The sequence below is a fragment of the Myodes glareolus genome, chromosome 6, assembly GCF_982192425.1.
Source record: "Myodes glareolus chromosome 6, mMyoGla1.1, whole genome shotgun sequence".
NCBI lineage: Eukaryota > Metazoa > Chordata > Mammalia > Rodentia > Cricetidae > Myodes > Myodes glareolus.
In genome coordinates, this window is record NC_142031.1 from 19368617 (window position 1) to 19429564 (window position 60948).

Here is a 60948-nt window from a genome sequence, read left to right on the forward strand (position 1 = left end):
GCTAGGACTCCATGGCTCTCACCTTGGAGATAGTGGCTCACCTGGGCAGATGGGGAATTGCATGCCTGACCCATGCAGACGGATGGCTCATGCCAAGTTACCTAACACTCACCCAGCTAGGTGTGGCTTCCTGGGGACAGGTGGGTGTCTGGGTGTCACTCACTGACTGGAGACACCAGCCATAGTCATCACGGCCCTGTTGAGAAGTGGGGCATGGGGGATTGCCACCTCATGACTTCCTAGTGAACTGATATGGGAACTTCTTCAGCATGGGATCGCAAATTGAGGCTGTTCACCTGGGGACAGCAAATAACTGTGGCAGGTGACCTGAACCTCGTGCAAACCTTCCCCGGGGAATTCCCCTCCGTCTGCTTGCCAGGCTCCGGTCCTCATGGAGTTGCTTTACTGTGTGGGTCGATTTTAGTCAATGCTGTACACTAAATCCCTGAGGTCTCTCTTCCCGTGTTTACACTCTGCAGGATTCTCTCCTCCAGGAGGAGGGGCCCAGACCATATGTTTGGTTTATTTATTTACGTATCTGCACATCTGGCCAGGGTTGCATGGTGATTCATTTTGAGAGAGGTGTATCAGATGGGCCAGCCTCCAAGAGAAGTCAGGGAAAGAAGGTCTGGATCCCAGAATTACCTTTGAAGTTACCTCAGAGGCAGAGTACTCCTCCCCTTCCCCCTTCTCTACTCTCCTCCCTCCCTTACCCCTCCCCTCCTCTCCTCTCTCCTACCTTTCCCCTTCCCTCCCTTTCTCTCATTTCCTTCTTTTCTCCTCCCCTCCCCTCCCCTCCTTTCTTCCTCCCCTCTCCCCTCCCCTTCTCTCCTCTCCTTTTCTCTTCTCTCCTCTTCTCTCCCCTCCCTCTCTCCTCAGAGTACTCCTCCTCTTTCCCCTCCCCTCCCTTTCTCTCCTCTCCTCCTCCATTCCTCTTTTCTCCTCTCTTCCCTCTCTACCCCGCCCCTGAGTTGCCTCCCCGAAAACCTCACTCTGACTCTTCTGAATGCTTTCTACAGGTGACCAAACCTAGTCTTTGGAGAGACAGGGTGACTCAGGGTGAATCCTCAAGAAAACCCCACAGGCTCAGCATGCTTTGTGGATCATAGGCACTTTGCTAACCTTCTAGAACCCTGGTTTCCTCATCAACAACATGAGATGTTTCCTCTTGGGTATTGTTTAAGGGTTTCAGTCAAATCACATGGCACATCAGGCCTGCCTGTGGGCCTTCGCAATGCCGTTCCCGGTTTGCGAGGCACCATCCCCTTCGCCCACCACAGCCCCAGTTCCTCAGTTTGGCTAACACCCACAATCCTTCCTGCGTGGCTTTAGTGCCATTTCTTCAGAGAACACCCAGCTTAGTTCAATGGCCAATTAAAAGCACCCACAGTCCTTTGTACTTTTCCTCCCGGGCCTCCTGCCAGTTGTAATTTGGGGAACCCTTTGTTTCATGTCCTCTGCCTGGGGCCAGACTGGGAGCTCCAGAGCAATGGCCGCAACTCTGTGTCTCACCTTCCACCTCAGCTCCTCACGCAGGCCTGACACCTTGGACCCTTGGGGAGCAGTAGTTAAAACCCCCTAGCATACACAAAAGACCCTTGCACTTGGCATTCTGCTGGATAGGGATTTGGCCAAGGTCAAGGCCTGAAGTAACCAAGGCCTCAGTGTTCAAGCCAACGGGCTTCTGAGTTCTCCTGGGACAAGTTGGGGTTCAATCAGTTCCCTGATTCAGTGGTCAGATTAGGGGTGTGCAGGCTCAGACAAGCCAGTTCTCAGCTTAGACCCCTGGGGCAGGCCAACCCTGTGCCTCACGCAGGCTGCCAAGGCCACGGCACTCACAGGTTGCTACACGTCCAGCCAGGCGCTGCAGATTGCTCTCTGGACACTGTATGCCTACCAGTCTTCCATCTTAACTGAGAGCCCAGCCCGGTAAGCGAGGTAGGACCCCCTTGTCCCAGAGTTCCTGGAAGCCACACCAAGGATGAAAAAAAGAAAGCCAACAGCAGAGGCCCATGATAGCCACCCTTCACAGAAGCTTAGAGCAGTCCAGACACCTGTGCCATAGACATCACAAACGGTCAGCAGCTAAGCAGGACCTACTGTGTCCCAGGCCCGTGACAGACTCTTAGATTACCGTCCTGAATGGATGCTCTCTTCTTATGCTCTTTGTGTGTGGCTATGGCTGGAGACACGGGAAGTCAAAGAACACAGTTGATGAAGCAGGTCAGAAAGTGACAAATGCCAGGACAGGGGGTGGGGTGGGGAGTGATATGGGACTGGGGGGGGGAGGTAACCGTGTGATTTTAGCCAGTCTGGCTAAATAAGGGCCCTCTCCCACCATCCCAGAAAGTGGCCCTGTGTCACTGACTATAGCCATTTTTTTGTATATGTGTATAAACATGTTCATGTGTGTACTCTTGTATGTGGCAACCAGGCATTGATGCTAGGGGTCTTCTTTGGCCACTCTCTACCTTATTTATTTATTTATTTATTTATTTATTCTGAGCCAGGGTCTCTCGTTACACCTGGGACTCACTGGTTGGGCAGGCTTGTTGGCCAGTGAGCACCAGGGATTTGCTGGGCTCTACCTCCTCAGCACCGGGGTTATAGGTGCTCACGGGTCCTAGAGCTCCAAACTAAGCCCCCCAGCATGAGCAGAAGTTGCTAACCAAGTTGAGCTGTCTCTACAACCCTTCACATTAACCTTCTTAACTCCTAAAGTCGCGGCTATGATCACCCCATTGTCCAGATGAGAAGACTGAGACCAGAGGAGGAAGGGGCTTGCTTAGTGTATCTCTACCTTTGAGCTTTGGACTCAGGCCTTTCTAATTTCAAAACCTTAACTAGTCAAAAGACCCTGTTCCTGGCACCGAGGCCTGCCGTGGCCCTAGGAGAACTGACCCTACGGGACCTGGAGCTACCGGTGATCAGAGAGCTGCTGTAGAGTCTCCTAGAGCCTTGGTGCTCCTACTGGACATGTGTCTCCACGTCAGACCTGTTTGGGCTGGACAGCCCAGCCGCTGAAGTTCTTTTGTACTTCTCAAAGGGCCTCCCAAGAGGGTTAACCACCCTCACATTAGTGCTAATTTGGGGCTGACTTTCCTATTCAGCCAGGGACAAAGCCGGGTGTTTGTACAAGGCCGGAGGAACGGGACCACACGCACAGCACCGCCAGCGAGCGGGTTGGATTCCCTGGCTGCCAGCCCTGTTCTCTCAGGCACCTGCTCCTCTCACATGCGGCTGGAGGTGCTCCGTGAGTCTGTGCCGCTGACCTTCAAGTCTTGGCATCGGACTCTTGATAAAAGCCCTTTGAGGAGGTAGAGAAGCTCAAACCATTGAAGGGCCCTTGGACCTCGACTCGGTTATGGTCCCTCGCTATCACGGAGAAGTATTTGTAGGGCCTGGGAACGTAGCTCAACTATGAACTTGCTGGGCATGCATTTAACCCCAGCACTGCGAGGAGAGGGACAAGAAATGAAATTCTGTAACTGTGAAGACTGGAAAGCAGGGAAGAGTCCACTGAAGGGGGAAGCAATTAAAGGCCCGATAAATGCACAGCTCTCACACACAGATGCTTGGGCCTATCTGTGGGCCAAGGATCACAAAAGCACCATACGACTTGTTCTTAAGTGAAAACCAACGACACCTGGAACTGACAGGTTGGGCAGGCCGGATGGCCAATGAGAAGGCTCAGTCCTCTCGTCCAGATGATGGGGTGGGAAATACCCACTTCTAGAGTTAGCAAAGTAATGTAGCCAGTAGGATCCCATTTAGGTTAATATAAAGACAACCCTGGCGACTGGGGAGATGGTTCATTTGGTAAAGAGCTTACCACACTAGCATGATGGCTTTGATCCCCAGAACCCTTTAAAGCTACAGCAGAGGCATGCCTATCATCCTAGTACCTGGGAGCAGAGACGGGAGTGGTGGCACTTGGTGTCCACTGATTTAACTGAATCCGTGGACTCCAGGTTCAGTGAGAGACGCTGCCTCAAAATAATAAGGTGGGGGGACTGCTGAGGAAGGCAATCAATAATGACCTCTGAGTACATGTGCACATACACCTGTACACACACACACACACACACATACACTCACATATACAGACTTACACACACACATACATACTCACACACTATACACACTTACACACACATACATACTCACACACTATACACACTTACACACATATAACACACACACATATATACATAAACACAAATACACACATACATATACACACATACACATGCACAGACACACAAAGCCTCCAAAAAGCACAGGCCTTTGCTATGGGTACAAATGTGTGTGTCTGAGCAAGATTACAAAATGACATCACATTGATCAGAAAAGTGAAATAAAAAGAAGGGAAATACTGTATTTTTAAAAGCAGCCTGAAGAGGAACCATCAGAGTATAAAGAGGGGAGTGGTTATCTGGAGGTGAAATTAGAGAATGAGGGCAAATGTCTACATTTTCTTGCTTGAAACGTTTTAACATATTAAAATCATATGTATGTGTCTTTGCATATGTGTGTGAAAAGTTGTGGAGGTCTGAAAAAATAAGGCCCCCAAAGGGAGTGTCACTATTAGGAGGTGTGGCCTTGTTGGAGTAGGTGTAGCCTTGTTGGAGTGGGTGTGGCCTTGTTGGGGTGGGTGTGGCCTTGTTGAAGGAAGTGTATCACTGTGGGGGTGGGCTTTGCTCCATGTGACACTCAGTCCACTTCCTGTTGCCTTCTGATCAAGATGTAGCCAGCACCATGTCTGCCTGCATGCCACCATACTCCCCACCATGATGATAATGGACTGAACCCCTGAACTGTAAGCCTGCCCCCATGTTTTCCTTTATGGGAGTTGCTGTGGTCATGGTGTCTCTTCACAGCAACAGAAACCCTAACTAAGACAGAAGTCAACCTTAAAATATTTTCTTCTTGCTGTGCTGGGGTTCAAACTCTGTACCCCCACAGGCTAGGCAAGCACTCTACCATTGACCTACAGTGCCAGCCCAGAGAGAAGGACTTCTAAGAATTTCCATTCTGGCCCTATTGGCAGCAGTTATCCCATAAAGTTGCTGAAACGCAGCAAATGCAGAAGCATGGCTCCTTGGAGAGAAAACCAGCACTTTTGTCAAACAAGCAATCTGCCACTGGTGTTTGGTTCTGTTTCAATGCATCTCACTTAGTAGAAACCCTCTGCTCTAACTCGTGTGTAAATGAAGTTTTTCTTGGACCACAATTTTCCTATACTTAAGAACATGCATTGAGAGCTGCTTGTGTATGTGTATATGCTGTTGTCCCATGTCCGGTGTTTGAGAGCATGTTTATGTGGGAACCAGAGGGCAACCTAGGGCATCTGTCTTCAGGCAGCTTCCACACTGTGTTTTCTGAGACAGGATTTCTCACTGGCCTGGTGCTAACCCGTGCTGGGTTCTGGGGATGAAACAACAACAAAATATTCCTGACCAAGCTATCTCCCCAGTGTACTGGAGAGTCATCTGAAGCTAGAAAATCACCCAACAAAACGCTCCAAAATGTAGGAAGTGGGGAGTTACATACATAGATCTTCTGAAGGACTCCTGTTCGTGGCGTGGGAGCTGAAAGAATGAACGAGGATGGTGCTTTGTTTGCTTTCAGCGGGGCTTGACTCAGGGTAGTAAAGTCTTGGCTACTCTGTGTGCAAACGGTGGTCAGTCTGAGGGCCACAAACAAACACGCTAGCAAACTGGTGACATATGCAAAGCTGACCAAGATTTCAAAATGATTGCATTTTGTTTATAAATACAGTATGTCTATGAAGCAATCTGGAGAGAAGCCACTAAAGCCTCAGGGGAAGCAAGGCCATCTGCGGGGTAGGAACAGAAGCTATGGATCTGGAGACACCAACCATCAACTGTGTGGACTCCAACCTTCCAGAAGCTTCTCGGAAGACTGTTTGGCTGCTGTCACCCCTTGACCCCTTGGTGTCAATGCCCTGCTGCTGGCGACCTTGAGGATGTCAGCATCTGGTTTCCTCCCTTTGGCATGGCTGTTGGGCTTCTGTGAAACAGCTGGTATAGTGCCTGGCCCCGAGGTGCACAGAAGCAGCTAATGTTAGACTGGCGAGTTCCCGTGTTCCGTGTAATGCGGGGGTGTTTGGGGAAGGAACGTCTCAGTTCACGCCCTCATGGTGCTCATTTGTCCCTCTCGGACTCTTCAGGCAACTAGCCTAAAGTCAAAAGCGACACTCGATAAAATGATTTCCTCACCTAGAGCCAATCGGAATGCTTCTTTTTGAAAGGGGGCCCCCCATCCTCTGGTCTCTGTCATGTCTGATGTGGCCCTGGGTCCCCACTCTCCACCTGGGACTCACAGGAACTCTTCCACATGATCTTGCTGGGGTGTGGCTGACAGATGGGGGCAGGGAGACTGGGTGGCAGCTCAGCCAGAGCAGGGCAGTGCCTCCCTACCAGCTCAGCACACAGCCTGGCATGGATCAGCACCCTGGGAATGGCTAAGCTGAAGAGAAGAGGCCCAGACCAGCAAATGGATGGAAAGAGATTCTTTCCTGACCACCGTCGGAAAGGAAACAACGGATACGCGATGCCATCTGGCACGGAGTCTGTCCCTGAGAGACTGCTGGCTCTCATAACAGTCCCAGAAAACAAGTGCTGTTGTCCCCATTTCACAGAGGTACAAACTGAGGCTCTCAAAAGCAAAGTCACATGTCCTAGGTCACATGACTCATTCATCGTTTTGGGCAGCTAGACTTGAACTCATGTGGCTGTCTCCACAGGCTGCCCTCTTAGGTAGAGTCACTCCCCGACCTGTCTCTTTGGGAGGTGATCAACCAAAGCGGGTGGCAGCTCAGAGCTTCTGAGCCTGGGCCCAGGCTTCTCAGCCGGCCTCTCCTCCCATTCCTTCGCACTTCCTTCCTGCAGCCAATGCCGTGCCCAGCCCAGCAACTCCCTCTTCCCCGAAGTGTGTTCCTGTCCTTAGGCCCCTGGGCAATTCCTTCTTCCTACTCAAGTCCATCCTGGAGCTGCCCTGCCCAGGCCACCCTCCTGCCCAGGCCTGTGAGGATGCGCTCACCTTATCCATCTCTGGACTCCAGAAACCAGCTCTCCACCCACATCGCCTCCATCCCAGCCCAGATCTCAAGGCACCAGAGACTATGAAGTTTGTACTCTGGCCCCCACTGCCCAGCACAATCCCTGGCCTTAAGAGTGTGTCAAAGTGACCTGCTCCCTGAGTCCAACCCAGCACCCTGCAGACAGACAGACAGACAACAGCATGCTCCTGCCTCTGCATCTTCCATACTAGAAATCAAGACGCCCTCATTCTGTATCCTCTTCCATCACAGCTCACGCTCTGGGTCCTAGTTCCTCCATCTAGATTCTAGAACATTCCTCAGTGGCTCTAAGCATCTAAGCACTCCCTTCAAACCCAGCTCAGTGTTTCTGCCCCTGGAAGTCTCCTGGCTCCTTTGCTGTACTATATGGGCCTGTATGTCTCTCTTCTGGTGACCCCGGATGGCAGGGACATGTCAGATCAATTCTTTTGATTTTAAAGTATTTATAGGACTGGCATCTTCATTCAAAAGAAAAATCTGGGACTAGGGAGATTGCTTAGTGATTAAAGCATGAAATCGATTTCAGATCCCCCAGAACCCACATAAACAGAGCGGGCCTAATGGCACACATGTAATTCTTAGAAAGTGGAACCAGGAGGTCTCTAAGCAAACTCACCGATAAGACTAGCCATTATCTGTAAGCTCTGGGTTCAGGTGAGAGACCCTGCCTCGAAAGTAAGGCGGAAGAGTGACCGAGGATGAGTCCTGACATCAGCTTCGGCTTCCACATACATGCACAAACATATGCACCCACACAAACATGCATGTGTGCCCACACACATGCAGACATGCATATGCACATGAACATATACTCGTAGACATGGGAAAATAAAATAAAAATCTGTTTATCTCCATATAAAAGAGATACAAAGAAATCAGGCTTGGGGTTTTGTTTGTTTGAGTCAAGGTGTTATCACATAGCCCAGGCTATCCTAAAACTCACAATTCTCCTGCCTCGGCCACTTAAAGATGGGGATTAGAGCTTGGAGCACAGCTCTGCACTGGGTGGGAAGGGCCAATGCTGTCAGTGTGCTCCCTTCAGATCTGCCGGAGACCTTCCACGGTGGACTCAGCGTGGCACCGAGTAGAAGGCTGTGGCTCAACAAGGACTTGCAACACGGTCTGGAGCCAATCACCTTCAGAACCCAGAAGAATGAGTTCCCTAGAGTGGAATCCAGTGGACTTCTCTAGAAATAGGATGTTTCCAGGCTTCGGATCAGGATCCGGGGGCTCATGCTACAACCTGGCCAGTGGGACCTCAGAAAGCAGGACATCATGGTTCTCCTCCTAGCCAGGGCCCTGGCTTATGGTACAGGGTGGGTGGGGGAGGGGAGGCTGTCTGCCCTGCCCCTTTCCTGCAACCACACCGTCCATACTCAGTAGCTACAGACAGATACAGGCCAGCCTGCTCCAGCAGCGGGAAGACCCTCTCTGTGCATTGGCTCAGACCCTCGGTTCACTCACCTGCCAAATGTGGTTATAACACATTTATGCTCACGGGGTAGAGAAACCACATAGCAAAAAGTCAAGTATGTCCACACTCCCACCTGGAGGTCTGGGCCCTTTGCCATCTGACTCTTGAGCAGTCTACCTGTTGTCTTTGAGCCTCAGTTTCCCCATTTGTGAGAAGGGTTAAAAACAGCACTTAGTAGGGCTAATAGAATATACGTGTAGGACCTGAGCCAACCTGGACACACTGTGCGTACCTGAGAGACAGGTGCCATCCTGCTGGGCCACTGGGATGGGTCCTTCAGACCATGGCCAGAGCCTGATGGGTAAAAGTAGTGCTGAGTGAAGCTGCTATTTAATATGAATTTGGCTCAAATCCATACATTACATATGAGCTCTTGGGAGGGAACCAATAAATACCTGCACAGAAACCATAGGGCTTTGTCTCACTCTGCCAATCTCTTGGGAAAGGGATTATAGCCACCTCTTCCTGTGGATGGGGGGCTCTGAGGTACACAGTCCTCGACGGGCCCTGCTACCCAACAGATCCAAGTATTCTTCCAGCTTGCCCCCATCTGGCCCGCCTCCAAACCCTGTGATTGCCCATCCATGCAGAGAGATGACCTGACCCCCTGAACCGCAAGATGTCCCAATGCCCCGGGGTCCCCGGTGTGACAGGAGGCGCCGTAATTACAGCTTTCATCAAGGAAGTTCCTGCTGCGTCCTTCCCCTGCCCCTCCCACCTAGGTGTGCCCTGGAGCCCGTGTCAACCCACATTGACGGATGGCACATGCGAGTAGCGCTTTGTGTGAAGTATCTCATCTAATCCTCTTGATGTCCCCCAGTCTCCAGAGCAGCAAGGCAAGGCTTGCCAGCAAGCCTCATGCTGACTTCAATACCGATCCAAGGTCTTTTGGGCTCTGTGATCAGAGACCTGAACCTCTGGCCCCGTTCATATGCCCAGAGTACAAAAATCAGGCTGTAATCGCAGAGTTAGGGAGCAGATGCAATGGGCCTGAGTAGGGTCCTGTCTGACACTGTGCTACCCTGACGGTAGTGCCCCCTCTCTGAGCTTGGGTTTCTTCCTGGGCCTATTGTGAGTGCTAGATACAGTAGTATAACTGTAAAGCTGCCTGAGGCAGAAAGGGTCAACAAAGGTCAGATGGCAGCCTTCTCTATTGCTGTCGTTAACCTATGTTGATGAAGGGCCCAGAGGTCACTATCTGTATGGCTACAACATCAGGGCTTTAGGGAGCTTCTAGGTGTTGGGAAAGCTGGGTGTGATGTCTGTCATTTTCCAGTTTCATCCAAGTCCCAAACAACAAAAGTGAAATTTCCATTTTGCTGATGTTAAGTCTCCATAGTGCAGAATCTCCAGTGAGCCATAGGATCACTAGTAAGTAACAATAGGGCAGAGCCGCTGATTTGCTGTGCGAGTAGAGTCGGGAAGTAACCCTCTGTGCTTCTTACTTTGTCTGCAATTAAATGTGTCAGTATACATCACACACACACACACACACACACACACACACACACACACACACACACACACGAAGTTCTCACTAGTCCTTTCTGGGTTTCTTTTCCTTCCCCTAGGCAGGGAAGTGCGGTGGGGGCGGGGGACACTTTCCTAAGCAAAATGTTAAATTCATGTTACCCTGTGACCCACTTCCCTCTGTAGCCCAGAACAAGCCTGACTCTGATGTGTGGGTGACTGTGTCCCCTCCCTCACCTTGCTCATTCATGCCAGCCTGAGTGGTGAACTCCCCTCCTGTCCACGGCCCCACCCCCACCCAGGAGGGCCCAGTGACTATGCAGGTGTGTGTGCCTCTTATTAACAGACAGGTCGGAGACATGGGGGTTCCTTGGTAAGAGCCCCCTTCCTCTTGAGGGTCCTCTCTTGGTGCTTTTATTGGTAATTTATACTCTTGCAAAGTGTCAGAAACAGCTGTGCTTCTTCACTGGAACAAGAAAGGGAGCCAGACCCAGAGATGCGCCTGAAGTCAACAGGGCTTTGACTGCCCAGGGCCTGAGTGGCCATTTCTTGTCTCCAGAGAGCAGGAGCTGGGGTACTTGTCCACTTAACATTCAGAGGCTGGGGAGTTGTCTCCGCAGATTGCAATGTAGTAGGTTTTTGTCTGTTTGTTTTGTTTTTGGAGGGGAGCTCACTCACAGTTGGCCAATACTCCACCAGCCCTCAAAAGAATGCCTGTTCTCCCCCTTGGTGGGAGTCTTGGAAGTCATCTCTGGTTGCTTTCCCAGAAGGTATTTTTCCTCCACCTTGAGCTGAGGAGGGAGAAGGAAGAGCCCGAGGGGAAAGGACGTGATTCCCGTCCACAAAGTCTTTTCACTCAGCAACGGTGCTGACTGGAGCGCATGCTCAATAAAACAGGTGGCAGACTACCTGCTGACTCAGCCCACCCACTCTTTCATCTCGGGCCCTGACTTACCAGCAGCATTTAACAAGGGAAGATGGAGGAGTTACTCTCGCTGGGCAGCCACCTTGAAATCCCTGTGCTTCACGGAGTCCAGGGGGCTGGGGGTGGGACTGTTTCTGGTTGTATTGATAATTTACCAGGTGTGCCTAAGAATTATTGCTTTGGTCATGAACATTCACAGCAAAACAAAATTAAAAGCCTTGATGGTTTCTTATTTGGGATCGTGTGTGTGTGTGTGTGTGTGTATGTGTGTATGTGTGTGTGTGTGTGTGTGTGTGTGTGTGTGTGTGTGTTGGGAGATTGGAAAGGGGTTCCGTGGATAGAAAAACAGTTTGTAAGATTTTTTTAAAGTAGTAGCATTGATTGGTAAAGGAATATGGTTTTAAACTTTGGCTTCTATGTTGCCTTCAGTCATTTTGGGGAAAAAATGAATCCGTAACGGTGAAGCCTAGGATATCCCTAATAAATCCATGCCCAGGCTTATTCCCGTTCTGTTAGAGTAAGACCCTAAAAGAGTGTGCCAGGGTCACATCCCCTCAAACCCAGGGAGGGAAGCTAAGAAGAGAGAATCCTTCCCGTGTGGGACTCCATGTCACGGTTTTTCTGGGTCCAGCTCCTGCCATCATGGGAACTGTCACAGAAATACGCAGGGAAGGAGTGGCCGCCTTTCCATGGCCACAAACTATTTGCCCTCCCCTCGCCTCCTCTCTGTCCTGAGAGGCCCTGCTACTAGAATCGCTGTGCAGTTCTCAGAGAGGGTTTTGTTGACAGTAATGCGCTGCTGAGCCTGTGCCTGCCCGTCAGTGCAGAGATACGACCCCAGGATAGCAAGACGCCGTCAGTGTACTCTCTTCTGGCCTTCACCTGTCCCCTGGCAGGAGCCAGGAACCAACAAGACCCCGGATTGAGCCTTCTGTCCCCTGTGCCTCCCTCCTGCCCACACAGCCCAGGCTCCTTCTTTGTGGGCTGCATTTTAGATTGAGAGGCCTCGGGCTGCAGAGGGAGGTGACAGCTAGGACACTTCCACCCCTAGTAAGCCTTGTATGAGGAAGAGGGTTGGGCAACACTGGGGACCTGCCCTCAGCTCACAGCTAACAAGAGCCTTTGGGGAGATTTGCCAGCTCTCTGCTGGCAAAAGCGATTGCACCTGGCTCTCTGAAAGGGCAAGCAGGTAAACTGAGGCACAAGCAGCCTGTATAGTGATACCACTAAGCTGGGTGCCCAGCATCCAATCCCCTAACACCAGAGAAAAAAATAAGTTACCTAGCAAGACAGAGACAGACCAGGAGTTCTAGAAGAGCCACGCTCAGCAGTCCATCAGTGTTTGTGTCAGGCCCAGGCCTGTGGTGGGTTCAAGCAAAAGAAAATGTCTTTTTTGGCGGATCGGGGTCCATGCCCCAGCTCGTCACTGAATTGTGTGGACTTGGGCAAAGGGGACCTAGGTAGGTGCCCACTACTTTGGATGGTGAGGAGGATGAATGACCAGACCGTGAACAAATAGGTCTTGAAACAGTCTCTGGGCAGCACGCAGGCCTGCGGACCATGTTTTGTGATTGCTCTATAGTTCGGTGGTAGATCAAAACCCACCACAAAGAGGAAGCTTTATTCTGTTTAATAAAGGTTCATCTCAAAGATGCCCATCCAAAGCATGGATTTCTGTATTCACAAGACAGAATCGTCGATAGAAAGAAACGATAAGATTGGCGTGAAGACATACACCATGGGGGCGGGGAAGGGCCCTTTGAGAAGCAGCTTCTTTCCTGGTCCTAGGGCCAGCCTGGCTCCTGCCCCTATGGGATTTGCCTGGGGGTGACCAGGGATGTCCTCTCAGAACCTCAGAGCTCTGCTGCACAGTACTGAAGCCACCGGCCACGTGTGGCTATCACTTTCATATACTTATTGTATCCGAGGACCTAAATTTTACATTTTTCTTAAAGAATTTACATTTCAATTTGGAAATCAAATAGGCATAACACAGCTTTATTGTTTTGACAGTACTGGTGTTGTATTGTCCCTTGAGACATAATTCATGTCCTAAACTCACTGCTTTAAAGCAGAGATCGGTAGCCTTGGTATAGCCACCAGGTTGTGAAGTCGCCACCACAGTCTAATTCCAAACCCCAGGAAAGCCCACTGCTTGCAGTCACTACACATGCCCTCCCAACCCAAGCTCCTAGAGCCACCAGTCTTGCTCCCATCTCTACAGATTTCCCTAGTCTGCACTGTGAGTTCTAAGCCAGCCTGGTCTACAGGACTAGTTCCAGGACAGCCATGGTTACCTGCCTTAAAAAGACAAAAAAGCAAAACAAACAAACAAACAAAAACCCTAAATAAACAAACAAAAAACAGTTCATAGCCTGGCAGTAGTGGCTTTAATCCCTTGGGAGGCAGAGGCAGGTGGATCCCTGAGATTGAGGCCAACCTGGTCTACAGAATGAATTCCAGGACACCAGGGCTACACAGAGAAATCCTTCTAGAAGAAGAAGAAGAAGAAGAAGAAGAAGAAGAAGAACAACAACAACAACAACAACAACAACAACAACGAGGGGGGGAGGGGCAACATCATTACATCATTCAATCTGTGTTTGTTTTGGGTTTTTTTTGTTTTGTTTTGTATTTTGGTTTTTGGGATTTTCAATACAGGGTTTCTCTGTGTAACCGTCCTGGCTGTCCTAGAACTCGCTCTGGTGTCTGTCTTTTTTCCACTTACCTTTCTTTCTTTATTTCCTTTTCTTTTTTTGACACAGGGTCTCATGATGTAGCCCAGGCTATCCTCAAACTCTGTGTAGCTACCTTGAACTTCTGATCTTCTTGTCTCTGCCTCCTGTGCATTGGGCTTACAAGCAAGTGCCATTACTCCTGGTTTTTATGCCGTGCTGGGGAACTGAACCCAGGGCTTCACGAGCGCTAGGCAAGCAGTCCACCAACTGAGCTACACCACCAGCCTGATTAGTGTGTCTCCAAGGTCCTGTTGAACTTTACTCCTATCTGTGCCTGTCTTTTTTTTTTTTTAAGTTTATTTTTACTATGTGTATTGATCGCCATGGGTGTCGGGTCCTCTGGAACTGGAGTTACAGACAGTCCTGAGCTTTCATGTGGGGGCTGGGGATTGAACCCAAGTCCTCTGGAAGAGCAGTCAGTGCTCTTAACCACTGAGTCATCTCTCCAGCCCCATGTGCCTGTCTTAACATCCCAATAGAATGGGCATATCAGCTTTGGTTCATTGACTTATTCATCAACAGATGGACATCTGTGTGTATCCATCCCTGGCTGCTTCCATGTCTTGGTTTCTGTCTCTTGAAGCCACAGTATTCCACTGAGGGGTGTTGCAAAGCAAATTGCAGACTTGAGATGTATACAAAAAAGAGTATAAAGCACCCAATTCATTATTTATATTTACACACTTTGGAATTCTTTTTTATAAATTGGGTTAAATAAAATTTTGCCCTTTAAAAAAAGAGAGAACACCTAAAAGAAAACAGAGGAAGTAGGGAGCCTTCTTCCTAGAGCCTTAGTTCAGCTTACCCCACCCAAAAGTGGCCCTGAAGTGAGGTGAGGGGCAGGGTCTGGGAGGAGCAGTCATTCTGAGAGTCACTCGGCACCTAGGGGAGCCACAGAGAGGACAAGTTCGGGCAAGAGTGGGTAGATGACTTCCCCCTGGGAGGGGACCCATGGCTGGAATTATCAGACAAAGGGAATAATTGGAGCGGCCGATGACAGTGCCTTCAGCTGGCACCTGGCCTGGGCCGTGCTGCGTGGCTGGCTCCTTGGGTTGAAGCACCCAGAAGCTCCTGGGCTCCCCTCCCAAGGGCAGCTACATGAGAGGCTTTGTTGCCTCCCGACCTGGGGGCTAGTCCCTGAGCTGCTCTGATAGGCCAGGGCTCTGCTGTCACCAACCTGCTGTTCACTGTCCCTGGGTCAGGCGAGGAAACTAGACCAGACAGCCTATTCCCAGCTCCAACATCTCAGGGCTTGGAAAATAGTCCTGAGTCAGAAAGTTCTGGGATTGAGTCCAGGTTTTCTTTTTCCTAGTTGTTTAACATCTTTGGTTACTCCCTACCTCCCAAGGGATGAAAAAAAATCTTCACAGACGTCCAGGGTCCTTTGCCCAGATGGTGTGGCCAGCAGTTCAGAATCAATGTCCCAGTGACAGCAAGGATTTTGATCTGAGATAGTCCATCTCCTCAGACACCTTGTAAACCAGTCCCCAGGATGGACAAGAAGTTTCATAAGTAATCCAGAAATGCTGGGAGGGGCACAGAAGCAGAACTCCGTGACTGCCACATCTGGTGGACTAGGGAAAACCATGTCTAAAGACTGAAGCAGCAAGTCCTGTACAAGAGCCAAAATGGTGACAGTGTAAAACCCAGGCATCCTGTCCCAGAGCTTTCTTGAGTTTTATGTGGATAGACAAGCCGCCCAACCCAGTCTAGGGGCTCGGCTACCCCCCTGCACTTCACCCTCTGCCTGGCAAGGCGGTGCCTCTGCCAAGCCTTGGCTTCCTGGGCACAGACTCTCTGAGTTTCATCCCGGGACAATACTTGGCTGGGAAGGTTTCGGGTTTACTGAGAATCGACTGTGTATGTACTGAAAAAGTCATGTGTAGTTCCCAGGATGGAGCCTGAACACTTCTTGGGTGTCTGCTGTGGATGGGAAGTCTGAGGCATGAGAGATACACAGGAATGAGAGAACCTCTGCCTGCTACCCTTTCCCCGGGGAGCACACAGCTTCTCCTCAGGAGATTCCATTGCTAAAAAGAATTGTTTTAAAATAAGCACGGGGCTGGAGAAATGGCTTAGCGGTTAAGAGCACTGACTGCTCTTCCAGAAGACCCAGGTTCAATTCCCAGCACCCATATGGCAGCTCACAACTGTCTAAAAATCCAGTTCCAGGGGATCTGACAACTTCACATGAATGAACATAAAATAAAGATAAATAAATCGTAAAAATAAAAAAAAACCACAAAATAAGCAATGATGGCAAAACCCAGCGACAATGATAGTGTGGGGTCAGGGCTGCAGGGAAAGGAACTGGGTCCCCTCTTTCTGCAGGGCACTTTAATTTCATGTACAGAAAGTACCCATCCTTAAGGAAGGGGAGGAAGACCAGGGAAGGAGAAGATGAGAGATAGAAACAGAGCAGGTGAATACGGACAAGGTCCTGCGAACAATAACCAAATACTGGATGTGATGATGCCCATCCAGTGGAGAAACCATAGGTTGCAAATGCTGGCCAGAGCACAGCAGCACCGGGGTCCTCTGGCCACCAGAACTTGCTGCAGTAATAGTTGGCCTCTACTGTCACTTCATACGTTATTTCAAGCCCCATAACAGAGCCATAGTCTCTCTGCTCACTCCTGCAGGGAAGCTTCTGTATAGACAGAACACTTTGGCAGAATTAAGAGCCAGGACAGTGAATTCTTGCTAGGGAAGTCTAGGTAGTAAGATTTTTATTTTTAAATTCGTACTAGGAGAAATGAATAGATCTTTGAAGTGGAGAGCAATAAACTTTGGCAGATGAATCCAACCATGTAATCACTACCAGAATCGAGATCTAGACTCTTCCTATACTGCCCAAAGCCCCACCTCTTTGTGCCCCTTTGAGCTAATTGCTATACCCCAAAAGGAACCACAGTTCTGATCTTTGCCTAATGGATTGATTTTGTGTTATCTTTTTCATCTATTTTTTTGACAGAGTCCCACTGTGTAGCCCTGGCTGGTCTGGAACTCATATTGTGGACCAGAGTGGCCTCAAATTCACAGGGATCACCTGTTTCTACCTCCCAAGTGGAGTTAAAGGCATGCACACCACGCCCAGCCCAAATCTTCAGCTTTACGAATTTACATGTCTTCCTGGCACAAGGGACATACTAATCATCTCTGTATCACCCCAGTTTTAGTAGATGTGCTGTCAAAGCGAGCACTGTTTTTAAAAGAGTCTTGCTGCTCAGGCTGACCTTGAGCTTGCGACCCTCTTGCCTCTACTTCCTGACTGCTGAGATTATGGGTATTTGTTACCATACCTAATCAGTTTTGCCTTTCCTTAGCCTTCATATACATGAACTCATTCTGAACATCCTCTTTCAGTGCCAGGCTCTATCCTTTCACATGGGGGGTTGGGCTGAGCCTGCAAACCATGGATGATTTAAGCAGCATTGGGAGCAGAGGGGAAATCGAGGCAAAGGGGGTAGATTCAGAAAAGGAAGCAAGAGAGGGAGAACAGAAAGTGTCCCTGTGACCAGAGTGAGGAGCACAGGACTACCTCGGGCATTCCTCAGAATGTGTTTGTGGCGTCCCTGAAATGATCTGAGAGAATTCTGAAATAGTTCAAGTACAGGAAAAAATGGAGGCATCGCAGAGTGAGGATGGGGTGGGGGGGTGGGGCTTTAGCTTCATCGGCAGAGCTTCAGCACTGTTCCAGGCATGGGCTTCATCGTGAACACGGTGAGGAGCCTTCCCAGAGCTGACCGCAGAAGGTCTGGAGAAGAAACACAGGTGGCCACAGAACACGGCGTAGTGTGGAGTCTGGGAGGGGCTTCTCATTGTCCAGGTGGCTGACAGGAAGGGCTTGGGGGGCCCGCCTTCTCTTTGCCCAGGTGGCTGACGGGAAAGGCTTGGGAGGGCCCCCTTCTCATTGTCCATTGGCTGATTCGCTCATCACTCATTCAATGTTAGTCCGTCCACGGCTGCTGCTCATCCACTCGCTGTTGCCGGGACTTGGGTTACTCTCCACTACATTTTGTCTCTGGCTAAGGCACGTGCGGGCATTGAGGGCAGGGTCCGGGGGAGGGGCTGTTGGCAAATCTCGCCTGCTGGTTGTTCCGAATTCTATCCCAATTCCAAAATTCTGGAAAATTTTTATTTTCGAGGAGCATTCTTACCATATCTTAAGAAAAATCTCCCTCTCTGCTATGTTCTAAGGATTTGACTGGTCGGACGTGAGGCTGGTGATTCAACCGTCAGAAGCAGGAAGGACTTCAGTTGATAAACACAAGGTCAGCACAGAAGCGTGTGGGGGATAGAAAAACCAAAGTTCCGGGTTAAAGAAATTTCAAAAGCAAAATCAAGCCTGGGATTCACACTGCTGGGCTTTCCAGAGCTTTGACCGCCTTATTCATTTCCAGGAAAGTCATGGCTTCAGAACCCTTCCTGCCCACAACATCCCGGACACCTTCTTGCTCCTCGGGGTGCCTTGTGAGGTTACCTGGCAGGATCTCAGAGAACCCAGAAATCAGTCAAGGCCAGGAGAAGGAAGTCGAACTTCACAGGAGGTCTGAGCTGGAGAAAGGGACCTACAGTGGCAGGGACAGACCATTCTTCAAGGCAGTGACAGAGACAAAAAGGGTGGCGTGAAGGATTCTGTGACAAAAGGCGAGGAAGGCGAGGAAGGCCACCAGATGGGACAGCAGCTGCCAGGCAAGCACACCCCACTCTCCGTGCCTGCAGCTGGCACTTTGCCCCAGACAGAAGCACGAGGTAGGAGTACTCCAAGGTGGCTACTTAGGTCTTCTGGATCCACAGAAGGTGGGAAGGCCCTCAGTCTGGGTCCCTTCCCGAGGGAGCTCAGGTCAGGTTTGTGTGTGAGATCACGGCCGGCTGCAGTCAAGGGTCTGCAGAGCCTGGGGACCTTGCCCGAATCCCAGCTCTACCCTCACCTGAAGCCAGTCTCTTCGCTGCCCTGGACCTCAGCTGCCCCACCTGACGGAAGAATAAGGACATGGTGCAAGCTGTTCGCTACAGTGTTGGGCACAGGGAAGGGGGGATTTCTAAAGCTCTCAGGGTTCTTTAGTGAGAGCAATTCCCCTAAAGCCCATTGTCTCCGTGAAGGGAACATTTAAAACAGTTAAATGACTTTTCTTCTTCTTCTTTTTTTTTTAACAAAAAGAAGTTAAAAACTGGTAGAACAAGTTACAATGGCCTGTATTTCATTTTCTGTAAATCCCACCCATGTCATCCCCTCAGGGTTCAAGCAGGGCATCAGAATAACCCGGTGAGGACCTCCCGTCTTAGGGGCTAACTTTCCTTCCACCCCCATCATTTGCCCCATCTGGGTGTGGCTCGCTGGGGTTTGAGGAGGGTGTCAGAGGTCATCAGGACTCCCAAAAGACGATGTCTCTTTCCCAGGTGAGGCCTCTTTTATGGTGACACGCTGCATCCGCCAGACTCGGGGGGGGGGGATACCCTCCTTGTCATAAACTAATGCTGGCACTGGCTGGTCCCTTTGTGCCTTTCATGTCACATCCCTCGTGTGGCTCCAGGAAGCAACATGGGGTCTTGCAAAGAGTTCTCTGGGTGGACAAGTTTCTTCCTTTAAGCCGGTGGATGTGGTGGCCTTTGAGGGTGATATTGAACTCACAACCGCAGTTGACAGAATGCTGAGCCAGGTTTCAGGGCTCAGTGTGTCTGAGTTGAGAGCTTGTCAGCATTACTCCTGACAGGAGGCATAAGAAGATTTTCACTTAGAGCCTTCATTTTCAATACATCCATCCCACCTTGCAAGCTTCAGACAACCCCCTTCCTTCCCCCCCCCCCCCCGGAGAGCAGAAGAGGGTGAAACTGGTCCCATCCAATTCGGACTGTGTCTGTGTTGTCACTAGGCCATAGTAAAGGTCGAGTGAGAGCCTGTGACTCTAGAATAGATCACCAGTCATTCAGAGGCTGCTGAAATATGGCCAAACCACCAAAGCCACAGACTAGAGAGTCAGGTCACTGTCACCTCTCTATCGGGACTCTTATTTTCCCAGAGGTACCTTCTGAGCTCTTTAGTGGTGACCCTGGAAAATGCAAATGATGGAGCCCGTGGTGCACAGGGAGGGGACCAGGGCCCAAAGACTCAACTCCACACCGTTTGCTTGCTGCCGAGGCTCGATCTTGACTTCTCAGGAATCTGGGCAACAGAACAACAGTCACGCTCACACCTTCAGAGGCAGGGGAATGTGGTGACTAAGCCTCAGTCTCATCATCAGGCACCTCTGCCCAGGGGTGAGGGCCTTAGGTGGCAGATGCAAAAGAGACAAACACTCCCTGCACTGCGGGGTGGCAAGGCATACCCACCCCAGTGATAAGAGCGATTGCCAACATTCACCAGGATGGAGCTGAGGGCTTTGCTTGTGTTGCCTCACCTGCCAAAGCCTGACAGGGTAGGAGTCATGCCCTACTCTGCAGACTGAAACTGAGCGTCAGGGTGGCTGAAGGGCTTGCCCAGGGTCACATAGTGTGTGTGTGGTAGCTCCAGGATTTGAACTCAGAATCCAAGTTCTCAAGTATCTCTACTCTGTATGTGTGTTGGAGCCAGTGGCCCAGAGTGGAGACTCTGGACCCCCTAGGGTGAGGACCAGCAACTCTTTATGAGCTCACAACACACGCAGGATGCTATGAATTTGATAACAAAATTGATTTTTGCAGAAATTCATGGAAGAAAAGAAAGGTATCCTGAGGGGCTTTATGGAATTTCCCATCGGCTTCCAGGTGGGCAGGAATACATCTGACCCATTTCCCTCCCCAGCGTGTGGCAAATGGGACAGCTTGGGCCCTGGGAGCCCTGGTTGGAACCAGACCTCAGCCACTTCCCTTCTGTGGTTCTCACACAAAGCCCACAACTTGACTCCAGTAGTGAGGGGTGGGTGTGCCTCAGCACTGTTTGCCTTGGTAATGGCAGGATTAACAGGTTTTTCAGAGTTCACTTTTATGTGGAAGTGGGCAGTGTCTTGTTCTAATCGTCATTTCTAGACCAGCGATAGACCCAAGGTACACATCCCTGGGGAGAGTGGGCCTCGGGGCGCCCTTGGGACCCACATGGCTGAGATGACCTTTCCAACAAGCCTGCTCCTTTAGGACCTGGGCCCCAGGGGGCCTCTCCCTCTGGCTGCCTCCAGTTCCAGCCGTTCCTGGCCACAAGACGAGGACCCCTACACAATACTTTAGCACCCTACTCAGCTCAGCGCCAGCGTTTCTGATTGGCTCCTGCTCAGCTCAGCACAAGCATTTCTGATTGGCTCCTGTTTAATAACTGCAAAATACCCGTTTTCTGCTTACAAAAGGTGTCATGTTGACACCTGAGCAAAACTAAGAAAGTGTAAATTGCACCTGCTCCTTTTTATGTGTGGTCCCCTTGCCTTCCTCGCTTCTTCGGAATGGGCTCTACCAATAGGACCAGACTTAAGAAGGTAGTGTGACAGAAAGGCTGAAGGCCAGGGGATCAGATCACAAGGGCTCTGCTCGGGTCGCCTCACAGCTGGGAGGATTGAGTGAGGGACTCACAGGCGCTGACTGCGCAAGTCTAGTGACACGCATTCAAGGCACCAAGGGCGCATCCTCGGCCCCTCCTGGATTACAGCCTGGTGTCTGACTGCATTCATTGTCTTCTTTTCCTCCTCGCAGCCGCAGTGAGGGGCACATGTATGAACTGATTACTCAGGATCAGAACTGAAGCTTGGATAGGCTTCTGCACCCAGGGATGATTCCCCTAAACCCCATCTGTGAGTCGAATTGCTAGACCAAAGGGCAGGCTGACGAGGGCCCCGTGGGCCTAGTCTTACCCTTGTCAATCCTGGTAGTGTGTTTCCTTCATCCTTGTCAAGAATGATCAGGAAAAATGACTGCTTCTTTGTAAGGTGCTGGGAGAGCATCTCTCAATTTTAAGGCAGGACTTCAGGGTGACTCTGGACCCTGCACAGTCCAGGAACCACCAGGAAGGAATGTAGGTAGTGTCGGGTAGAACTCATAAGGATCTGAGGTACTTTGTGTAAAAGGTGCTGAAGGTGGTCCACACTTGCCCATGTCCTGACCCTCCAGAAACACAGCTTCCAGGCCAAACAAAGCCTTCAAAAGCGGGTTCTGTGGACAGTGGTGGGGCACGCCTTTAAGCCTAGCACTTGGGAGGCAGAGGCAGGTGGATCTCTGAGGACAGCCTGGTCTACATAGTGAGTTCAGGGACAGCCAGAGCTACACAGAAAAACTCTGTCTCAAAAGAAAAAAAAAAGAGGCGGGGGGGGGGGCATGTCCTCTATGCCTCCATTTAGGTTCCATGATGATAGAGAAAATCACGGCAAACCGTAGAACTCATGTCAGACCTCTAAGATCCCTTGTGTCCACGCTGGTATCTAGGGTGATGCTCCATCTGAGAGCCCAGGTTCTTTGCCTCACCGCGACCCCTGGGAAAGAGCTGGATGCATAGAATTGGCCGATGTAAGGGAGGCTGGGTATGGATGCTAGGAACACGGCTGTGCACTGACGCTGGAAACCAGAAGTTGGTTGGCTGGACCCCTTGCTAAGCGGAACCCAACTACACAGCATTTCTTTATTAGGTACCAATTGTTTTACCACTGACCTTCCATCAAGGGCTCATCTAACAGTCCTCGGAGATAACGAATGATGGGAAACTTACGGATGTAGAATCACAGGCCCAGGATGAAGACCTTGAGATACACTAACGAGGGGAACACGAACTTTAACTTCAGGGGTCTTCCCTTGTGGGTGAGGGAGGGAAGGCAGCAGACAGCTTGTCCATGGTGTTAAAACCTTTTGTAAATTATACCCATATTTCTATTTGTACCACAGTTATTTGTTGACCATCTATTGTGCTGAGGTTTGGGGCACACGCTGGGTAGGGCTTTTCTTCGTACCAGTCATACCCTCTGGGCACTCACAGTTCCCAAAACTCCTTTACACAAAATGTCAACCGATTCATCAACTTCCATTCTGCTCCTCCCCCTCCCTTTACCTGTCAAGGCCAAGACCAACTCAGAGGACTGTTTCCAAGGCAGACCTCAGCGTGGTTCTATCCCGGGACCACACAAAGAGCCTTAGATATGACATCACCTCTCTTGGCCTCTGTGTAAGATCATCCCAATCGTCGTGTCTTATTTAAAGGTCAGGAGTCACGGGCTGCACACACCAATCGCGAGACCCCTGCCTGGCCCAGCAGAGTCCACTGCAATGTTGGTTAGCCTCATGTCGATCACGAGGGGAAACTGAGCTCTGCAGTCAGTGAAGGTTTTTGTCCAAGGTCTCTGGCACAACGCTCCAGAACTCACAGCCTTCAGTAAGACAGAAACGGTTTTACAGGAACCAGGCCCCTCTGAGCAGGGAACCCTGCTTCCCAGTCTTACAGGGAGAGGTTCTAAGCAAGTACCATAGAGTTACAGCTTAATAAATGACAATAACCACCATTGCTAAGTTAAGGTCAGGTCTAATATCTGTGTTCACTGCTTAGAGCTGGCATGTCAGCTGACTCTGAGTCGTCTCTGTGTGGGCATACATAGGCATATTTGTGTGGGCCCAGGTATGGTCTCAAGTGCTATTTTCCAGGCTTGGTCTATCTTGGATTCTTTGAGGCAGGGTCTCTCATAGGCCTGGGACCAAGTAGGTTAGGCTGGGAAGCCAATGAGCCCCAGAGATCTACCAGGAATCTGCCTGTCTCTAACCCCCTAACTCTGGAATTAAAAGTATTATAAGCCACACCTGGGTTTTGTTTTTTATTAATGTGGGTTCTGGGGATAAACTCGGGCTATGTTTGCACGGCAAGCGCTTGATTGACTGAATCACCTCCTGAGCCCTCAGTCTTGTCTCTTTATCTCCACCTCTGCCCTAGGAAAGACAGGAATACAATGACTGTATAGTCTGTGGGCATTAGTTTCTGTGGTGGTGAGGGGTGCCAGGGATCAACCCCAGGCCCTACAGAATCTGTGTCACCCAGCTATATTCTTAGCCTCATTTAATGATGGCAGAGCTGCAGAACTGTATAGAATTTCTAAGTATTAAGCTGGCACAGACTGCCAGGCAGGAGTGGGGCAAGAGATAAATACAATCTTGTCGTTTCGGTTCCCACAGAGCATCGCTACTGGGCATTCAGCAGTTCAATATTTTCTTACAGGTTCTGGATAGTCACAAAGGTCTGGGGTGTTAGACGAAAGCACTGTCAGTGAGGCCATCACATCAAATGCCGCTGTGTGGTTGCAGCATTCACAGCTCTACAGAGCAACGCTGAGGGCTGGGGCTAGTTTAGCACTGTGGTTCTCGGCAGGGCATCTCCCTCTTCTGCAGCAAGTGGATCTTAAGCAGTCATTATTATGGAAAGGTTGTGGCGGGATGAAGGACAGCGCCACCCTCCAAGGACACATGTCACCATGCCTGCAGGACAAAGTGACTGTTCTGGGTGATAGTGATATATGATCCCATCCACATAGTGATTCGCTCTGTAGAACTTTAAGACAATTCTGAGGCCATTTCTGAGCCCTCTCAGCCTTAGTGCCTTAGTGCTTCCCCCCTCCCTGGGAAACTAACAACTATACATGCACGTACTGGGATATTGGGGACTTTCCATCTCCCCATGTCCTTGTGGATGTTCTCCAAATAGAGCTCCATTTCTAGATGTCCACAGATGTTTTAACTCTGTCCCTGGAAAGAGTCGGAATGATCCCCAGATGTTCCCTGATACCTCGCCTGATCTGGCAACCACTCTCCAGCCCTTGCTCAGACCACTTGTTATTAGATGCCTCCTGAATAAGCCAGTCCTAATATTTGGAAAACAATCCCCTAGTTTCCCCCCTTGTTTCTATGGCTTTTTGCTTTAAACATGGCCTGTGACAGGCGTTCGGGGTCCTTGGCATTGAATTCTGCCATGGCAGAATTAAAATCCTCTTGCTTTTACATCAACTGCGGTGTGAGAGTGTATTCTTGGGGTGACTCCTCCTTAGTAATTGGACTCTAGGGTCCAACACCTCATCTGGTCTCTTGGGGGTGGGGACTCTGACTCAGCCATAAGCCTTAGCAAGTGGCCAGAGGATGGGCAGAACTTGAACCAAGAGCAGTCACCGACTTAATGCAGTTCTGAAAGCATGGAACCAGAAAGATCCGGGTTCCAATCTCAGCTTTCATTTAGTAGCTTCTTCCTTCCAGTCAGTCATCAAGCCTTAGCCTAAGTTCTTCACTTATAAAATGGGGCTACCATTTTCTTCTGCAGATTTAGATGTAGTTTCAATGGTGAAGTCTGATGAAGAAATGGGCTTCTCTAACCACCAAGTACTAGGCGCTGGGTACTGAGCAAAGCACTTAACTGCAACATTTGATTCAACCAGATCACCTTGTGTGTGGGGAGCATGATTTTGTACCCAAATATATGCAAGGAAACTGAGGTTAGATCTTGTCAGTTGCCCAACCTCATGGTGCTGGTGTGTTCCTGGGCTGGGACTTGAACTCAGTTCTGTGTCTTCTAGCAATACTATCCCCTAACAGAGGTAACTCAGACAGGGAATAACAGCTATCACTAGTTAGTGTTAGTTAGTGGGTATAATTATTACATTACATCTGATTGGCTGGTCTCTGCTTATAATTTCTTAGATAGAGCAACCAAGAACTGAGCTGTCCATGCAAGGACAGCCGTGCTAGCCCCTGACCCTGGGCTATGCCATATTCCCAGGAGTAGGAAGGGCAGGCAGCTAGGCTTGAGCAGCATCGCTTCAAAACCTTGGCCTCTTTGAGCTGTGGCAATGAAGGTCCGCGTTGGCCTTACCACATGGCTGTGAGGAAACCTGTGACCATGCACACTGTCTCCTGGCATCCTTGGTACCTATCCTGGACCACTAGTCCTTCTGTCTCATCCAGGGCACCTTCCGGAGGCGTCCCGTGTAAGAAGGCATGAAGACCCTCTGCTGATCTCTGATGGTGGCTGAAACTATAAAGCCAAGACCCAAAGAGGGAGAGGACCCATTTATAAAGGCCAGCGAGCACAGACATGCCACCCGAGATCCCAGCACAACCCCCTCCCAAGCTCAGCCAGCATGAGTCACACCACAACCATTGCAACACAGCTGACAGAAACTCCCCGCCATCCATGAGGTGAGTAAGCCTGCTTTGCAGAGAAGTGTGCCATCCTTCGGACTGCGGCGGGTCTGCAGCTCCTGTCACCGCTGTGAGTGACCGCCCGCAGATCCAGTCCGCCGCTAACTCTGCTGCTGCCTTCGACTACAGTGAGCTATTTGCATCCCTGTTCCCTCAAATCATGGGAGGATCATGAAGTGCCTGGCTCCCTTTTGGCAATGATGTGATGCACATGAAGGCTTGGCGTGCAGAGCACCCACTGGGTGCCAGACACTGAAGCCGGGTCTGGAACGCAACCAAATCACTGCTGCTAGGGAGCTCACATCCCAGAGGAAGGGAGGACAGACAACTTGATGAGGAGACTATGAGACAGTCTGAAGGGATTTGTGGAAAAAAGCAGGGGACATCCAGGGACAGGATGTCTACTTTCACAAGCCCAACTGGGGAGGGCTACTCCACAGAACTGGTTGCATTAGCAGTCTCTATGGTTTTTTTTTTTTTTTTTTGCTATTACCAGGTCCCCCTGGAATGGCCTCTAAACAGACTCCAGCAAGAAAGCTCTCTGGTTACTCTTCAAACCCAGCACCCTATCCTAAGATCTCCCTTGAATTCCAACTTTACCCTGAAAAGCTCCATCCAACTGTCAGGGATCTAGCTTGCCTTCCTCGAGAGGGAAGGGGTATGCCCAAGGTGAGGTTGGTAGAGAAGTGCTTTGCCAAGGAGGGGGTGAGGGTAGGGGTGAGAAAGGCTGAGAGCATGATTCCAAGATGTGTACCTTAGATTTCCTTCCCCCCTAACCCTGATGGAAGCTCTTTGCCTCTGCTGGTACTTGTGGCTAATCTGGGTTTGCCACCCCAGGTAGCTCGCACCTTCCCCCCACCATCACGTCACTTAAAAGGTAGCTGATTTCTCCTGAGTGTCCAGCGCAGAGCCAAGCACTTCCAACGACCAGCCAGCTAAGACTTCTGAAGCAGCCACCTTCAACTTTTCCATCCTCTCTGGGCTGGCCAGAGGCATGTGGTCTGCCCACATCCCGTTGAGATTGGCATCACATAAGATGAAAGGCTGCCCTGCCTTATGTCCCCACCCCTATCACAGACACACACACACACACACACACACACACACACACACACACACACACGCTCATACGTGTGAAGGGGGGTGTAGCAAACTCCTCCTGAGCAGAAACCAGGGTTTGGTTTGTTTCCCCCCCCCCCCCCTCTGTTGACTCAGAATCCAGAGTGAAGAGACCTTGCACACACAGGTGCTCAGTAAATGTCCGCTGCGGACTGAGGCCACCAACTTCAACTCAAGGATTTGCTAGTCTCATAGATCACTGAAAGGGGCTCTGGACACTAGCGCTAACTCTCACTCTTAGGCCAGTACACTAACCTCCAGCCTCCATTTCCTCCCTCTCGTGTAAAGGGCATGGCTGGCGGGGACGGGAGAAAGAGTTGACAGCAAAATATCACCCTAGCCTGTTACGGTGAGATCCAGAAGAAATGGTTTGGCTAACAAAACTAGAACTCAATGTTAACTTAAGGGGAAAGATCTGGCGAAAAGAGAAGGGTACAGAGAGCCTTTCTCAGGCAGAGACAGTGAACATAAAGAGATGTGATGTCCGCAGGGAGACGTTTCTGAGATCCAGGACAGGAGCTGGAGGCGGGTCGAGACTTCCTTTGAGCCGAGTACCTGTCCGTCTCTGTATTTTTCCTCTAGTTCCGATGTTCCTTCCCGGCATTTGTCTCCTCCCTCGTCTCCACCCCCTCACCCCCTCAGCGAGGTAGGAATTGGCCACCTCCACCCGGTCAGCCCCCCCAGAGCTCCGCCCCTGCCGGTGGGCCCAGCGTTAACAGCTGCACCTGCTGCGATGTACCTGCAGTCGGCACCTGTGCTAGCAGCCAATCAGCGCCAACGCCGCGGAGAGCCGCTGTCAGCAAAATCTCAACATCCAAAGCGCAACATAAATCAAACACTTTCCTGGGCAGGGAGGGAATGTCCGTGTCAGACGAGAGTTAGAGACGAGCAGCGGGCAGCAGCGCCTGGGTGCCAAGAGAAAGATCGCTGGAACCCGACCTCGGAGAAGGAAGATGTCTAATGAACTCGAGTGAGTACAGCGGAGGATGCCTGGCCTCCCAGCCTCGCCAGCACGGCCGAGTCTACCTGGGGTTCCCTGCAGGGGAAGAGCAGGGAGGCCGGCGCCAGGATTCACACGGCAATTTGTAAGGGTGAATGAATGGGCTGACGATCCTGCCCTGGCGTGTTGAGGCACGCTCAGCTCTCTATCTAGGGCTGGCTGTTTCCCTGGGAAAATAGTTTTTCTTTCTGTCTGAGTTGAGCAGTTTCGAGGAAGGGAAACACAGGGCTGGCTGAAACTGTGACTCTTGGCATGGCGTTTTGATACTCTGAAGGGGCGTTGGAAACCAGAGACACTTCAGCAGGGTGGATGCTTTCTCTCTTCTTGCCAAAAGGAACTTCTTCCAGGTGGTTCTCAGAGTTGTCTTAGGCAAAGAGTTTGGTTTCTCTAAAGATTCTTGTTTGTTGAGTTGGAGCAATCCCAAGAGAGGGTACTACATTGTAGGGGCTGAATGCATACTTTCTGAACCCAGGGTCTGTCCCTCCCAAGTTGTTCGTTCTTGAACAAGTCATTCGACTTATTCATTTTCCTCATCTGAAAAATGGGAACAAGAATGCTTTTGTAGGATTCTTAAGTGTGCTGAGAGCTGTAAAATACTTACCAAAGAACCAGGTCTGAAGCTGAGTTCAGTAAAATGTGGTCAGTTTTACCCGGAGGCAGAGGTAGTTCTAAAGCTGGGGAAGCCGAGGAGTGATTGTCGGTGAGGTCATCTGTGTTGCCTGGCAGGTGCATTCCTGCCCACATCTGGGATTCAGAATCACCGACTGGCTGCTGCTGACCTCACTCTGGGCCTCTGCTTCAGGTCCAGACTTAGAGAGGATGGGATAAGGTTAGGGTGTAGACAGGGAGCTAGTAGGAAAGGCCAGAGTCCTGGAACACCAACTTCCCTTTCCTCCCATCGTCGTAGGTGGGTAGCAGATGCAAGAGCTGAGTAGTTTTGTTCCCTCCCCTTCTCTCTCTCTCCTTGGAGCTTTTCCTCTGCAGGTTAAGAATTGAAACACTTACAGGCAGAAGAGTTGGCGGATCCTAACTGCAGACAGGATTCCATCCCACCAGCTGGCTCTTAGGTATGCCTGGCTTGGCTAGCTACACTCACTATGTTGGCCAGTCACTACGTTGCGAGCATCAGATTTATTTTTGAATGGGTTCTTGGTACAAGTGTTGACCCCAACTAAAGTAAAAGTAGAAGCACTGTGCTGGCACCTGGGTTCAAGTCCTGACTCCTCCTCTTATTACCTGAGTGACTTTGGGCAAGTCACTTTGCCCAAGCCCTAGACTTCTTACCCGTAGACTGTGACCAGTAGCAGTGCTTATAGAGTTGTTATGGGATTTTAGAACAGTGACTGCTTTAAAGTCATGTAGGAAGCATGCTAATAACATCTTTCTCACTTCATGGAGAAATGAGCGATTGGGCATTTCTGAACCCCCTTGTTTTTTATTTTCCCATACTTTGAACACACACACAACACACACACACACACACACACATGGGATACGTCCCCAGCACAACTTAGACGTGCCAATTAAAATCGCTAAGACTGCAGACAATCTATTCAGGTTGCTCCTTAGGGGGTATGTGTCCTGCAGCTGGCTTATTTGAACAGAAGGTTTTCTGCTTGTCCTTAATGGTTTGGGTTTGAAGTCAGATGAGCGGACAGCAGAGGCTTCTCCATTCCTGGAAGCCTGTACCTGAGTGTAATTGCAGGTCAACTCTGAAGGTACTATTTGTGATTACAATGGCCGACCCTGGGGGTTCAGCTGTTCCTATAGCTGGGGTCTGTGTGTGTGTGTGTGTGTGTGTTTGCGCCAAATACTTGACTTGCAAGTTCTGAGTTGCTGCTGCTACTGCTGTTGTGGCTTTGGTCTTGATGTAACCTTGCCTGGAAAAATCATGCTAGGCCAAGCAGCCATCTCCAGCTCTCAGAGAATGAACAACTTGTCGGCCCTCGGGCAGTGGTGAAAAATCAGGTTTGAATTTGCTTCAAGTCAAGTTGAATGGGTTTGCCCTCCCTGACTCTAATTTTCTCACTAGTAAAATGTGGACCTCAAGCACACCTACCTGGTAGGGAAGCACTGGGCTCTGGTGGCCCACCACCTGGCCCACTAGCCCCATTCCTAAGCCTCCAGTGGGAGGTGGGCCTGGAAAGGCCGGGCAGTGTAGTCAGAAACCAGCTCCAGGCAGCTGGTGGGTGGTGAGCACCCGGCCTTTCATGTGGTCAGGCCCAGCGCCTGGCGCCTCTGCCAGCCACCCTGGTGCTTCCAGCCCACAGCCTAGCAATACCCCGCGGCGAGAGCAGGCTGCAAGGGTGCCTGGAGCTGTGACCTTCTGGCTTCGCAGGGAAAACAGCCTGGACTTGCACACTGCCCACTCTGGGCCTGGCTAAGTGGGCTGTCAGGTACAGACCCTGGCCAAGTCTGGAGACTGTGGCTCTCTTGAGAGCCAGATCCCTGGTGACCACTGGCCTCTTTGGACTCTCCTGAGTGTCCTACAGTGTGCAAGGCTGTCCAAGACACCTGCTGAGGGATGGGGGGGGGTGGTCACCATCTTTCGTACACAGTTGGACCATCCTGGGGGCACCATGCCTCAACACCCTGGCCTCTGCATCTAGCTGCCGGGGGTTGGGGGGCTTCTGCTATTGAGAACAGAGAGTGAAGAATGGCCACAGAGGAAGGACCAAGGCTAGAGGGCTCACAGCGCTCCCCCTCCCCCACCATCCCAGTCCACAGTGCTGAAAGAGTTAACCCGGAGCGCCGCCCCGCTGCGGTTTTGTGGTCGAAACCATGATTGCCAGGAGCAAATTTTTGTCGTGCACGAGGTGTGTTATTAAAAGTCGGAGTTACGGGGCTGGTGAATGAAAAGTTAAAAGCCCTCATTAAGCTCCGGCTGTAAAACGGGGCGGAGAGGGGGCGGGGGCAAGGGTGGTGGTAGTGGTAGTAACGGCAGTGGTTGCGCATGCGCCCGACTGGGAGGCGTAGCGACCTGGTGTGGTCCAGGCCAGCTTCCCAAGCCCTGTGCAGCTAGGTTCAGACAAAAAGAGGGATAATGGCTGAGCCCGGAGACTCCCGACTGCACATTAGACACTTTAACAAGCGCTTGGTCAGCGCATCTCATTCGTCCTTCTCTGTAACCGCAAGAGGGATGGGCGTGTCAAGTGACATTGATTAGCCAAGATCTTCTGGAAGAGCTGGGGTCTCACAGGGATCCCAACCAGAGCCAAAACTTCTGTGTCTAGACATTAGGTATAAGGACGTAGATTGATTCCCTGCTTTTTGTTTTTCTGTATGTTTCCTGTTATGTATGTATGTATGTATGTATGTATGCATGTATGTGTATATATATAAGAGACAGTGCCTCTGTGTACCCTGTCTGGAACTTAGTAGCTCAGGCTGGCTGCTTTCAATCCGTGATCCTCCTGCCTCAACTTCGCCAGGGTTGGGTGCACCACCACACCCGACTCACAATTTTATATACTTGTGTTTTACAAGCCTGCATAACTTTTGAAATGAGGTAAGGGAAGAGAGAGTTATTATCTGTAAGAAATAATTAGCATTGGCTCATCCGGAGCACCATCCTCAGAATGTAGCTCAGAGCATTAGCCTGGCACGTCAAAGGCACTGGGCTCAAACCTCAGCCCCACCACTAACAGTAAATAAGGAAAAATGAGGTCCCTGGCTCATCCTCACGTGGGAACTTGGATATGCAAATTCTTAGCCCTACCCTAGATGTTCTGAATCAGAAACTCTGGGGGTGGGGCTGGCCATCATTTGTTTTAACAGGCCTTCCAGGTGATTCCGATGTGTGTTCAAGTTTTAAAAACCACTGGCCTAGAAGACCAGGTAGAGGACGTGTGGGGAAATGAGGCCACAGACCTGCTGTGTCACTGCTGAGTCAGCAGACCCAGAGGGCCGCCACCCCCCCCCCCCACCCTGCGCTTCTCCCCTCCTCCCCATGCTGCCGGGTCACACCTGTGTTTAAAGCCCAGCTCTGCTTGTGGATTGGTGACAAGCTCTTCACATCAGTTCCTGCATGTATGGAACAGTGATTTAAAAAAAAAACAAAAAACAAAAAACAAACCATCTCTCAGAGCGTGGGTGAGAAGAGCAGGGTCTGGCTGTGTCCATCAGTCAGCTCTCTTCCCTTCACCTGACTTGGCTCCCCTCTCTAGTCCATCTGCCTCCTACAAAGGCTCAGTGAGTTAAGGCACTGGTCACCAAGTCTAATGGTCTGAGTTCAAATTCTGGAGCCGGGTGGTGAAAGGAGAGGACCGCCTCCTGCAAGCTGTCCTCTGACCACACGTGACGTTGCGCAGCAGGCATGTGCATGCATGTGTGTGTGCACACAGACATACACACATGCATACATATATACGTATATATATTCATGTAAAGAGTTATTCCCTTGGGTCGTCTCAACAAGCCATTGAGAACTACGGACATAGGGGACATTGGAGAGTAGACACTGTGTCCCCAGCACTCAGCACATGCCATCCATCACAGGGTAGCCCTCGGCGAATGTTTGTTGAATGAATCAGTGAGTGAATGAAGGAAGAGGTGCAGATCTCTGATTGACAGGTAGATTTCAAATTTTTTTCCCACATGTCTATTGAACAGTAGAGAAAGAAAAAAAGTATCAGACAAGAAACCAAGAGAATAGAGCCTAAAAGAAAAAATCCCGTAATGGGGGAGAGATTCTCAAAGGGCAGAAAGCGAGTTTCTGGTATAATTATGAAATGGCATGTAATTAATTCGAACGCAGCCCGCAGTGTTATCTGGAGCCTGGCCTCCGTCAGCTTGCCCACCGGCATTCAGATGGGGAACTGGCCTGTGCCCTTGCCACTTAGCCTGGAATCTCCAAGAAGGCCGTTGGCTGCCAGGAGGAGATGACCCTCTGACAAAGGGAGGAGAAAGTGGGGTTGGGACGGCTGCTGAACGTGAGCGTTTGGGGCGGCGACACTAATGGAATAGTTCGCATCATGGCATGCTGGCGTCCGACCCGCTCTGTCTCACCGCATCCTTCACTAGTGTTACTTCCTGGACTCTCTGTGAAAATGAAAGACCACGAGTAGAAATTCTTTAGCTGGCGCTTGGTACTTCACGGTTCCCGGATGAATGGTTCCTATCATCACATTTTGGTGAGGTCTCACTCTCTTCTTCCCACAAAGGTACAGAGATGTCAGGTTGCTTGCTGAAAGACACACACACAGCAAAGGCAAGACTGGAACCCAGGTCCAAATAGCACTGGGGCACACCCCTCCAGCCAGATAGGCCTGCTGCCTCATTCAAACCGGGGCCACCACACATTCTTGTCCTGTACCCCACCATTTCCCCTAGTGAGAGCACCCCAGAGAGACCCCTGTTTCATGTGGACAAGGCATATTTCACAACACGAAAACCAGAAAACCAGATGGACCGCTGGGAAGCACCAGAACCCTGGGGCGCCCCTGTCATACTCAGGAACACCTTGCGTGGGGCTGGCTGAAAAATGATTTCGCTGTGAGCCGTCATTGCAGGGCGTCCCTGTGGGTGACTGGGAGTGTGATTGATTACTGCTGATGAAGCTGGGTGGCTCACAGCTGGGCTTGGCAAGTCACTAGCTGGGTGTATCTGGGTGTCAACACCCAGCTCAGGTGGCCCCTGGGCCTCTTCCTCCTTAGGCTTAGGGAACTGGAACCCAGCTTGCCCAATCTAGGTACGTCCATGAGGCTTGAGGTTGCCCCCTTTGGCGGTGGCCTTCTTCCCATTCTGCTAAATGCACACCCCTAGATTACTGAGATGCCTGTAACATGTACGGTTATAGACCTCAGAGGTGGATGGGTTGCTTCAAGACTCCTGAGGCGTGTTGTGTGTTTTTAGGTCCCCACTTCATTGGGACTTCATGTCTAAGGTCTGCCAATACCCAGAATTGCCGGGATTCTAACAGAAGGAAACGGGCAGTGTCTACTTAGTCTCCCTGGGGATCTGAAGTGGTTCCGTCCCAACGCAGCAGCCACTGTGAGTCAGGGCACGGCTGGGATAAAACCTTGCTTCTCCACTCTCAGTTTCCTCCATGGTGGAGCGAGCTCAAGTCAAGGCATGAGGCTGACTGGACAGGAGACAGCTGATAGTGCACCCTTCCCATGCCAGGGAAAGGTGTCTCTACCTGCCTTGTGCTACATACACACACACACACACACACACACACACACACACATACACACACACACATATACCCGCCTGAAGGTTTGCACATCCCTGCTGACCAGTAACAGAGGCCTTAACAGTCAGGCCTAGGAGCCAGGCCAGGCCTGGGGAGCTCCTCCCTCTTGCCCAGCTTTCCAGCTCTCTCTCTCTGGTGGAAAAGAAGGGATGAGAGGCTCTGGGATGGTAGCTTTGTGAAGGCTCTTGATGTGGCACGTTGGCGACCTCAGTTTCAGGCCTGATGTGTCAGTACCGGTGGCCTTACATGGATCAGTAGCCCTGTCCATGGGTGTGTTCCATGCTATCAAATTGGGCCAGTCATAGCATCCCTCCCTACCTTACAGGCATATTGCAGGACCTCAGATATGACAGATGGATGACGGGTATGTGCTGAAAAAAAACACACACACTATGCAAATGAAAGGGATTATCAAATCCTGGACTCAAGGTTCCTCTCCCATCAGTTGGCCTTCCTTTTCCTTGAGTCAAGATAATACACACAAAGCACCAGCCTCACACCCAGCACACAGCAGGGCCAACCCAGGCTGAGACCTTGCCCTTGGTTCTCAGTTGGAAGGTCTCAGGTCCTCCCCACCCATCTTCTCCCTGTACCCTGCGCCTCTTTCTCACTAAACATCCATCATTACCTCCCCAGGGTTCAAGCAGCTCCCAGGACCTCTGCCTTCTTCACCACTTTCTTTGCCTATTTGATATTGGCTGGCTGTCTTGTCTTTATCCTCCATGATGACAAGGAGAACCCTGTCTTGCTGTCCCTAGGGCAGGGGCCAGACCACGGCAGTAACTTGACAGATGTACTAAAGTGACTTGAGACACCACACAAAAACGCAAACCATAGGTTTTGCTTCCCTCCTCCATCCCTGGGTGTAAAGGGGGCTTATCACGGAGTTCCCAGGCCAGGTTCCCAGGTCACCTCCTGTCTGCATTGTCTACTTTAGGTTCCCAGGTCACCTCCTGTCTCCCTTGTCTATTTCAGTGTCTTTAAAGTAGTACTGATAACCACCATGTGTGTTGGGAGACTCTGCCAGATAAGGACTTCGAAAAGCCAGGCAAGGGGTTATTACACTGTCTCCCTCATCTTTTGACTGGAGCTGGTTCACAGCCCAGGGCTTGTGATCATCCAGGGACCTCAGGCAGTCTCCCCTTCACTTTCATTCTGGAGTACCGGGGTGACGATGATGATGAGGGCCCATTTCCAGTGCCATTATTGTTGGCAGGCTCATAAGCACATTTCTTATGCTAATGCATGTAATTCTCCTAACAACCCAGGAGAGATTACCTCTGCTGTAGACACCCTGGGTGACTCTCGGTGATAGCGCTGTGTTCTCATTAATATTCTTCCCAGCATTTATCTCGAACTAAAATTAACTCACCTGCCTGTTTATAGTCTGTCAGCTCCAATTAGACAAAAAGTTCCATGGGAGCCGAGCCTTATCTGCCTTGGACTTGGCTGATTTCCCAGGGCCTGGAAGAGCCCTTGACTGGCACATGAGAAACATTCTATAGACCCATTTAACAGATGAGGAAATTGGCCAAGAAGGTTAGGTACCTTCCTTCCTCCCTCAAGAACACACAGCTCCCCAACTCACGAGCTTATACTTCTTCTTCTCATGGTGCACCGGGCTCTCTAAGCTGCACCCTGATAAGGTCTGAGGTCATCACAAATGTGGCCCAAGGACAAGTCCTTTCCTGACTAGCTCTCCTGTTTTCTGTCTTGGACAGAGACAGCAACTGAGAATCCGGGCAGAACCTAAGGAAGGTGACCTCATAGGATGGGTATCACCCAGCTTCCCCTTTGTTCTGAGCCGCCACTCACGAGAAGGGCGAATTCCTTCTTGGAAGCCTTTTCCCATTGCACCCGTAGCAGCTCCTTCAATGTCTGGCTCTGCCTCACCCTCTGGGTCCTCGGTTCTTGTGGTCTTTCAAAGAGCACAAAGCCCAGGTCCTGGCTTCAGGATTTGGCACCGAACTCTGCTGACCTTATGCACAGTCAAGGCTTCCAGGGAGCAAACTGCTTAGCCTTGAAGTGTGAGGTCAGCTGGTGGCAAAAGTGGGCATGGGCACCGGGACTCCAGGACTCTCAGCTCCTGCCCAGGGACCCTTCTGTTGTTGTCTCACCTGTTCGTGCCCTCTGCTTGTGTGGGTGAGAAATTCCTCTGCACCTTGTGGAGAGCTGGTTCAGTGTATTCCAGAGAAGGGAAATTTCCAGACTAGGAAAGGTTTCTAGAGAGGAGGTGAGTGGGGGCTGTGAACTGATACTTGGAGTCCAGGCAAGAGGTCGGAGTTCAAGTTGAGCCGCCAGCACTTCCTGGCTGAGAGACTCCTAGAAGATGGTGATCGAGTCTCTGTTTCTCCTTCTGTCAAAGGGAATAGTGGCGTTTGTGTCTCGGGACCGTGGTGTGTGACAGACGAGGTGCCACGCAGAAACAGTTAGCATGGTGTCTGCCTATGGTAGATGCTTAAGACACTTGAGGGGCTTGTTTATCAAGGAATAAGATTTGGGGATCCAGAGGGAAGTATTGGAGACACTTGTAGCCCAGGAAGACTCCCATGTGGAAACTGTTCTTTTGTTTTGAGTTATGACCCTATTTTTTAATACATATTTTATTTAAAAAGGGTCAGAAAATGGATAGTCCTACAAAACTGAGACTGGCCATTTCTTAGTCAGTAGACCAGGAGTGGTATCCCAGATCCGTGTGTGACCAAGTCACTAACACAGCAGCCTCTCTGCATCTAGCTCCAAGCCAACTTTAAACATTAGTGCGGTATGCATACATTAGGCGCTCCTTATGTGCCAACAGGGCGTTTGTGCACTGAGCATTAATGTGCCAGGCAGGGCTCTCAGCATCTTCTCAAGTGTGAATCAATGTACTGAGTCTGCATAATCCTACATTTATGATCCTTATTCATAAATGAGAAACGCTGTGAGCTCTGGCAGGCCTTGCTGACCAGTAGAGGAACAGGGAAGGTAGGGTCCCTCAGATATCCGCTGCTTGTCCCATGCCAGCTTAGTCAGGGAGTTCCCTATAGCCTGGGGCCTGGCAGGAGCAGGGGCTCGTTCAGTAGGTTCCTCGAAACCCCAGGCTTGGGGGGCAGTGGGGGGGTACTTCACACCCCTCTGTCTCGAGGCCTCTTCATGCTCCTGAAGCCGGAAGGTTTCTGTCATTTCCTTTTCCTGTGCCAGTTCCTTCTGCCTCCCTCTCATGGTCCCATACCCCATACCTTGGGACCCTGTGGGACGGTAGACACTACCCTGGGAACCGCAGAACTGTCCCTGAGGTCCCCACTGCCTGGGCCCAGCTTGCCTGATGATTCCACTTCTAAGTGAAAGTCTGTACCTGAACCTTGAGCAGCAAGCTGTGTACTTCCTGCAAGTGGCTTCCGCCACCCACCCCTTGGTCTGGCACAATGCCTACAACTCCAGCACCAGCCTCCTGCTCTGGTAAAGACTTGGGTCAGGACAGAGCAGTGTAGCTAGTGGAAAACATGCGTCTTGAGAGCCAGATGAGCCCGAGCTGAAATCCTGGATGTGGACTGGGGATGCACCACGGTGCGTGGGGTGCTTGCCTACCACGCACGAAGCCCTGGGTTCAGTCCCCAGCACTGCATAAACCAGGTGTAGTGGTGCACGCCTGTAATCCCAGCATTTAGGAAGTGAATAAAGAGGATTAGAAACTGAAGGTCATCCCCAGCTAAACCCCTAGTGAGTTTAAGGCTAACCTGAGCTACACAAAACCCTCTCTAAATAATAATAATCCTGGTTGGGTGGTTGACTGGCTGGCTGATTGTTGGCATTTTCTTTTTGTCTCCGAGTCTTCAGTTCCTACATCTGTTGGGTGAAGCAAGGTCATCTCTGTGTAGTATCTTGTAATGGGCAGAGCTGCTAAGTGGGGACAGTCCAGACGCTGTGTTTTATGGCATCTGACACTGTTCCTATGATGCTAGCAGGGTGAGTCAGTCGGGCTCAGGTGACCCTTATAGAAGGGGAACCTCTGGGACACCAACACACCCGAACATCCCACTTTATCTTTGAGCTGGGCAGCCATCCCTTCCCTTGCCACTTCTTCCCTATGCCCTGTGTCCTACAACAGTCACGAGAGATTTGCAGGTGACTGCAGAGGCACATTCCCAGTCATTCTGTAAGTGTGGTCCCCGGGTTAGCGCCGCAGTAGCAGCAGCGGCGGCGGCAGCAGCAGCAGCAACAGCAACAAGGACGTTGTTAGATGGGATGTTCACATTCTCAGCTACTCCAGACAGAAGGGATCAGAAACCATGGGCTGGGGATGTAGGTCAGTTAGGAGAGTGCTTGCCCAGCGTGGTGAAGCCCTGGGTTCTAGCCTCAACAACACATGAACTAAGCATGGCGGCACACACCTGTAATCCCGGGAGGTGGAGGCAGAAGAGCAGATGTTGAAGGCCATCCTTGTCTACACAAGTTTGAGGCCAGCCTGGGCTATGTGAGACCCTGTCTCAAATCAAAATATTCTTGGGGTAGCAGTTGTGTTTTAACTGACTGGACTTGCTGTCCCTGGTTCAAGTGTGAGAACATGAGGTCACCCCAGGACTGGGATCCTGGAATGCTCCTCCACTCTCTAAGCGGTTTCCTCTGCGAATGGAAACAGCAGCTATGCCTCACCTGAGGGGATACTGTATGAACCATGCTTGGGCTCAGTGCCCGATCATGGCCAGAGCACAACAAAGACAAGAAATCACTGTCTTTTGTTTTTGAAACAGGGTCTCAATCTGTAGCCCAGGCTGGCCTGGAATTGCAATTCTCCTGCCTCAGCCTCCTCAGTACTAAGATTGTAAGTTTGCACCTCCCCCTCCCATCCCCTACTAGAGATTAATTTTGCAATTTTGTTCTCTCTGTGCCTCCATCCCTTTCCTCAAACCCATACATACTGTTTGTTCCTGGGCTATAATCCCATGTATTTATCTAGGTGTCTTGGGACAGTGCCAGGGTCCCCCTGCCTTTGTGGAACTTCTCAGAGGCCAGCACTATGGTCCTTGTGCCAAAGATGAGTGCATCAGACCCCAGGTCTGCAGCTTCTGCATTGCAGATCAATTTGGCATTGGTCTATAACTGAGGTTTACTGCCCCGTTGGTCTGTATCTGAGGCTCACTGTTCCCATTGGTCTGTATCTGAGGCTCACCACCCCATTGGTCTGTATCTGAGGCTCACCACCCCATTGGTCTGTATCTGAGGCTCACTGCCCCCACTGGTCTGTATCTGAGGCTCACCGCCCCATTGGTCTGTATCTGAGGCTCACTGCCCCATTGATCTGTATCTGAGGCTCACTGCCCCACTGGTCTGTATCTGAGGCTTGCTGTCCCCATTGGTCTGTATCTGAGGCTCATCGCCCCATTGGTCAGTATCTGAGGCTCATCGTCCCATTAATCTGTATCTGAGGCTCACCGCCCCATTGGTCTGTATCTGAGGCTCACTGCCCCATTGATCTGTATCTGAGGCTCACTGCCCCACTGGTCTGTATCTGAGGCTTGCTGTCCCCATTGGTCTGTATCTGAGGCTCATCGTCCCATTAATCTGTATCTGAGGCTCATCGCCCCATTGATCTGTATCTGAGGCTCACTGCCCCACTGGTCTGTATCTGAGGTTCACTGCCCCACTGGTCTGTATCTGAGGTTCACTGCCCCACTGGTCTGTATCTGAGGCTCATTGCCTAAGGTGGCAGAGGAGGAAGTCTTGCGTTCCTAGGGCTGGCACCTCCTGGCAGTGGCAGGAGCTGTGTCTTTGGGACCTTCCTCCGAACTTAGAAGAGATAATCCTATATATGTGCTTGTGTTTGCATATGCATGTATATTTGTACACATTTGTACACATGTTTGTGCATGTGCTGGTGTACATGTATATGTGCATGTGTACGTACACACATGTGGAGGTCAGATGACAACTCTATCAGTTGTTCCTCACACACTCTCCATCTTGCGTATTTTTGAGACTGGTCTTACCTAGAATTCACCATCTAGGCTAGATTACCTGGCTAGTGAGTCCCAGGGACCTTCCTGTCGTCCCTGCTTCCCCAATGCTGGGATAACAAGAGCACATGACTGCTTCTGGCTTTTTTTTTTTTAACCTAAGGACCAAACTCAGCTCTCCATGCTTGTATGACAAGCACTTTACCAACTCTCAATCCTCAAGTGACCCTCCTTATCTGCCTGCAGTTTCAGGTCCGTGCGGCTGCTGAAGAATGACCCTGTGAGCTTCCAGAAGTTTTCCTACACTAACGAGGATGAGGCCTGGAAGACGTACCTGGAGAACCCTTTGACGGCCGCCACGAAAGCCATGATGAGGGTTAATGGGGACGACGAGAGCGTTGCAGCCCTGAGCTTCCTCTATGACTACTACATGGTACGCTTGCCACCTCAGGCTGCGCACCCGTTTGTGTCTCTGCTGTCGAGCATCAGGGTTAGCAGCCCCTCCACCCTGGATCTCTGCAAATGGCATTTCCCTTTTCCTGATTAAGCCCTATTGTCCGCCTGGGCCTCAGCCCAAATGCCACCCCGTTTTCTCATGGTGTAGGGAGTGGGGAGTTTCTCCTGGATCTCCGGTTTGTATCACCAGCTCCTTCTATCTTCGCTATCCTCTCCCCTTTCCTTCCGAACACTGTGTGCCCACACATTTCCGTCTCCCTACCAGACAGCTCCTGAAGAGTGGGCACACAGCATGACCATTGCCGGAGCCCCAGGAGCCCACACAACCCGCCACCTGGTGGACAGCGGTTATCGGTGGAAAGAGTCCTGGCTTGGCCAAGCACACTTCATCCCAACCTTCCCCACTGGCCATCCTTCCTGCCCTGTCCCTTGGATCATCCTAACCTCCCACCATCCTCACCCACTGTTCTAACCCCATCACCTGCAGCAGGTCTCTCCTTTTCCTGAGCGTCTTTCTGTCCTTCCTGCCTCTGCCACCATGCTGTCTTTTCTTGTCCCTTGGGCCTTGGTTTTGACTCTGGTGACTGTTGGTTCTCAAGCATGGGCATCGGGCCCTTTCACCTCTGAACCTGTCATCAGTCACAAAGATGAACTCACAGCAGCACATCACCACATCACCACCTCCGGTGCCTGTGCCAGGCAATGCTCATAGAGCACAGCCTGCATCCTCACAGAGCATCCGTGAGGCCTCAGTGGTTTGCTAACCCAGAGCTCCAGGCAGCTCTGCCTGTCTGAGTCTCTGAACTGACACAGACAGCGATGCTGTCTTGCACTGGGAGATGGCTCCAATGGATCTGCCTGGATCTGCTGGTCCTGGATCTGAGCATTAAAGCCACCTTGTGCAAGGGTGGGAGGTGGGGGTGTTCGTCCACCCTAATGTGGGGAGGAAGGTGAATTCTTCTCATGACTTCAGAGGCCCGGGAAGGCCAAAGTATGTGGTTCCGGACAGGAAAGGCCCCAGGCTGTCTCTGGTCCTCATCCTAAGAGAGCATGGCTCCCCTGCCTGCTGTCTCCCCACAGACTGGTGGTCTCTGGATCATGTCTAGCTCAGGCCAACAGGAGGGAATATGAATGGTTACCCCAGCTCAAGGCCGTGATGGAAGCCAGAATTTTCCATCCATCTTCAGAGCCCAGCCTGGGGTTCACAGGGTGAGGCTGGATTGTAAAATAAAAATCCCAGTGCAAGAGGCTGCTTCCAGAACTGTGCCTTCACCCCTCGACCCTGCCCTGAACACCTACAGTTCTCTTCAGGGCTGATTGTGTTTTTACACGTGAGGCTAAGAGATCCAGAGGGGTTAAGTACCTTGCCCAAAGACACACAGCCAACATGTGGTATATCTATGAAAGGAATCCCTGCACTGCTTGCAGAAGAGTCTCTGGCCCTTGGTCTCCCCACCTAGGGCATAGCAATGGTGTTGACAGGAGCTCAGGGTGGTGAGAGAAGTGAAATCAGAAAGCATTTTGTACAGGGTCTCACTTATACAAAGTGTTCTTTTTTAAAAGGGCCACTGTCATTTTCTATTAATCCATAGCTTTAGAATTTCTTTTTTTTATTAATTTATAAAAGTTTCCACTTCCACCCCTCCTCCCAATACCCTCCCACTCCCCCCACTCCCTCTCTTCCTCCCTCTCCAGCCCTAAGAGCAGTCAGGGTTTCCTGCCCTGTGGGAAGTTCAAGTTCGTCCCCCCTCCCTCCAGGCCTAGGAAGGTGTGCATCCAAACAGACTAGGGTCCCAAAAAGCCAGTACATGCAGAAGAAACAAGTCCCAGTGCCATTATCAATGGCTTCTCAGACAGTCCCCGTGTCAGCCACATTCAGAGAATCCGGCCACATTCAAAGAATCCGGTTTGATCACGTGCTTGTTCAGTCCCAGTCCAGCTGGCCTTGGTGAGCTCTCATTAGATCAGTCCCCTTGTATCAGTGGGTGAACGCACTCCTCACGGTCCTGCCTTCCTTGTTTATGTTCTCCCTCCTTCTGCTCCTCATTTGGACCTTGGGGACTCAGTCCAGTGCTCCAATGTGGGTCTTTGTCTCAATCTCCATCCATCATCGGATGAAGGTTCCCTCTGATCCTGCCTTCCTTGCTCACGTTCTCCCTCCTTCTGCTTCTCATTTGGACCTAGGGAGTTAAGTCCAGTGTTCCAGTGTGGGTCTCTGTCTCTATTCCCATCCATCGCCAGATGAAGGTTCCCTCCGATGGATGTCTGCTAGAGGATCAGTGCCCTTTGCTGGCCAGGAGTGTCGCTGAGCTGACACCGGGCCTACCTATCCTCAGGCAGGGTATTGAAACACAGGAACTGCCTCCTGCCCGGATGCACTTACCGCTTTAGAATTTCTTGAAGGAGGTATTATAACCCACTATTTAACATTTGAAGAAATCAAGTCTCAGAGAGGTGTAGTCATTTATCCAAAGTCACAGCGCCACCCGGTCAGCCAGGCTAGTCTGCCTCCCACTCCCATGCTCTCAGCTGGAAAACTCAGAGAAGCGCTTTCCATCCTGCAGCTTGGGGCTGGGTGTCAGTGACCAGCCTGAACAACTACTTGATTTTTCTCCCAAGCACGCCAGGGCCTGGCCTCAGCCCCTGGAGGGTGGGAAGCTCCAAATAGCCAGGTCCCAGCTGAGAGTGACCCATCAATCTTTCTTTCTTCTCCTCCCAGGGTCCCAAGGACAAGCGGGTACTGTCCTCCAGCACCGGTGGCCGGAATGATCAAGGAAAGAAGTAAGGCTTCTCAAGGCCACCTCTGCCTCTTTAGACCCTTAACTGCCCTGCTCTGTTGAGGACCCCCAAATGCAGGCTGGTCTGCCTTTTGAGCATAGGGGTGCAGTGCTGGGACCCACAGTACCTCTTGGAACTCCTGTATTTTAACTTCCTTTAAGACGAGAAGAAAGGTTGGGTGGTGGAGCACACCTTTAATTCCAGCACTCAGGAGGCAGAAGCAGGCAGATTTCTGTGAGTTCAAGGTCAGCCTAGTTTACAAGAGCTAGTTCCAGGACAGCTAGGAAACCCTGTCTCAAAAAAAAAAAAACAAAAAACAAACAAACAAAAAAAAACATAAAAACAAAAGACCAGAAGAAAACAGTGTACAATCCAGACTGCAGTCTACCTGTCTTTATGTTGGTACAATAGGGAGGTTTCAGAACAACTGCTACCTAGCTGGTAGTGCATCTCAGTGGACAGAGTGCTTGTGGACCATGCATGAGGCCCTGGGTTCAATGCCCAGCACCAGATACATTAGTGGATGCCCTCATGCCTGACATCTCTGCATTTGAGAGGTGGAGGTTGGAGAATCAGGAATTCAAGGTAATTGTGAATTTAAGTGAATTTAAGGCTAGCCTGGGCTATGTGAGACCCCCATCTCAAAAAAAAAATCTGATGATATCAGCAGAAGAGTTTTGCTAAGTTATAATAAAACTGTGCTTTAACACATATAAACACACACACACACACACACACACACACACACACACACCAGATCCCAGATACCCATACCATGTGGGCTGGCGTTTACTGAAAACATACTTCAAAGCCACAGCAGTGGGATAGCCTCAGAGGACAGCTTTTCTGTCTAGGCTCCAAACCCTCCTCCAAGGGGTCAGCTGACTCCTGGGCATCTATCCCCAGCCTCCGGCCTTTGCCTGGCATCCTTGCCTATTAGGTTGATCTTATTGAGGTGGCCTGTGGCTTCAGAGTCCTGCTTAGAGTCTAGCTCCTCACATGCTGGGAGGGCCTAAACCTTCCCCGGGGTCACCATCATCCATCCAGCCTGCAGAGCAGGCGTGTGCTCACTTCTGCCATCTCTCCCCCAGGTTCTACCACAGCATGGACTATGAGCCAGATCTTGCCCCCCTCGAGAGCCCCACGCACCTCATGAAATTTTTGACAGAGAACGTGTCAGGAAGTCCAGACTACACAGACCACCTCAAGAAGAACAGCCTAGTAGGCTTGGAGGGGGCTTTACAGACTCCCGGAAAGACCGCTACCCTCCCCCCAGGTCCAAGCAAACTGGAAGCCAGCTCCATGGACAGCTACCTCTTGCCCACCAGTGAGATATATGACAACGGCTCCCTCAACTCCCTATTCGAGAGCATTCATGGGGTTCCACCCGCACAGCGCTGGCAGCCAGATAGCACCTTCAAAGATGACCCACAGGAGGTGAGGGCCTGCCCCTGAGCCCCTCCCAGCACCCTGATACGTATGTGTGCACGCACATAAGGAGAGAAGACAGTATGAAGGTCAGAGCTGTGTGATCGATGGGACAAAGTTCTAGACCTAAGGCTGGGCTGCCGCATACTGCTGTCCAAGTTATATAAAGCACAGCCTGAGCCGGGCGGTGGTGGCGCATGCCTTTAATCCCAACACTCGGGAGGCAGAGGCAGGCGGATCTCTGTGAGTTCAAGGCTAGCCTGGGATACAAGAGCTAGTTCCAGGACATTCTCCAAAAGCTACAGAAGAAACCCTGTCTAGAAAAACCAAACAAAAACAAAAACAAAAAAAGCACAGCCTGCATGTCTGTGTATGTGCAGCCCTGGGCTGACCCCCTGCAGCCTGAATGTGCTCATTTATTCTCTTGTGGTTGTTTCTCTGTAGTCGCTGCTCTTCCCCGACATCCTGAAAACATCCCCAGAGCCCCCATGTCCAGAGGATTATCCTAGCCTCAAGAGGTAACTTGATTTCCTGGGACCTTTGGTCATTTGGGCAGGATGCTGAAGACAACTCCAAAGTATCTGTAGAACATACTGGGCATTCATAGCCTGTTTCTGGGCAGGGGGCTCTAAGCTCAGCCCCCTGTTAGAAAGAAACATACCTGTAACCTCATCCCTTGAGAGGCAGAAACAAGAGGATTGCTGTGAGCTTGAAGTCAATGTGGGCTTCATAGTGAGTTTGAGACCAGCCTGGACTATATATTTAGTTCCTGGCAAGTTTGAGCTACATAGTAAGACCATGTCTCAACCCTCCCAGTACAAAGAAAACTGAGGCTTGGTTGTCCTTAGTCATCCATGGCTTTATCCCCACTCTGGCTCTCTCTAATTTTCTTTGGACCTCCTTTATTCAGCTAGAATGGGACCCAACAGAGCTATTAAATAGACCCTCCCAGGACAGGAAAATGGCAGGTCACACATCAAGCCTGCCACAGACGCAGGTCCCTGCCCTATGCTCCCAGGACACCCCTGCCTGGAGCCTGCCTCACCACCCTCCTGCTCTCCACAGTGACTTTGAGTACACCCTGGGTTCCCCCAAAGCCATTCACATCAAAGCAGGAGAGTCACCCATGGCCTACCTCAACAAGGGTCAGTTCTACCCTGTCACCCTGCGCACCCCAGCGGGAGGTAAAGGCCTCGCTCTGTCTTCCAGCAAAGTCAAGGTGTGTGGGGCAGCTCGGGGAGGGGGCGCTGGTGACCCTCTGCCATGCTCTGGGAGAGAGCCTGGCGCCTGGGCCTTCAGACCCAGTGACATGGCCACTGCACTTGCAGAGCGTGGTGATGGTCGTGTTCGATAACGACAAGGTCCCGGTAGAGCAGTTGCGCTTCTGGAGGCACTGGCATTCCCGGCAGCCCACCGCCAAGCAGAGAGTCATCGACGTGGGTGAGCATGAGCCCCGTGCCCTTCCCCCTGCGCCCCTTCCCTCTCCTAAGGGCACAGTGCAGGAGACAGCATCCTCTGATGGATGCAGCAGCCCCCCTTTCCTGTTTTGCTCTGGGATAGACAGGACACGGGACCCCGATGGTGCTGGTGAATAGGCCCTGTGATGTTGACCACCATGGGGAATAGCGGTGGGGCTGACCTGGGAACTCAGCTTACCTAGCATGCAGGAAGCCCTGGATTGTATCCACAGCATGACATGGTGGTACAGACTTGTTATTCCTGCACTTGGGAAGTAGAAATTTAAGGTCGTCTTGACTACAAAGTTCAAAGTCAGACTGGGGCTACACAAGACTCTGTCTAAAAAAAAAAAAAAGAAAAGAAAAGAAAAGAAAAGAGGGTGGCTGTAGACTGGGACCCTTGTCCTTGGAACACTCCCACGTGGCTCCATTCTTTCTTCCTGCCCTTATGATATGTCCCCTCCTTCCTTCATTTTATCCAGTTGTCAATGGTGGCCAGCTGCCTGACTGTGTAGAGGTGGGAGACAATTCAAGGACTTGGCTGAGAGGCTGGACAAAGTGGGCTCCTTTCTCAGGCTTTCCTTAGCTGTGTGACCTTAAGCAAGAAACCCAGCCTCTCTGAGCCTTACTTTCTTCCTGTGTAAACTGACCCTTCAGAGGGTGAGGAGGATTTGCCGAGTTGTATCTTTATCACGCATAAATGACAGCTGCCAGGATCCCGCCTCCGACCCCTGCTGCCCTACTCTGTGCCCCTTGCCATGCTGTCCCCGATACATTACCTCACACTCCTCAGGGGAGCCTCTATGGCACAGTTGGGGGGTCGGGCACATGGCCTTGCCTGGAGTAAGGTGCAGTCCACAGTGTCCCCTTCCCACAGCACCTTGTCTCTTTCCCGCTGACCTTCTGGTCTCTTGCACTTCCAGCCGACTGTAAAGAAAACTTCAACACAGTTCAGCACATCGAGGAGGTGGCCTATAACGCGCTGTCCTTTGTGTGGAATGTCAATGAGGAGGCCAAGGTCAGTGTGGGCTTGGGTGGAGTGACCGTGCCTGGGAAGGGTTTGAGGGGCCCCAGGGTGGTGCTGTCCACTGTAATGAGCCTCCGAGGGGTGGTGGCAGTCATGGGCATCACAGGCCGACAAGCTGGGCTGCACCCAGCCCTTCTGCTCTGAAGCCATGTCACTTTGTTAAGCTTATAGCCCCAACTAACTGGTTGTAGTGGGGATCATGTGACCTTGCCAGATGTCAGTTCATCAACTCAGCCTGCCTATTCATCAGATGAGATAACTGAGCCTCACAGGAAGGGGCGCCAAGGCCTTGGGAGCATGCTGGCTCTGAAGTGGCAGGGGAGGGCTTGATCCCAGACGTCAACTTCTTAGAGCCTGTGGGTAGCGGTGAGCTCCCGTTCCCACATTTAAGAGGCTAGAACAAGACACAGCCACGGGGTCTGTCGGATGAGAAGCCAGGGAGAGGGAGCCCTACTGACTTCCTTCATGGGAGCTTGAACCCCAAGCATTCTTCCCACCTGGGTGGAGGAGCCCATTACCAGCTAGGCACTTACAACTTTTCTGTGCAGAGGGCTGTGCTGTAGAAAGGGCACCAGCCTGGCCCTCGGGGTGGGGTTCGGGTGATCTCTCTCCAGTCTGTCCTTCCACACCCAGAACAGGCTCACTACACCCACTGGGCCTGGGACCTCTCATCCCAAAGGCATCTGTGGACCCCTTCCTCCCCTGGGGGACATAGAGAAAATATGGAGACAGGCAGGGCCCAGCTGGGGTTGTTATTCAAACAGAGCTAGGGGCTAGAGGAGGAGCCTGCCAATCAGGGGAGGTGGGAGAGTTTCTTGGGAAGGGGGGGGATGAGCCAGAGAGGTGGGAGAGTTTCATGGGAAGGGGGGTGGGTTTCAGTGGGGATTTTTCTCACAGCCTTCATTCCCCCAGGCCTGGGTCTCCGTGCTCCATGGGAGCTGGTGGAAGCTGTAGCACAGCTGGGTTGGGTGAGGGGAGCTCCCCCAGACCCTGTGACTGAAGGGGTCTGTGGAGATGCCTCCTCCCATCCCCACCATTCAGGTCAAGGCTTTTTCTGAGGGAAATGTCCCAGAGACAAAACCCAGACTGGAGCAACAGGGTCTGGCCCCCAGCCTGCCAAGGTGGAGACAGGCCCCAGGCTGTCCTTGAGAAAACACAGGCTGTAGGTAGACTTTGAACCATCCCCTCACCAGAGTGGTCAGTGCCCTTGCTTGACAGGAGTAAGTGTGAGCTCTCCCAGCCTCACAGGATACATTTACCCATCCTCATCTATAGATGAGACAGAGTCTGCCCAAGCCACAAACTGGCACACTTCCCACTGCCGGCCAGTGGGTCCAGCTCCAGGTTCATGTACCATGACTCCCTAGGGCATGGGCAGCAGCGATTCTTTCTCTGATCAACCTCCAGAACCATAGACTAGAGATAATCTGGGTGGCCACTGGCCACAAATGGCGTGGGACAACCTGAATGGGAGATGCTAGGATCCCTGTAATGTGTCATTAAGGTAAAGGGGCTGTGTCATGTTCTGGATGCATGGCTTAGCAGGAAAGCTGTGTCCCTAACTCGCTCCAAGCTGCCGAGAAGTAAATCTTCAGATCTAGTCCTCCAAGGACCCTTAGTGCCCTCCCAGGGTGGGGTGCCTTCAAGGAGCTAGGAAGAGCACACCAGCCTGACTCACCAGCACCCCTTTCCCATCCGTTAAAGGGAAGGGGGGTAGTGATGCTTGCCTTCAGAGCCCAAGATGTCTGAAGGGTATTCACTGAACACACAGATCTGAGTAGGCCACTTATCCGACTCCTCACTCTGTCCCTAGGTGTTCATCGGTGTCAACTGTCTGAGCACAGACTTCTCCTCACAGAAGGGGGTGAAAGGTGTTCCCCTGAACTTGCAAATTGATACTTATGACTGTGGAACAGGCACTGAGCGCCTGGTACACCGAGCTGTCTGCCAGATCAAGATCTTCTGTGATAAGGTGTGTGTTGGGGGTGGGGGATGACACCACCTTTTCCTCTGAGAAGCCTGTCCCTCTCGCTCCCTTCCTCTCCATGTGCTTGTCCCATGTTTTCCTCTCCGTATCTATGTTCACACCTGCATTTATGTCCCTTCTCCATCTTTCTCATGGCCTACGCTGACTTTGAGGAGGCTGAGCCACATGCTGGTACCTCCCCATTTCCCACTTTCCCTGTGGCTGACCCACATTTATGAGGCAAACCAGCAGCGGTGGGCATGGCCAGCACCCCCCTCCCTTGGCCCCTGACGAGCACCACCACCTCTTTACAGGGGGCAGAGAGGAAAATGCGGGATGATGAACGGAAGCAGTTCCGAAGGAAGGTCAAGTGCCCGGACTCCAGTAACAACGGTCAGTGGACAGGGCCACCTGGGGTGGGCCAAAGGGATGGAGGCCAGAGAGGCTGGTCAGGGGGTTGTGTGGAAGAGACCTCGGGGCTCAATGGCTTCTTTTTCCCAGCAGGCATCAAGGGTTGCCTGCTGTCAGGCTTCAGGGGCAATGAGACCACATACCTGCGGCCGGAAGCTGACCTAGAGACCCAGCCTGTGCTGTTTATTCCCAATCTGCATTTCTCCAGCCTGCAGCGTCCAGGAGGGGTGAGGGCAGGGCAGGTGGAAGGGGGACTAGGAGGGAGCCCTGGATCCGGGAGGGCCTGCCTAAGCACCCTACTGGGGGTTTGACCTGCTACCACCCTGATTGCCCGCTAGCGTGTCTCCGGGTCCCACTATTTAAAGCTAAAAGAAAGCTGTCTCTGTTGAACTGTGAGGGGTTCAGAAATGATCAGTGACCATGTGGGTGTGCAGAAGGACCTATCTATCAAACCAATTTGAGCTCACATGGAGGATATCCATTGGAGTCACATCTGGGCTGGGCAGCTTGATCCTGGTCACAAACATTATGAAAAGTATGCAACCCTACAGTATCTTGACCCTTACTGCATTCCTGAGTCAAGAGTACTCGGTCCAAAGGTCAGGATGGAGGCACACTCCTAAAACCTCGTAGACAGACTTTGACCATTCTGAAGCCCAGATCAGGGTCTAGGGGCTCTCGGCCACTGGCTATCTGCCATCACTAACCATCTGAGGCCAGGAGGCACCAGGCCTTAGCTCAGCTATGCTCTCTCCCTCTTGCGTGGTCATCCTTTGGTAGACAAGGCCAGCAGTCAGCCCCACTCCTGTCTGCTTCCATCTGTAACAGCTAGCCAGGTCCTTGCCTTGAAGGCCAGCTCCCACGGCTCCTTGGGAGTGTGTGAGGATGGGGATCACGCTGCCCGATCTGTGAGTGGTGTCTGACTTAGGAGTGTACCACAGAGCTGATACAGCTCGGACACACCCATAAGCATACCCTATCCCTTCCGTTCTCCTAGAAGCAGCCTGGTGGCCGCCATTGCTTAGTCGATGACAGCAGCCCTTCTCTAGAAGTTCCGTCTGTAGCCTGAGGCCCCAGAAATGAGGCTGCTCACTTATGAGTAGTGACCCCAGCTGGGTAGGCAGATGTTCTGTGGGAGACCAGTGTCTGGACGCAGTGGGGAAGAGTGAACTGAGTGACGTGTAGCCCTGCGCCATCTCCTGCCCTCTCTGGGCCAACTATGACACCCACTGAACAGCGAAGCAGCAGTAATGTCAGAAATGCAGTGGGCTCAGGGGCGTTGCTTCAACTCCATCTTCCCGTTATCACTGCTCCCCAGCTGCAGGCCCCGCCGCTGCAGCCCCTGGCCTCTGGGTTTGCTGGCATCAGGCTGGCTCACACTCTGCCAGTAGTACTGGAGCATTTCCACTGTGTCCCTGAGTCCCTGACTCAGCAGCCTTAGCTGAACAGTTCTTCCTGACTTGAAACCCCCAACTCACTTAGGGGTTCCTCTGGGTAGAACACGCAGGGGAGGCCCTAGCGTGGTACCCATCCCCCTTCCTTCCCCAGATGCTCTACTCTTTCTCCTTGTGCCTGACCAGAAATGTCTTTTCTTTTTGTCATAGGTGGTCCCCTCAGCAGGACACAGCAGCTCTGACAGGTACAAGAAAAGCAGCCAGGGTTCCGTCCTTCTCCGAGCCCTGTACCCCTCACATTGCCTCTTGCCCTTCCCCTGCCGCCGGGAGCTAGGCCTAGATCTTCCCCTTCCCACTGAAACCGCCTGGGTTTTTATGGGCTTGCCTTACACGGAAAGTTGGCAGATCTCTGGCGAGACACCTGCTTGTAAAAAAATAAAAGGCAAAGAAAGGTCTCTGAGATGGGGCTTCATAGTCGGGGAACACAGAGCAGAGCTGTGCTGGACACCCCGCTCCCCAACACATCACCTGCAGAGGCCACAGTCAGCCATGCCCTTCCCTGTTGGTCACAGCCTCTGCTCCTGCAGCCTTTGGGAACCCCGAATATTTGGAGGGTGAGACAGCAGGGCAGGGCAGCGTGAGTGTGAGCTACAGCTGGCTTTGCTCTCAAGCCATCTGCTGGAATCCATTTCTCCCTGTAAACAGCACGTATGTTCCACATGGGGCTTTCGCTCCAAACTGTCTCTCTCATCACCTTATACCAGCTCTGGCAGGTCAGAAAGGTGGAATCATGGCTCTCCTCTAATGAGGAAGCTAGGGTCCAGAGAAGTAATGCAGCTTACTCACAGCCATCCAGCAGTTAAGTAGCAGAGACAGGACTTGAACCAAAGCTGGTCTCCCTCCAGGCCCCATTGTACCCACTCCTTTCTTGGCTCTACCCCTCTATGGCCTGCTCCTTCTAGAAGATAAAACGTGGGTGGTGCTAAGGCCATGCAGGTTGGACCACCTCCTATAGCATTGTCAGCTCTCTCCATGCCCTGTTTCTCGAATGTGTCACCTGAGGTTAAAGACAGGACCTGGTCCAGCATGCTGCCGACATGTGGCAGGGCTGGGGTCTGATCCAGCTTGACCTGCTCCCAGGCTTAGAACGTCACCTCCATCCTGATTCTTTGTTATCCCTTCCTGGGGCCTTCCCTGTCCCGGGATCCCTGGAGGGGCAGCTGTCCTCACTAGCCCCTCTCTGCTGTCCCCACAGGCTGCCTCTGAAGCGTACCTGCTCACCCTTCGCTGAGGAGTTTGAACCTCCTCCCTCCAAACAGGCCAAAGAAGATGACCTTCAGAGAGGTAGTCTGAGCCCTCAGCGTCTCTCAGAACCCTTCCAAATGCCCCCCCAAGAGTCTTCCCGGAAGCCCCCATGCACCCCATGAGGTTTTCCCTGAAGTCTCCCACCCAAGACCTGATTCACTCCTTGGAGTGCATTTAGGCCAAGATTTGGAGGGTGGCTGAGAGCACTCCAGGCTTGAATAGATGGTCACAGAAATGGAGGACATCTATGGCTTTTACCCTGTTTGGACATGGCTATCCCAGAGCAGCTAGCACAGGCAACAAGCCTGTTGAGCTGGGCGAGGCCCACGGTTCTCTAAGTGGATAAGTGTAGGGTGGGCTCCCATGTCTGGTTGTCAGGCTTGGACATCCTTAAGTCTGTGATTTGGGGGCTAGAGCATAGAAGTCCCTGACAGTTTTGATGATCAGGGGAGAGCCACCAGCATGCAGGAACCAAGCTTAGCCATGGACTTGGAGGGTTTCTGAACACTGTCCCTGATTCCAGAAGCAGCTCTGAAGTAGGGGGCAAGAACACCCATTTACATACAAAATAAGGTTCAATGGTGTTGAAACCCCCTTGTCAAGGTAACTAGCTGCCAGGTAGTAGAACCAGACCCAAGATTCAAACACCCCCAGCAAAGTAAGGGCAGTCTAGAAACGGCTGGAAAAAAGCTTGCCCCTTACATTAAGGTCATGCCTTTTAAGACCCATCTCCATCCTCTAAGATCCTCCCGGCTCAGTGTCCTCTCTGTCCCCCTTGGTTTTCAGTTCTGTTGTATGTGCGGAGGGAGACAGAGGAGGTGTTCGATGCACTCATGTTGAAGACCCCGGACCTGAAGGGGCTAAGGAATGCGGTAAGGTGCCTCATTTCCCACAGGGGGGCTCTGGTGGGCTACTTTTTCAACCCCACAACAGGGGGCCAGTACCTCCAGGTCTTATCACCCAGTCAGAATCCTGCTCCACCCTGAGAGTCACACACACCATAAATCCTCCTTAATCTGATGGCTGCTGTCTGACAGGCCAGGGCTTTTGTTGGCTTTGCAAACCTGTTTCTGTTTTAATGGGAATGAAACCCACACACACAAAAAAAGGCTGGGCCCAGAGACATTCATTTTTCCCTCCCAGGGGGCCTCATTCCTCCTGCTTACAGGACTTGGGGGTGGCTAAGGGTGGGACTGTACTGGGCAAGGAGACCTTCCCCAACCCCCCACCTAAGAGCTGGCAGAACAGCCCAGCTTGGACAAAAGCATGGCATCTCTGGCCACCAGGGTCACCAGGGCCTTGAACTTGAGGGTGGAACCTCTTAACTCAGCACCTTTAGCAGACCTTTAGCTACCTTTATGGGCTGCTTGGTGGAGGCTCACACGCCAGGCATTTTGTTGCATCTGCCACAAGTGCCCCCTTTCTCTACTGGGTACTGGTTAGCATCCCCTCACTCCAAGAGGTCAGAGGCTTGGCGAAGTGCCAGTCCAGCCCAAGCTCTCTGCCCTCTGGGCTGTCCTGTTCTTCTAACATTGTCAGCCTGCTTGGCATCAGCCCCAGGAAACTGGGCTCACAAAAAAGTCAACAACGTCACTTGAATAGAGACAGAATCTTTGGGCTAAGCTGCAATTTACAGAATTAGCCTCATCTCTACCCACTCTTGACTTCTCTGTTTCCAGAGGTAGAGAACTTGCCACTTCTCCAGATAGCCCCCGCTACCTCTATCCAATCTGTTCCCAAAGTCTTCCATAGACAGACTTGAGATCTGTTCCCTGGCAGCTTCCAGCGACACTGCCATTCAAATAAGATCTAGGGACATTTCTAGTTTGGAGGGATCTCTGTCAGTCTACCCAGGACACTGAACCCGATCCTCTGTCAGCGATGCCCAGAGGACCACCTGCCACTGGTGTCCCAGGCCTGGGCGTGGCCGCAGCTTTAAGACCACCAGCTCCCCGAGGCACCAGTATTTGACTGCGCTCTGACAGTGGGCCAGACTAGTCCTTTCGGAGTCATTTTGTGTGCATCCAACCTATCGCCACACCCATTTCACAAAAGTGAAACTATAAGAGACATGGGAATGCTGTGCAAAGTTCTACAGTTCTCAGGGTGTGGTGGAGCATACCTTTAACCCCAGCATTACAGAAGCAGAAGCAGGTGGATCTCTGTAAGTTCAAGGCCAACCTGGTCTACGTAGTGAGTTCCAGGATGGCCAAGACAGTGTAGAGAGACCCTGTCTCAAGCAACAGTAGAAAAAACTCTGCAGGGACCACTTGCCTGGGCTCAGTCAGGTTGCTCAGTCAACCTCAGAGACAAAGTGACCTCGTCTGTAGAGGAAGCTCCCACATGAACATAATGGGCTTTTAGGCTCTGAGCCAGGCTTGGGCACTTGGCTCCAATTACTCACTCCACCATCGGCTACAATTACTCACTCCTGCCCAGAAGGGGAACATGTGGGTTACCCCACCTCACAGCAGGGCCAGACGCATGCCCATTGCTCCCAAGACAGTGGCAGAGTTCACCCATGGGGGCTTTGGTACATGGCAGGATCTATCCTGAATGTATTATATCTAGTCCTCTGGGGTGGACATTCTTGCTGTTGCCACAAAGGGTTTGCACAGGGTCCCCAGCCAGTGACAAATAGATTTTTAAGCACAGATCCAAATGTCAGGTGCTAGGTGAGAACCAGGGGAAACAGCAGACATTCCGCAGACATATTATAGACACTAAAATGCAGTTTGTTAAGTATTTATTGTGACACAATTTATCATAAGACAATACAAAATGATATCAAACTCCCATGTGTGGTATAAACTTAGGCATACACACAGTCCACCAAGGGAAGGTATACACTCAGAAGTCAATAGTGCTCGCCTCGGGGAAATAGAATCACCGTGGTTCTCTTCGTTTTCCCACAATGCTGATATATATGACTTTGATAGCCACCAAGTAAAAAAGCAGTGTTAAAAAGTTTGTGTAAATCCAGTTATGGGTGCAGGCAGTGAAACCCTACTGTTTCCATCCAGATCTCCGAGAAGTATGGTCTCCCAGAAGAGAATATTTGCAAAGTCTACAAGAAATGCAAGCGAGGGTGAGTGCCACTTCAGCCCTCCTGTCTGTGGATATGCAGAACTGCCAAGGCTGAGCATGCCCTGGTGGGATGCAGTGGGTGTGGAGTGTCCCCCAGTTCGGCCAAGGCCATGGTCACCTCTCCACCTGCAGAAACCAGAGACTGTTCCTAGGCAACAAGGATGAGAGTAGGGGGAGGTTCAAGGGTCTTCTCACAAGTGATCTACCGGCATAGAAAGTGCAAGATCACTCACTGGAGGACCCAAGTTCAAGTCCCCGAACCACTGGAGAACAAAGTTCTTCTATTTTATTATTATTATATTGTTCACTGCAGCAACCACCATTCAACCGACTCTCGTATGTCAGACCTCAGACCGAGTTTGTCATTTAACCCTCCCAGGCACACTGGCAGGTAGATAACCCACGTCTTGCAGGGAAACTGAAGCTCAGAGATGATAAGCAGGGATAGGAGCTGTGAGCAAAGGCACGGTGAGGTGAGAAGGCCCAGAAAAGCCACCCTAGGCAGAAAGCGACGGAAGGGGCAGCTGCCACCAGCCCAAGTGGCAACTTGATTGGGGGTTGAGCTGAAGATCCCAGTCAAAGGAGCTCCCAGGGCCTCTTCCACCTACAGGCTGGAGGAGGCAGGAGAGAAGCCACCAGACAGTTCTGGACTTGCCTGTCCTCCAGCTGCACTGCTTAAAGCACAGCGGACCCCGCTAGACAATCTAACTCCAGCTGCACCTGCACAGGGCCCACGCTGTGGGCTGTGCATTCTCCCACTGAGAAGGCCTCAAAGGATAAAACCCATCCCAGGCCGGCTCACCTTAACCTACGCTAGCCTTCCGTGTAGAAGGCTGGGATGTAGAAAAGGACCCCTTTGGTTTGGGTTGCATGAGAAGCTAGAGGGTTTTGTCAGTGTGTGGGGTCTCCCCCTACTCCACCCCACCCCCATCCTCCACCTCCCACCAAGTTTCGGTTTCATACAGGGGCTCACATACTGGGGTAGAATCTACTTACTGTCTGCTTGCCCAGACAAGCCCAGCCCCACTTCTCCTTCTGTGTCACGCCCACATGCCCTACTTCCTGCCTCTCTTGTGCAGGGCTCCGCTGCAAATCCCACCCCAGGCTAGACTAAGCGACCAGGAATAGCCTTTGTATTTGACGGGAAGCCAAGGAGCTGTGAAGTGAGGATCTACCTCTCTGGCTCCTAGCTCTTTTGCCAGAGCCTTTCCCGTCAATCCCGCAGCTGCACAAACTAATTGTAAATGACTTCCATCGTGGAAGTTCTTCCCTCGGGCCGATTGCTGTGCTCAGCAATACCTGGCATCATCTTACTGACCTTTAGCTTGGTGGGATCTTCCCTGTTCCTAGAGATGGAGAAGCTGGGGTTCACAGCAGTAGTCCTGAGTTGGGGACTCGCAAAAGGGATTATCAGCATCCTAAAGTGCACTCCCCTCAGAGTTCCATCTCACCCCTTCTCCTGGCTCCTCTGACTACTAAGACTACTACTTTCTTTGCCCAGCTCTACAGACCAGGGCATCACTCCATGGCCCCCGTGGCCATGAAAACCTCAGCCCAAAGATGTTTACCAAGGTCTGGAAAAACATATTTCCAAATTCGAATTCATTCAAGTAAATGTCCACATCAGAGGAAGGTGGACAGTCTCACCCCAAGCCTAGTTTATTCTCACGAACCCTCCCCAAAGTTCTCCTGACCAAGGTAGATAAAATCAATTTTACAGGCATCACAGAGTTCTTGAAAGATTAACCAAGACACTGTTTTTGTTGGCAGCGGGCCAGGGGTTTAACTTGATGATGGCAGAAGAAGCTGGAAGCTAGGAAGTAACAATAGCTCTTGGCAAGCCCCTGCCACTTGGGACCCGGTTGTCACTAAGGGAAGGTCCACCGTCCCTGGGTCCACTGCCCTGGAGGCACTCATACCTGAGAGCTGACTGGTGTCACTGTGAGAAACAGACAACCCAACCCTGGAGCTGCCAGATCACACCCTCTTCCCCATCCAGCCTGGCTCTCTGGCAGTCTCTAGCCTCCAGCCCTCAGGCTAAGATCACCTTGGACAGAAAAAAAAAAAAAAATCACCTTGCAGTGCAGGGTTCTGCCTGCTGTTAGGCCTGAGTTTCTGGTCCCCACATGAGTTCATGGAGCTGGATTTCTGATGCAAATTACACAAGGGTTTTTAATTCAAACTCAAATTTGGAACAGCACCTTTCCAGCACCCCAGCATGGCGGGTGCAGAAAGTGTGGCAGGGAACCCTGGGAGGGTAGAACTTTTAAAGGGGAAATGCCTTAATCAGGGGAGTTCATGTCCTGTCATTTGGAGATTGGGTAAGGAATACAGAGGATGAGGTAGTTTGTGAGCCCATTGGTCAGTTTTGGGGCACAAAAACCCTAACAAAGGGCCATTCATAGCTAACAAGGTGTCTTCAAGGGCAGGACATCTCCTAGGAACATCTGGACCTCATTAAATCTTATGGCCCTGCTCTTTAGCTCCTTAATTGGCTATTTTTAGGGAATTGGTTCAAATTTCTGCTATGACAGCACGTTTCTGGAGCTGAGATCTCCCACCCCCCAGCTCAGTATATGACTTAAGATGAAGCCCCTTCTTGAAAATGGAGTTTGCAAAGTCAGGTCCTCACACTGCCAACCCCAGTCTCTGGGAGCCCCAGCTCCAACATTTTCCACAACAGAAGTTGCTGCCAGGCTGGTGCTGGCAGAGATGGCAGGGTGTAGACCATGGGCTTCTTCAGGTTCGCTGTTGTCCCCACCACCCTCCCCTGAGTCCTCAAAAAAGGAGGCATTTACCTGAGCTCTTCCCAAACATGGATTTTGGCTTCCTTCCATCTCCCACTTCCTAACTTGTATTTATAGAATTTTGTGGTTCTTTTCCCTTTTCCTGAAAAATGATATCATAGAGAGACAAAGGTTGAGCTCTGCCCTCTGCTAACTGCAGCCACAGAACTGAAGCCCAGCTTCTCTGTTCTATGAAGAGGAGTGTGACATGGTAGCAAGAACTCCGCCTCCCTTTCTGTGAGAAATTCTGGTGGACAGAATTCAGGACCAATTAATCTCCACACAACTGCTGGTTTTGGAGCAATGTCCCAGATGCACATGAAAGGGTCCAGTAGCCAAGCAACGGTGGCTCACGCCTTTAATCCCAGTACTCAGGAGGCAGAGGCAGGCGGATCTATGTGAGTTTTAGGCCAGCCTGGTCTATAGAGTGAGTTCCAGGACAGTCAGGGCTACACAGAGAAACCCTGTCTTGTAAAACAAATCAAAAAAAGAAAAGGAAAGAAAGTAAAAAGAAAGAAAGAAAGGGTCCATGAATAGGTATATGGAGAACAGATGGATGGATGGATGGGTGGACGGAGGAAAGAGGTGGGGTGGGGTGGATGGATAGGTGACTGTGTGGATAGGTAGGTGAATGTATAGGTGGATAGACAGATGAATAGTTGATGGATGGATGTGATGGATGTATCAATAGAAGGATGGACAGATGGACGGACAGACAGATGTATTGATGGTTGAGTGTATATGCCCAATCCCATTACCTGCTCAGAATATTAGCAGGAAAGGGACTAAGTGAAACTCAGGTCACCTCCCAGTGACTTTTCATCAGGGAGGGTACCCTTGGCATAAACTATATAGAGTCTATAGCCATGGAGAGTCTACTTCTTGGGCTGGCTGCATCGCTCCATCCTGGTATACAATCCTCTTGAGATTTCACCTTAACAGGAATCAACTGGGAGAGGTGTTGTGTGGCCCCTGCCTCTGGCTTAGGCAAGCACCCCTGAGTGGCTCAGTGTGGCCTTTTGTTAAACCCAGGTTGCCATACCTCCTGAACTTGAACTTAGAGTCCAAGTCCCCAGTCTAATGACTAAAGAACAAGCATTTCCCCCAGAGTTGTAGCTCAGCCACTCAAAAGCACCCACACTCCGCTCCTCAGAAGGGAGACTAGTGCTTGAGCGGATCCTCATCCACTGGGAGTGCCCACTTTACAGTCTGGTTCTGAGGGTCAGAGGAAGCTACTGTGGTACCTACAGTATGGCTATTATCCTTGCTACTCAGGGGTCAGGATACAGGGGCCTGCCACACACTGCAACCGTGGATCCCTCTTCTCTCTTGCAGAATCCTGGTCAACATGGACAACAACATCATCCAGCATTACAGCAACCACGTGGCCTTCCTGTTGGACATGGGAGAGCTGGACGGCAAGATCCAGATCATCCTGAAGGAGCTGTGAGGGCCCAGCCTCAAGCGTCTCAGCCCCAGGGCCTGGCTCAGGCCATGCACAACCTCCCTTCATGTGTCAGCACTGTTACTTGAACTGCCTTTCTTGGGTAGAGGTCTCTCAAGCCACACACTCAGTGATATCAGGGCCAGGGAGGAACCATGGAGGTCCCAGGATCTAAATGTCCCATCCAGGCTGAACTTACTCCAAAGCTTCCTGCGAGTACCATCTACTAGAGACCAGGAGTCTGGGTTAACAAAGCCCAACTGTCTGCCTTCTCCAAGTTCCCTCACAGAGGCCCTGGTGGGTGTCACAGCGCCCTCTGCAGGGCTGCACCAGCTGCCTTGATTGTTTCTGACCCTCCGTCTGTACCCTTCTGCCAACTTAAAACCAAAGAATTCTCACTCTTTGGCCACTGAACTTGAAAACTCTTGGCTTTCAGAACGGATGCCTTTTAAGGATACTGGAGAGAAAACTCACTTGCTCACTGATCTCCTCAGCACAAGATGTCAGTCAGCATCACGGAACTGACAGGCGCGAATCCCCTTGCCATCTACTGTTGTACACATTTCTTATTTACAGTTTTCATTATGTGATATATATATATGAATATATTGTATATATAGGCGACATTTTGTATGTTCATGTTACATTTTTATCATTTCAAAAGTATGTATTTCATATTTCTTGGACTATTTTTTTAGCTGTTATTCAATTATGCATTTTATATAACATAGGGTTTAGTAATAAAAGCCTACCTGTGCACATTTTCCTGGCCTCACGTGCTCCTTCCTTCTGGAAGTCTCCAGCCAGAAGAGAGGCTCTGGGGGAGGAGGCCTTCCTCTTGCTCTCTTCACTGTGACCTTGTCCCAAGTGCATCTGGTCCTGCACTTGAAGGCTGGGAATGAGCACAACACTATAAACAGAGGTATTCACCCTGACAGGCCATAGACGCCAATGTGGTTTCACAAGACTGGTGGTCATGAGGGGGACCCTTGATGCCCAGAGCAAGGCCTGGAAAGGGTCACAGTGGCAATGATGGAGAGGCCAGTGGGAGGAGCCTCAGACTGGACCCATGCAGCCTAGACCTGGACCAACTCTGCCCCTACTCTCCAGACTGTCATTTTCTCTAGATCTAACTCATACTGGCCCCAAAGGCCAGCAGTGCAGCAGTGACATCATATTGGCGTCCTGCATACCATCATGTGGGTGTGTCTGCACCTCTGGGACAAGAGGGAACCGCAAACCAAGCGTCATTGAAATGCCTTCCTGTCTACCTTCCTCCCTTTCCTCTTTTCTTCCTTTCCTCGACCGAATCTACCCCTTTTCCCT

The 60948-nt window shown here is 51.2% G+C and overlaps 1 protein-coding gene and 1 non-coding gene across 4 annotated transcripts; one reads left to right on the forward strand and one right to left on the reverse strand.

Annotated features, from left to right (window-relative positions):
- Nucleotides 1-16812: 16812 nt before the first annotated feature.
- Nucleotides 16813-16915, reverse strand: LOC125406382 (U6 spliceosomal RNA). The gene has a single exon (XR_007233883.3). It is a non-coding gene; the product is annotated as a U6 spliceosomal RNA (small nuclear RNA).
- A 10763-nt stretch (nt 16916-27678) lies between these two features.
- On the forward strand, nt 27679-60386 carry Grhl3 (grainyhead like transcription factor 3). 3 transcript variants are annotated; one of them, XM_085690501.2, is made up of 17 exons: nt 27679-27921; nt 28936-29018; nt 40330-40516; nt 43259-43320; nt 44409-44754; nt 45190-45263; nt 45811-45964; nt 46074-46185; nt 47126-47220; nt 49043-49201; nt 49510-49588; nt 49697-49833; nt 51211-51245; nt 52256-52344; nt 53092-53177; nt 55329-55393; nt 59514-60386. In XM_085690501.2, exons 3-17 carry the CDS (start codon nt 40451-40453, stop codon nt 59626-59628), a joined length of 1674 nt encoding a protein of 557 aa, XP_085546627.1. In that variant the 5' UTR covers nt 27679-27921; nt 28936-29018; nt 40330-40450; the 3' UTR covers nt 59629-60386. The 3 variants fall into 3 exon arrangements, with proteins under 3 accessions (XP_085546627.1, XP_085546625.2, XP_085546626.2); XM_085690499.2 differs by lacking the exon at nt 28936-29018; XM_085690500.2 differs by lacking the exon at nt 28936-29018 and having other exon boundaries at nt 27680-27921; nt 49700-49833.
- Nucleotides 60387-60948: the final 562 nt, after the last annotated feature.

What these genes read in the sequence shown, in the direction of transcription:
- Grhl3 (XM_085690499.2), top strand. An exon ending in GGACACAGCAGCTCTGACAG is followed by an intron (nt 51,246 to 52,255) that starts GTACAAGAAAAG and finishes CTGTCCCCACAG; the next exon opens with GCTGCCTCTGAAGCGTACCT. An exon ending in TGAAGGGGCTAAGGAATGCG is followed by an intron (nt 53,178 to 55,328) that starts GTAAGGTGCCTC and finishes GTTTCCATCCAG; the next exon opens with ATCTCCGAGAAGTATGGTCT.